The sequence below is a fragment of the Indicator indicator genome, chromosome 1 (assembly GCF_027791375.1).
Source record: "Indicator indicator isolate 239-I01 chromosome 1, UM_Iind_1.1, whole genome shotgun sequence".
Taxonomy (NCBI): domain Eukaryota; kingdom Metazoa; phylum Chordata; class Aves; order Piciformes; family Indicatoridae; genus Indicator; species Indicator indicator.
In genome coordinates this window covers 1,264,860-1,331,805 of record NC_072010.1, presented here as the reverse complement: position 1 = coordinate 1,331,805, position 66,946 = coordinate 1,264,860, and the positions used below count along the sequence as shown (strand labels likewise).

The 66,946-nt window shown below is 51.1% G+C and overlaps 1 protein-coding gene across 1 annotated transcript; it reads right to left on the bottom strand.

The window, feature by feature from the left end:
• Nucleotides 1-7,917: 7,917 nt before the first annotated feature.
• On the bottom strand, nucleotides 7,918-52,924 carry MOGAT2 (monoacylglycerol O-acyltransferase 2). The gene is made up of 6 exons (XM_054382874.1): nucleotides 52,831-52,924; nucleotides 39,884-40,062; nucleotides 21,310-21,514; nucleotides 14,336-14,510; nucleotides 13,252-13,451; nucleotides 7,918-8,072 (listed from the first exon to the last, which is right to left on the bottom strand). Exons 1-6 carry the CDS (start codon nucleotides 52,922-52,924, stop codon nucleotides 7,918-7,920), a joined length of 1,008 nt encoding a protein of 335 aa, XP_054238849.1.
• Nucleotides 52,925-66,946: the final 14,022 nt, after the last annotated feature.

Sequence of the window (66,946 nt, the reverse complement as noted above, 5' to 3'; positions counted from 1 at the left end):
AAGAAAGTAAAAAAAAAGAAGGGCAGGAAAAGCAGGCTCATTAAAAAAAAAAAAAAAAAAAAAAAAAAAAAAAAAAAAAAAAAAAAAATAAAAAAAAAAAAAAAAAAAAAAAAAAAAAAAAAAAAAAAAAAAAGAAAAAAAAAAAAAAAAAAAAAAAAAAGACAAAAAAAAAAAAAAAAAAAAAAAAAAAAAAAAAAAATAAAAAAAAAAAAAAAAAAAAAAAAAAAAAAAAAAAACAAAAAAAAAAAAAAAAAAAAAAAAAAAAAAAAAAAAAAAAAAAAAAAAAAAAAAAAAAAAAAAAAAAAAAAAAAAAAAAAAAAAAAAAAAAAAAAAAACAAGAGAAAAAAAAAAAAAAAAAAAAAAACAAAAAATAAAAAAAAAAAAAAAAAAAAAAAAAAAAAATAAAAAAAAAAAATAGAAAAAAAAAAAAAAAAAAGCAACACAAAAAAAAAAAAAAGTAGAAAAAAACAAAAAAAAAAATTAAATATATAACAAAAAAAAAAGAAAAAAAAACTAAAAATAAAATACTAAGATAAGAAAAAAAGAAAAGAACTCATAAAAAAAAATAAAAAAAAAAAAAAGCAAAAAAAAAAATATATAATGAAGAGAAGTGAGAGGCAGGAAAATAAGATAAAAAAAGCCAGGACTCTTTGGTTCCAAGGGTTTTTTTCCTTGTAGAGGGAGTGCTGAAAAAAAAGAAAAAAAAAGGAAAAAAGGAAAAAAGAAAAAAAAAGCAGAGGGCTGAGCTAGTAATATAATAATAAATAGGGAGTATAATTAAAGGGGCGGTCTGGGGGAATAAGAGAGGCAGAAAAAAAAAAAAGCAGCTAAATGATAAAAAAGCAGCTCATTGCGGGGTTCTCCAAGGTTGAAAAAAGAGCTCAAGAAAAGAAAAGAAAAAAGAAAAAAAAAAAGAAAAAAAAAAGCAAGAAAAAAAAAGAAAAAAAAAAAAAAAAGAAAAAAAAAGAAGAAACAAAAAAAAAAAAAAAAAAGGAAAAGAAAAAAAAAAGAAAAAAGAAAAAAAAAAAAAAAAAAAAAAAAAAAAAAATCAAAAAAAAAAGAAAAAAAAAAAAGAAAAAAAAAGAAAAAAGAAAAAAAAAAGAAAAAAAAAAAAAAAAAGAAAAAAAAAAAAAGAGAAAAAAAAAAAAAAAGAAAAAAAGAAAAAAAAAGAAAAAAGAAAAAAAAAAACAAAAAAAAAAAAAAAAAGCAGAGGCTACCAGAGCAGAGCAAAAAATAAAAAAAAGGCAGTGCAGCTCAAGAGCTCATAGCCGAGCTCCAGAAGAAAAAAAAAAAGCAAAGAAAAGAAAAAAAAAGAGAAGAAAAGAAAAAAAGAATTAAGGAGGTTTGAGGGTAGAGTAGTTGGCCTATGGAGTCGGAGGAGTCGGGCAGGGAATTATCGAGTTAAGAGACGGGGCAGAAAATAATGTAAGAAAAAAAAAAAGCAAGGAAAAAAAAAAAAAGAAAAAAAAGCAAAAGAAGCAAGAAAAAAAGCAGCTCATTGTTGGGTTTTTCTTCCAATCAGACCAGAACCCTTAAAAAAGGGTCCCCTCCCTGGCCCCTCCCTGTGGAGGTATTCAAGGCCATGTTGGTATTGGACAGGGTTGGATATAACACAGGTTGGATTAAGTGGATATTATAAATATAATAAATATAAGGCCTTGATCAGCCTGCTGTAGTGGAAGGTGCCCCTGACTATGGCAAAGGGGATGGAACTAGATGATCTTTAAGGTCCATTCTAACCCAAACCAGTCTATGATTTGAGGATTTCATGATTCTAGGGTTCTAGGATTCCATAATTCTCTGATTCTCTGATTTCATGATTCTATGATTCTATGATTTCATTACTCTTTGTTTCTAGAATTTCATGATTCTATGATTCTATGATTTCATGATTCTATGATTTCCTGATTCTAGGAGTCTATGATTTCATGATTCTATGACTTAATGATATTATTATATATGATTTCATGATTCTATGATTCTATAATTTCATGATTCTATGATTTCATTGTTCTATTATTCTATGACTTCATGATTCTATGATTCCATGATTTCATGATTCTATGATTTCATGATTCTAAGATTCTATGACTTCATGATTTCATGATTCTAAGATTCTATGATTCCATGACTCTATGATTCTATGACTTCATGATTATATGATTCTAATATCATTATTCTATGATTTCCTCACTCTATAATTCTATGATTCTATGACTTTTGCCCCTCAGAAGAGTGTCCACATTCCTCTGGAGACCTGTGGGTTTGGGTTGATTCTTCAGTGCTTTAAATGGTTTTGAAGGCAAAGCAATGATTTTCAGCTGCATGTGCAATTTTGTCTCCTTCCTTGGAAAGGAGGTAGGAGGAATGTTTAACATACCACATTTGGGGGACTTTATTGAATTCAAAGCAGGAAATCTTTCCCTGAGCAGAAACCCACACATTTTTTTTTTTTGGTTGTTTCATAGAATCATAGAATCTTAGAATCAGTCAGGCTTGGAAGGGACCACAAGGATCATCCAGTTCCAACCCCCTGCCATGGCCAGGGACACCTCACACTACAGCAGGCTGCCCAGAGCCTCATCCAGCCTGGCTGCAAACACCTCCAGGGATGGAGCCTCAACCACCTCCCTGCACAACCCATTCCAGGCTCTCACCACTCTCATGGGGAAGAACTTCTTCCTCACCTCCAGTCTGAATCTCCCCACTTCCAGCTTTATTCCATTCCCCCCAGTCCTGTCACTACCTGACACCCTCAAAAGTCCCTCCCCAGCTTTCTTGGAGCCCCCTTCAGATCCTGGAAGGCCACAAGAAGGTCACCTCAGAGCCTTCTCTTCTCCAGACTGAACAGCCCCAACTCTCTCAGTCTGTCCTCAGAGCAGAGCAGCTCCAGCCCTCTGCTCATCCTGGTGGCCCTTCTCTGGACACCTTCCAGCATGTCCATAGCCCTCTTGGAACAGAGGCTCCAGAACTGGATGCAGTACTCCAGGTGGGGTCTCAGCAGAGCTGAGCAGAGGGGGAGAATCACCTCCCTTGCCCTGCTGGCCACACTTCTCCTGCTGCAGCCCAGGCTCTGCTTGGCTCTCTGGGCTGCAAGTGCACATTGACAGCTCCTGCTGAGCTTCTCCTCCCCCAGCACCCCCAAGTCCCTCTCCTCAGGGCTGCTCTCCAGCCACTCCCTGCCCAGCCTGCATTTGTGCTTGGCATTGCCTCCACCCAGCTGCAGGACCCTGCCCTTGGTCTTGTTGACCCTCCTGAGGTTGGCTTGTGCCCAGCTCTGCAGCCTGTCCAGGTCCCTCTGGATGGATCCCTTCCCTCCAGCCTGTGCAGGTCCCTCTGGATGGATCCCTTCCCTCCAGCCTGTCCAGGTCCCTCTGGATGGATCCCTTCCCTCCAGCCTGTCCAGGTCCCTCTGGATGGATCCCTTCCCTCCAGCCTGTGCAGGTCCCTCTGGATGGATCCCTTCCCTCCAGCCTGTCCAGGTCCCTCTGGATGGATCCCTTCCCTCCAGCCTGTCTATCAATGTTGTCACCTGTTTGCTGCAGCCTTGTAACCCCATCCCTTGGGCAGCAAAATAGTTTCATGAGACTAGAGCTAGAGAATGGCAAAAAAAGAAACCCCCAAACCAACCCCAACATTTTGTTTGTCTTTCCTCCTGCTGCAGAATCAGTCCAAGTTTTGTAGCCAGCAGTCACTGGAGTTTTGCTGCTGAGCCTCAGGATCTGAACCCACTAAGTAAGGCAAATCCAGATTAGAGCCTCTCAACACTGGGGAGATCAAAGAGAGAGTGACCAGAGGAAGACCCAGGCAGGAGGAGGAGGAGGAGGACACTGCATCACTACACTTTTAGTTTTTACTGTGCTTGCCAGTTTGGAATTTCCATCCACCCCCCACCCTCCCCTATAAAAAGCTGAAATTGGACATTTCTGCACGAGAAGCAATGAATTTCTCTCTCCTCTTTAGGCTTGGTTCTTAATGGCACCTGTAGAAGCAGGGAGTGGGCAGGAACTATGCTGTTTTAGCTTTAAATGGTCCTTATTTTGAGGTGACAGCTTGGATGTCCCCCAGTCCTAGCAGCTGTACCTCCAGCTGAGCCAGCTGCAAGCTGCAGCTGTCCAAAGGTGGCTTGGTTTTAGTGGCTGACCTCTTTACTTAGGGTTTCTTCTGCCTTGTATTGCACCAGAGGAGTTTGAATCCTCCAGAGGAGGCTGAAATAGCACAAAAGCTTCTCACCCTACAGTGTTTCCCTTGGAGACAGCTCTGGCCTCTGGAGAAGATGAGAGCTGTCAGCACTCTGATGCCTCTGAGTTATTCTTCTTCATTTGATACATAACCCAAGCCCAGGGGGCTGACCTCTCCTGGGTTATGTAGCTCCCTGAGGGATCAAGGACACATTCCTGTCTGTGGGATAAAACTGACCTTGGAGGAAGCCAATTGTATAGAGCCAGCAACTACCTTTGAGCTCTTCTCTTGTCTTTGGGTTCTACCTGCCCCAGAGCACTCCTCAGACAGCTCTGGCATTCCTCCCTGGGATTTTTTCCTGAGCATCCATTTTCTGCCTTGCATCACAGTATCACAGCACATCAGAGGTTGGAAGGGACCTCAAGAGATCATCAGGTCCAACCCCCTTTTGTCTCTTTCAGTCAGGAAGCTGATGGACCATCAACTCACCTCCCAAGCAGCTCTGGCTCTGGTATTGGACCCATCCCTGCTCCAGATATCCAAGGGGAAGACTGAGGCTTCCATGGACACTTGGGGAGCACACAGCCTCTAACACAGCTTTTCCATCAGGTTGAGGTAGAGTCATGCCAAACCCTCTTGCATGTACCAGCCCTTGCCAGACTTGCCTGAACCTTGCATCCTGCTCCCTCCCCATTTCCTACAGCCCCACACTCATCCAATATCTCCCCAACCACTCATCCAATATCTCCCCAAATGCTCTCCTTTGTGTGCTGCTGATTTCCAACAGCAACTTTGCTCCTTTTGCACCAAGATCCCAGCTCCTTGTCTGCAGCTCTGGAGACCTTCCCCATCCCCTGTGCTGTGTCCCTGGGGACATCCACAATGCTCCTCTCCAGTTCTTATCCCTGTTGGGGTAAAGCTTGGATGGTGATGGTGATTGTGTCCTGGTTTGGGATCCTCAATTCAAGATGGACAGGGAACTGCCTGAGAGGGAACAGTAAAGGGCTGTGAAGATGATTAGGGGACCAGGACATCTCAGTTATGAAGAAAATGCACCCTCAGCAAGTTTGCTGATGACACCAAGCTGTGTGGTGCAGCAGACAGGCTGGAGGGAAGGGATCCATCCAGAGGGACCTGGAGAGGCTGGAGGGAAGGGATCCATCCAGAGGGACCTGCACAGGCTGGAGGGAAGGGATCCATCCACAGGGACCTGCACAGGCTGGAGGGAAGGGATCCATCCAGAGGGACCTGGACAGGCTGCAGAGCTGGGCACAAGCCAACCTCAGGAGGGTCAACAAGACCAAGGGCAGGGTCCTGCAGCTGGGTGGAGGCAATGCCAAGCACAAATGCAGGCTGGGCAGGGAGTGGCTGGAGAGCAGCCCTGAGGAGAGGGACTTGGGGGTGCTGGGGGATGAGAAGCTCAGCAGGAGCTGTCAATGTGCACTTGCAGCCCAGAGAGCCAAGCAGAGCCTGGGCTGCAGCAGGAGAAGTGTGGCCAGCAGGGCAAGGGAGGTGATTCTCCCCCTCTGCTCAGCTCTGCTGAGACCCCACCTGGAGTACTGCATCCAGTTCTGGAGCCTCTGTTCCAAGAGGGCTATGGACATGCTGGAAGGTGTCCAGAGAAGGACCACCAGGATGAGCAGAGGGCTGGAGCTGCTCTGCTATGAGGACAGACTGAGAGAGTTGGGGCTGTTCAGTCTGGAGAAGAGAAGGCTCTGAGGTGACCTTCTTGTGGCCTTCCAGGATCTGAAGGGGGCTCCAAGAAAGCTGGGGAGGGACTTTTGAGGCTCTCAGAGAGTGACAGGACTGGGGGGAATGGAATAAAGCTGGAAGTGGGGAGATTCAGGCTGGAGGTGAGGAAGAAGTTCTTCCCCATGAGAGTGGTGAGAGCCTGGAATGGGTTGTGCAGGGAGGTGGTTGAGGCTCCATCCCTGGAGGTGTTTGCAGCCAGGCTGGATGAGGCTCTGGGCAGCCTGCTGTAGTGTGAGGTGTCCCTGGCCATGGCAGGGGGGTTGGAACTGGCTGAGCCTTGTGGTCCCTTCCAACCCTGACTGATTCTAGGATTCTAAAGGCTGAGGGACTTGGGGATTTGTAGCCTAGAGGAAACTGAGGAGGGATCTCATCAATGCTTATAGAATACTTCAGTGGTGAGTATCAGGAGGATGGGACCAGGACTTTTTCAGTGGTGACAGGATAAAAGATCTCCTTCTCTGGAGACTTTCCAGCCCCATCTGGATGTGTTCCTGTGTGACTTGTGTTAGATTCTATGGTCCTGCTGTGGCAGGGGGTTTCGACTCAACGATCTTTGGAGGTTTTTTCCAACCCCTAACATCCTGTGAGCCCGTAACAGGCACAAACTTGAACACAGGAGCTTCCATCTAAACATGAGGAGAGGAGGATCTCTTTTCTTTTCTTTTCTTTTCTTTTCTTTTCTTTTCTTTTCTTTTCTTTTCTTTTCTTTTCTTTTCTTTTCTTTTCTTTTCTTTTCTTTTCTTTTCTTTTCTTTTCTTTTCTTTTCTTTTCTTTTCTTTTCTTCTCTTTCTCTTTCTCTTTCTCTCTTCCCTTCCCTTCCCTTCCCTTCCCTTCCCTTCCCTTCCCTTCCCTTCCCTTCCCTTCCCTTCCCTTCCCTTCCCTTCCCTTCCCTTCCCTTCCCTTCCCTTCCCTTCCCTTCCCTTCCCTCAAGATGCTGCTGAAGGTGCCCACCCCCATTCTGGGACCATGAGCTTTCTGATAAACTCTGCAGCAGCTGGAGAAGAGAAGGCTCCAGGGAGACCTCAGAGCAGCCTGCCAGGACCTGAAGGAGGCTCCAAGAAGGCTGCAGAGAGACTGTTTGCAAAGGCCTGCAGGGACAGGAGGAGAGGCAATGGCTTCAAAGGAGAGCAGAGCAGATTTAGATTGGATGTGAGGAAGAAGTTCTGCCCCAGGAGGGTGGTGGAACACTGGCACAGGTTGCCCAGGGAGGTGGTTGAGGTCCCATCCCTGGAGCTATTGAAGGTGAGGCTGGAGAGGGCTGTGGGCAACCTGATCTAGTTGGGGATGTCCCTGCTGAGTGCAGAGGGGGTTGGACTGGATGAGCTTTGGAGGTCCCTTCCAACCCAGACCTTTCTGTGATTCTCTGACTCTGTGATTCTATGATAAGAGCCCAGAACAGCAGCAAGCAAAGGATGATCGTCTCTGGATCTAGATAAATTGTATTTCAAAACCCATCTGCAGTCAGCAGAAATTCTGCTTCACATCCCATTTCTGAGTGCAAATAGTGCAAAGGGACCTTCCTGCTTGCAAATGGCCTCCAAGCTGGACTGGAAGTGTGAGTTTCCTGCTAGGGAGTTTCAACAGTGCTGGCCACAGATGGGATTTATTTTCTTCTTCTTTATATCTTTTGTGTGTCCTACAAGGAGGAAGAAATAATGAAGATTCTGGCCTTACAGCCATGGAAATGGAAATTAATCCCTGTTGGCTGTCCAGAGAGGTTGTGGAGTGTTCTTCCATGGAGAAATTCCAAACTCACCTCCCTGGACACAACTCTGGGCAACCAGCTGTGGGTGAGCTTGCTTTAACACAGGGGTTGGACTGGATGATCTCAGGAGGTCCCTTCCAACCTCCACCATCCTTTGATGCTCCCTGCACTGTATGGACCATGTCTTAACTGTGACTAAGGGGAGGTTGTGAAAGAGTTCCGGAGGTAGGGGAAAACTTGGACTTTGGTCTCCTTGGCTTCACCTTGCTTGAGGAGCTCTATATAAATTCCAGGTGGCTGTCTTCTGGGATGTTGTATTTAGCTTTGTGCTCCTCAAAGAGCTTGCTCAACTCATCCAGGTATCTCTGGTGCACTCGATCCACCTCCTCATTGGAGGGTGTCTGATTCATCTGGACGGGGATTGGCTTCCCAACTGGAAAAGAAGCAGAGGTGTTAGGAGGAGCCAGCATCATAGAATCCTAGAATCAGTCAGGGTTGGAAGGGACCACAAGGCTCAGACAGTTCCAACCCCCCTGCCATGGCCAGGGACACCTCACACTACAGCAGGCTGGCCAGAGCCTCATCCAGCCTGGCTGCAAACACCTCCAGGGATGGAGCCTCAACCACCTCCCTGCACAACCCATTCCAGGCTCTCACCACTCTCATGGGGAAGAACTTCTTCCTCACCTCCACTCTGAATCTCCCCACTTCCAGCTTTATTCCATTCCCCCCAGTCCTGTCACTCCCTGAGAGCCTAAAAAGTCCCTCCCCAGCTTTCTTGGAGCCCCCTTCAGATCCTGGAAGGCCACAAGAAGGTCACCTCAGAGCCTTCTCTTCTCCAGACTGAACAGCCCCAACTCTCTCAGTCTGTCCTCATAGGAGAGGTGCTCCAGCCCTCTGCTCATCCTGGTGGCCCTTCTCTGGACACCTTCCAGCATGTCCATAGCCCTCTTGGAACAGAGGCTCCAGAACTGGATGCAGTACTCCAGGTGGGGTCTCAGCAGAGCTGAGCAGAGGGGGAGAATCCCCTCCCTTGCCCTGCTGGCCACACTTCTCCTGCTGCAGCCCAGGCTCTGCTTGGCTCTCTGGGCTGCAAGTGCACATTGACAGCTCCTGCTGAGCTTCTCATCCCCCAGCACCCCCAAGTCCCTCTCTTCAGGGATGCTTTCCAGCCACTCCCTGCCCAGCCTGCATTTGTGCTTGGGATTGCCTCAACCCAGCTGCAGGACCCTGCCCTTGGTCTTGTTGACCCTCCTGAGGTTGGCTTGTGCCCAGCTCTGCAGCTTCTCCAGGTCCCTCTGGATGGATCCCTTCCCTCCAGCCTGTCCAGCTCCCTCTGGATGGATCCCTTCCCTCCAGCCTGTCCAGGTCCCTCTGGATGGATCCCTTCCCTCCAGCCTGTCTGCTGCACCACACAGCTTGGTGTCATCAGCAAACTTGCTGAGGCTGCACTCAATGCCACTCTCCATGGCACCAACACAGATGTTGACCAAGCCTGGTCCCAGGACTGAGCCCTGAGGGACTCCACTTGTCCCTGGCCTCCACTGGGACATGGAGCCATTGACAGCCACTCTTTGGGTATGGCCATCTAAGTCCCTCTGAACACTTTGCACATCTTAACACAGAGCTGCAGTGAGGAGATCAATATGACTACTCATGTCCTAATGTTTGGAAGGTAGCACAACCAAGGAGGCAGGGAGATGGAGGTTCAAAGCCTGGCTCTGCTCTTGGTCTCCAAGGTCACATCTGTCCTTGCCTCAGCTTTCCTACCTGCAAAATTGGTCAAACCAAAGACTTTATGTGCAGCTCTCAGAAGTACAAAGTTCTACATCCCAAAGCAGTTCCTACAGCTGCTCCTAACACCTCCAGATGTGCTGCAGGTCACAACAACATCATCCAGTCCAAACCCCACTGCCAGAGCAGCATCACCTAGAGCAGATCACCCAGGAACACATCCAGGCAGGTTTTGAATATCTCCAGAGAAGGAGACTCCACAACCCCCCTGGGCAGCCTGTTCCTGTTCTCTGTTACCCTCACATGGAAAAAATATTTCCTCCTGTTTCCATGGAACTTCCTATGCCTCACCTTCCACCATTGCTCCTTGTGCTGGCATTGGGCATCACTGGGCAGAGCCTGGCTCCAGCCTCTTGGCACTCCCCCTGCACATCTTTAGCACCAGCAATGAGCTCACCTCTCAGGCTCCTCCTCTCCCAGCTCCAGAGCCCTCAGCTCCCTCAGGCTCTCCCCATGAGGAAGATCTTCCACTGCCTTCAGCATCTTTGTGGCTTTGTGCTGGACTCTCTCAAGCAGTTCCCTGAGGTCCTTCCTGAACTGAGGGGCCCAGAACTGGACACAATATTCCAGATGTGGCCTCAGCAGGGCAGAGTAGAGAGGGAGGAGAACCTCTCTCAACCTACTAACCTCTCCCCTTCTAATCCACCCCAGGATGCCCTTGGCCTTCTTGGCCACCAGAGCACATTGCTGGCTCATGGTCAACCTTCCAGCCACCAGGACCCCCAAGTCCCTTTCCCCTTCACTGCTCCCCAGCAGCTCAGTCCCCAACCTGTCCTGCTCCCTGGGGTTGTTTTTTCCCAGGTGCAAGACTCTCCCCTTGCCCTTGTTGAACTTCATTCCATTTCTCCCTGCCCAACTCTCAGCCTGTCTAACTCCCATGGATTGGGATTAAATTCCTAGCATTAGAAGAAGCTCCTTCTAATCTCCCAGAGCCACCACCAGCAGGACTGGGACAGAGAAGTCTACGAGGTGTCTCTCTGGCTCTGCTCTCTTACTCAAATTGTGTTTGTCAAGTGACAGAGGATTTCATCACCCTGTGTGGCTGCTCTCCTCATCAGCTTAATGAAGAGCCCTTGTGATACCCCACAGCTCATAAAACCATTGAGACAGATCCAAACAGGTTGTAAAACAATTAGAAGTTAATTGCTGGCTGTCAAACCTCATCAGTGGGGCAAGCTCTGACCTTTCCCAACACCCTCTTTAATTAGATTAATTCAGAGCCTCAGCCACCCTGCTGGGCCAACCAGAGGCTTGCTGAAACCAGGCATAACTTATCCACAACCAAAAGCTTTCTTGAGATTTGGTCTCCATGGACATGGTCTTTGGTTGTGTGACCTGTTCATGTGCAAATAGGCTGGGGAGGGGTGGTTGGGTCTGCACAGGACACTGAGCAAACCTGCAAACTTCTGATGTGTTCATAGAATGCACTGAGTTGGAAGGGACCTTTAAAGGTCATCTAGTGCAAGCCCCCCACTGCAGTCAGCAGGGGCATCCCCAGTTAGATCAGGTTGCTCACAACCCCATCAAGCTTGACCTTGAATGTCTCCAGGAATGGGATCTCCACCACCTCCTTGGGCAACCTGTTCCAGTGTTTCACCACTTTCATAGTTAAGAACTTCCTAAAGTCCAATCTACATCTGGCTTGCTCCACCTTAAAACCATTCCCCTTTGTCCTATCACTACAAGCCATTGTAAAAAGTCCTTCCCCAGGGTTCTTGGAGGGCCTGGAAGGACAGTAGAAGGTCTTCCTAAAGCCTCCTCTTCTCCAGGTTGAACAGACCCAACACTCTCAGGCTGTGTTGTCCTCCTTCTGTTTGTAAGATTGGCTTGGAAACATCACACAGAAATCACAGAAACATTCAGGTTGGAAAAAGAGCCTCAGGGTCACCAAGTCCAACCCACAACCCTACTCTACAAGGCTCACCCCTAAACCAGAGCCCCAAGCACCACATCCAAACCACCCTGAAACACAGCCAGGCTTGGGGACTCCACCACCTCCCTGCCCACCACATTCCTGTGCCTCACCACTCTTGCCAGGAAAAAATGTTTCCTACTGTCCAGTCTAAACCTCCCCAGTCACAGCTTGAGGCCATTCCCTCTTGTTCCATCACTAATCACCTGGGAGAAGAGACCAGCACCAACCTCTCCACAACCTCCTTTCAGGTAGCTGCAGACAGCACTGAGGTCTCCTCTCAGCCTCCTCTTCTCCAAACTAACCATCCCCAGCTCCTTCAGGTGCTCTTCATAACACTTTGTGGAGTCCCTCAGGGCTCAGTCCTGGGACCAGGCTTGGTCAACATCTGTGTTGGTGCCATGGAGGGTGGCATTGAGTGCAGCCTCAGCAAGTTTGCTGATGACACCAAGCTGTGTGGTGCAGCAGCCAGGCTGGAGGGAAGGGATCCATCCAGAGGGACCTGGACAGGCTGGAGGGAAGGGATCCATCCAGAGGGAGCTGGACAGGCTGGAAGGAAGGGATCCATCCAGAGGGACCTGGACAGGCTGCAGAGCTGGGCACAAGCCAAGCTCAGGAGGTTCAACAAGACCAAGGGCAGGGTCCTGCAGCTGGGTGGAGGCAATGCCAAGCACAAATGCAGGCTGGACAGGGAGTGGCTGGAGAGCAGCCCTGAGGAGAGGGACTTGGGGGTGCTGGGGGATGAGAAGCTCAGCAGGAGCTGTCAATGTGCACTTGCAGCCCAGAGAGCCAAGCAGAGCCTGGGCTGCAGCAGGAGAAGTGTGGCCAGCAGGGCAAGGGAGGTGATTCTCCCCCTCTGCTCAGCTCTGCTGAGACCCCACCTGGAGCACTGCATCCAGTTCTGGAGCCTCTGTTCCAAGAGGGCTATGGACATGCTGGAAGGTGTCCAGAGAAGGGCCACCAGGATGAGCAGAGGGCTGGAGCTGCTCTGCTATGAGGACAGACTGAGAGAGTTGGGGCTGTTCAGTCTGGAGAAGAGAAGGCTCTGAGGTGACCTTCTTGTGGCCTTCCAGGATCTGAAGGGGGCTCCAAGAAAGCTGGGGAGGGACTTTTTAGGGTTTCAGGAAATAGGGCTGGGTGGATAGGACTGGGGGGAATGGAGCAAAACTAGAAGTGAGGAGACTCAGTTTGGATGTTAGGAAGAAATTCTTCCCCTTGAGGGTGGTGAGAGCCTGGCACAGGTTGCCCAGGGAGGTGGTGGAAGCCTCATCCCTGGAGATTTTTGCAGCCAGGCTGGATGTGGCTGTGAGCAACCTGCTGTAGTGTGAGGTGTCCCTGGCCATGGCAGGGGGGTTGAAATTGGTTGATCCTTGAGGTCCCTTCCAACCCTGACAATTCTGTAATTCTATTATTCTATAAGATTTTTTTCTCCAAAGAAGTTTAATCTCCAAAGAAGTTTAATTCTCCAAAAATTTTAATCCCATGCAACTGCAGTGGTTCCTACCATCAGGTTGTGCTGAGGGTGACTTTGGCTGCATCCTGCAGGGCTGGTGGGGTGCTCCTGTTTGTGGTGGGGCTTCCCTAGCACAGCCCAAATGATCTTTGTGTCACAAGACAAAGCCCAAAACATCTGTGACATGTGAATTACAAAATACCAGGCTGGAAAGACCTCAAGGATCATCTGGTCCAAGCTTTGTTGTCGTGAGCAGGCAGGCAGCACTTGTGGGCAGCTGGGGATGCTCCTTTGCCAGGGTGGTTCTAGACCACCACATTTCTAGACCACCACAGCTTGTACTCTCTGGCATGATGCTTCCAGAGCAGCAGGAGGATGACACAACCCAAGGACTGTCCCCAGTGGCCACTTTGGGCAGGCTGAGTGTGGCTGGTGAGCCAAGGAAGGACTTACCCACGGTGCAGATGGGTCGGCGGTAGGGTATCAGCCCAAAGCTGTACTGGAAGATGCCTCTGGCATGGAAGAGGGGGAGGGAGATTCCCATGATCTGCTGGAGCCAGTGCTGGATCTGACGGAGCCAGGAGCCCCTGGGGTTTCTCACCTGGTCATAGAGGTCATTCTCCCCAAAAGAAAAGACAGGGACCAGTGGGGTGCTGCAAGGCATCCAACAGAGGTGCATGCATGTTAGAATCAGAGAATGGTTAGGGTTGGAAGGGACCTCAAGCATCATCCAGTTCCAACCCCCTGGGACACCTCAGACTACATCAGGTTGCTCACAGCCACCTCCAGCCTGGCTGCAAAAACCTCCAGGGATGAGGCTTCCACCACCTCCCTGGGCAACCTGTGCCAGGCTCTCACCACCCTCATGGGGAAGAATTTCTTCCTAACATCCAATCTGAATCTCCCCACTTCTAGTTTTGCTCCATTCCCCCCAATTCTATCACTCCCTGGCACCCTAAAAAGTCCCTCCCCAGCTTTCTTGGAGCCCCCTTCAGATCCTGGAAGGCCACAAGAAGGTCACCTCAGAGCCTTCTCCTCTCCAGACTGAACAGCCCCAACTCTTTCAGTCTGTCCTCATAGGAGAGCAGCTCCAGCCCTCTGCTCATCCTGGTGGCCCTTCTCTGGACACCTTCCAGCATGTCCATAGCCCTCTTGGAACAGAGGCTCCAGAACTGGATGCAGTACTCCAGGTGGGGTCTCAGCAGAGCTGAGCAGAGGGGGAGAATCCCCTCCCTTGCCCTGCTGGCCACACTTCTCCTGCTGCAGCCCAGGCTCTGCTTGGCTCTCTGGGCTGCAAGTGCACATTGACAGCTCCTGCTGAGCTTCTCATCCCCCAGCACCCCCAAGTCCCTCTCCTCAGGGCTGCTCTCCAGCCACTCCCTGCCCAGCCTGCATTTGTGCTTGGCATTGCCTGCACCCAGCTGCAGGACCCTGCCCTTGGTCTTGTTGAACCTCATGAGCCTGCCTTGTGCCCACTCCATTAACAAGCCACAGAGCAGAGACTCCCTCCCCAAGGCACTGCTGACCCCTGCCTCACCCATGCTGGATGGCCAGACGGACAAATCCCTTCCTCTTCCTCAGCAGTAGGGTGCAGGATCCTGGGCGGGCATCCAGTGCCTCCTGTGCTCCACCCACCACGATGGCCAGAACATTCCCACCCTCTGGCTTCCTTAGCACATAGGATGCACTCTCCTTTTCAGAGGAGACAAGGCCTAGGGGGTAGAGAGGGAGAATCACAGAATCACAGAAACATTCAGGTTGGAAAAGGGCCTCAGGATCACTAAATCCAACCAAGAACCCTACTCTACAAGGCTCACCCCTGAACCACAGCCCCAAGCACCACATCCAAACCACCTTCAAACACAGCCAGGCTTGGGGACTCCACCACCTCCCTGCCCACCACATTCCAGTGCCTGACCACTCTTGCCAGGAAAAATGTTTCCTACTGTCCAGTCTAAACCTCCCCAGTCACTTGAGGCCATTCCCTCTTGTTCCATCACTAATTACCTGGGAGAAGAGACCAGCACCAACCTCTCCACAACCTCCTTTCAGGTAGCTGCAGACAGCAATGAGGTCTCCTCTCAGCCTCCTCTTCTCCAAACTAACCATCCCCAGCTCCTTCAGGTGCTCTCCATCACATTTCTTCTCCAGGCCCTTCCCAGCTTCCTTGCCCTCCTCTGCCCTGGCTCCAGCACCTCCACATCTCTCTTGCATTCAGGTGCCCCAAACTGGACACAACACTCCAGGTGTGGCCTCCCCAGAGCTGAGTGCCAGGGGACAATCCCCTCCCTGCTCCTGCTGGACACAGCATTTCCAATCCCAGCCAGGATGCCTTTGGCTTTCTTGGCCACCTGGGCACACTGCTGGCTCCTCTTCAGCTGCTTGGCTATTGTCACCCCCAGGTCCCTTTCCTCCAGCAGCTTTCCAGCCACACTGCCCCAAGCCTGCAGCATTGCTTGGGGCTGTTGTGACCCACCACACAATGGTATCACACAATGGTAGGGGTTGAAAGGAGAGATCCTCTAATCCAACACCCAGAGCAGGTTGCACAGGATTGCATCTCCTCCTTCAGAGCAGACTCCACAGCCTCTCTGAGCAGCCTGATCCAGGGCTGCAGCACCCTCACAGGAAACATTTTCCTCCTGTTCAGGTGTAAGCTCCTTGGGTTCTATTTCATGCCTGTTGCCCCTGGTCCTGTTACTGGGTACCACTGAAAGGAGTCTGGCCCCATCCTCTTGCCCCATGCCCTTTAGATGTTGATCAGGATGGAAAAGATCCCTCTCAGGCTGCTCTCCTCCAGGCTAAACAGCCCCAGGGCTCTCAGTCTTTCCTCCTCACAGAGCTGCTCCAGTGCCCTCAGCACCACTGTAGCCTCCACTGGACTCTCTCCAGTAGTTCCCTCCCTCTCTTGAACTGGGGAGCCCAGAACTGGACACAATACTTCAGGTGTGACCTCACTAGGACAGAGAGGAGGGAGAGGAGAACCTCCCTCACCCTGCTCTCCACACTCTTTGTCATGCACCCCAGGACACCATTGGGACCTTCCTGGCCAGCAGGGCACATTGCTGGCTCCTGGTGAATTTGCTGTCCACCAGCACTCCCAGATCCTTCTCCACTGAGATGTTTTCCAGCAGGTGAATCCCTCCCCTTTGTTACAGACTTGTCAGGGTTGGAAGGGACCTCAAGGCTCAGCCAGTTCCAACCCCCCTGCCATGGGCAGGGACACCTCACACTAGAGCAGGTTGCTCACAGCCACCTCCAGCCTGGCTGCAAAAACCTCCAGGGATGAGGCTTCCAACACCTCCTGGGCAACCTGTGTCAATGTCTCACAACCCTCATGGGGAAGAATTTCTTCCTAACATCCAATCTGAATCTCCCCACTTCTAGTTTTGCTGCATTCCCCCCAGTCCTATCACTCCCTGACACCTTCAAAAGTCCCTCCCCAGCTTTCTTGTATCCCTCTTCAGATACTGGAAGGCCACAAGAAGGTCTCCTCAGTGGGTTGTTCCTCCCCATGTTCAGGACCTGCTGTTGTTGACCTTCATGAGGTTCCTCCCCACCAAGCCTCCAGCCTGCCCAGGTCCCACTGGTGGCAGCACAGCCTGATGCTGTCTCACCCACTCCTCCCAGTTCTGTATCCTCCGCCATCTGGCTGAGGGTCCATCCACTCCATCAGGTCACTGATGAAGATGTTGCACAAGACTGGACCCAGTACTGTCCCCTGAGGAACACCACTAGATACAGGTCTCCAACTATGCCCTGTACCATGGAGCACAACCCCCTCAGCTCTGTCCTTCAGCCACTTTCAACCCACCACAATGAGCATCTGTGACAGCCACACCACTGTGGTTTCCTCTGTACCTTCCTACCCATTACCTATTTCCAGAGGGGGGCTAGACAGACACTTGAGAGTTTGAGGTGTCCCTGCCTATGGTGAGGGGGTTGGAACTAGATGATCCTTGAGTTCCCTTCCAAGCCAACAATTCCATGATTCTATGAGTTTGGCAATCCCAGCCCAGCTCCTTTGAAAGGTGCTGGGTCCATGCAGAGTTCTGCTGTGGGAATGTCACAGTCTCACAGCCTCACAGTCTCACAGTACATTAGAGGTTGGAAGGATCCTCCAGAGGTCATCAGGTCCAACCCCCCTGCCAGAGCAGCATCACCCAGGGGAGTCCACACAGGAATGCATCCAGAGAAGGAGACTCCACAACCCCCCTGGGCAGCCTGCTCCAGGGCTCTGTCACCCTCACACCAAAGAAGTTTCTCCTCCTGTTGAGCTGAAATCTTCTCTGTTCCAGTTTGTCTCCATTGCTCCTTGGCTTATCACTGTGCACCCCCCAAAGGAGCCTGGCCCCCTCCCCTTGACACCCACCCCTCACACATTGAGAGACATTGATCAGATCCCTCTCAGCCTTCTCTTCTCCACACTAAACAGCCCCAGGCCTCTCAGCCTCTCTTCCCAGGGGAGATGCTCAAGTCCCCTAAGCATCCTCCTGCCTCTCCCTTGGACTCTCTCCAGCAGCTCTCTGTCTCTCTTCAACTGGGGAGCCCCAACCTGGACACAGGATTGCAGCTGTGCTCTCAGCAGGGCAGAGCAGAGGGGGAGCAGAACCTCTCTAGCTCTGCTGGCCACATTTTTTTCTCCTGCCCCCCAGGACCCCATTGGATCTCTTGGCCACAAGGTCAAGAAGGACTCTGCCCTTGTCCGTTCTGAACTTCATGAGGTTTGCCTGCACCCAGCTCTCCAGCCTGTCCAGATATTCTCCCTTTTCTGGTTGGCCTAGAAGTGAGAAACAGAGGGAAAAAAGAAAGAAAGAAAGAAAGAAAGAAAGAAAGAAAGAAAGAAAGAAAGAAAGAAAGAAAGAAAGAAAGAAAGAAAGAAAGAAAGAAAGAAAGAAAGAAAAGAAAGAAAGAAAGAAAGAAAGAAAGAAAGAAAGAAAGAAAGAAAGAAAGAAAGAAAGAAAGAAAGAAAGAAAGAAAATGAAAAGAAAGAAAGAAAGAAAGAAAGAAAGAAAGAAAGAAAGAAAGAAAGAAAGAAAGAAAGAAAGAAAGAAAGAAAGAAAGAAAATGAAAAGAAAGAAAGAAAGAAAGAAAGAAAGAAAGAAAGAAAGAAAGAAAGAAAGAAAGAAAGAAAGAAAGAAAGAAAGAAAGAAAGAAAGAAAGAAAGAAAGAAAGAAAGAAAGAAAGAAAGAAAGGAAGAAAGGAAGAAAGGAAGAAAGGAAGAAAGGAAGAAAGGAAGAAAGAAAGAAAGAAAGAAAGAAAGAAAGAAAGAAAGAAAGAAAGAAAGAAAGAAAGAAAGAAAGAAAGAAAGAAAGAAAGAAAGAAAGAAAGAAAGAAAGAAAGAAAGAAAGAAAGAAAGAAAAGAAAGAAAGAAAGAAGGAAAGAAAGAAAATCAGGCAAAAATAAAAAGTCTGAAAACTAGCTGCACTTAAGCCCCAAGGGAAAAATCTGTTTTGGTTTGTTGTCAGCTGAAACCATATCAAATCCTGAATCGTTCTACAGTCCCTGAAATGTTTGCTTCAGGTCAAAACACACAGAGAGATTTCTGTAGCTGCTGATTTAAAGAGGAATTTCATGCACAATTTGGTCCTTTTGGTGCCTTTGATCTTTCCACTTGGGGCCATGGGTTAGTGGTCACGGTGGTGTTGGGTTGATGGTTGGATTTGATGATGTCTGAGGCCTGCCCCAGCCTCAGTGTTCTTTTCCTGCAGAGTTAGAAATCTTCTCTTCAGGGGTGACAAAGTAGCCTTGTTTTGATTTAAAAAATAAAAGAAATAAATAAATAGAAGAAATGCTTGTTTCTTGAAACAGTTTGCCCATTAAAAACTCCTTGGCAAATGGCTTCAGTCAACCTGAAAATGAGCTGTGTGCCAAACTCCCACTTTAGGGTGATTAAACCTTCCTCCTCCTGGCTCATGACTCTCCCATATCTCCCTGTTATGATTCCTTGCTCTCCATGTAAATATTTTTCCAGCAGCAGAAGGCAGAGTTTATGTGAAAAGCAGGCTCTGGGGCTACCTCAGATGGAGCTGGAGGCCTGGGTTTAGGCTGCTGAATCCTGCCTGTGACCTCACACAGAGTCACAGAAGTGGTTTGGTTGAGGAGACCTCGACCTTCATCGAGTCCAGCCTTCAACCTAAGACCATTAAACCACGTCCCCAGGTGCCATGGGCCACCCCTGAGCACCTCCAGGGATGGTGACTCCATCACCTCCCTGAGTCACCTGTTCCAGTGCCTTACTCCTTGAGAAATGGCCATTCCCCAAGCCCACCACTGAGAGCTGAAGGTCATCTCCTGCTGGTCTCCCCAACTCTCTCCCTTTCCCCTCTCTCCTTTTAATTTGTACCTTTTCCTTTTCATTGCTTCCTCTTGCCTCATGCTTTTGCAGCAGTGTGAGTTGCTGTTTGCATCAGAGAGTGGTTTGGGTTGGAAGGGACCTTTAAAGGTCACTCAGTCCAATCCCCTACAGCCAGCACAGACCATCTTCAAATACATCAGGTTGCCCATCCAAACTGACCTGGCATGATTCCAGGGATGGGGCATCTACCACCTTTCTGGGCAACCTGGACCAGGGTCTCATCACCATCACTGTAAAAATTTCTTCCTTGTACCTAGCCTGAATCTTTCTTTTTTTAGTTTCAAGCCACCCCCCCCCCCTTGCCCTGTCACAACAGGTCCTGATAGAAACTCTGTCCCCACTGAAAGGCCACCAGAAGGTCTCTCTGGAGCTTTCTGTTCTCCATGCTGAACACCCCCAAATCTCTCAGCCTGGCCTCCCAGCAGAGGGCTTCCAGCCCTCCCAGCCCTGCTCCAGCAGCTCCCTGGCTGTGCTGTGCTGAGGACTCCAGAGCTGCCCCAGCACTGCAGGTGGGGTCTGAGCAGAGCACAGCAGAGGGGCAGAATCCCCTCCCTGCCCCTGCTGCCCACACTGCTGGGGATCAGCCCAGGACAGGGCTGGCAGCACTCAGTGCTGGCTCATCTCCAGCTTTTCACTTCCCAGCACTCCCAAGTCCTTCTCCACAGGGCTGCTCTCCAGCCCTTCATCCCCCAGCCTGTGTTGACACTGGGAATTGTCCCAGTCCAGCTGCAGGGCATTGCACTTGGCCTTGTTGCATCCCATGAAATTCACATGGGCTCATTTCTCAAGTTTGTCCAGGTCCCTCTGGATGGCATCTCATCCTCTTTCCATAGAATCATAGAATGGTCTAGGTCAGAAGGAACCTCCAGAGGTCATCCAGTCTAATCCCCTCTGCAGTGAGCAGGAACCATCTTCAACTAGATCAGGCTGCCCAGAGCCCTGATGAGTGAATCATAGAATCATAGAATGGTCTGGGTTGGAAGGGACCTCCAAAGGTCATCTAGTCCCAACCCCCTCTGCAGTAAGAAGAATTAGATCCAGGATGCTGCTTCCCTACAAGAAGCAGAAGCGTCAGAAAAATATTTTTTTTCTCTTTCCTTTAGTGGCAACCACAATTTCAAGCCTTCATGTTCTTTCCATGGAAAAAAAAAATATTACAGGACCACCCTGTCCTGCTGGTCTCAGCATTTCTGCTCCTGCTTTGCTCTGCATTTTGCTGTTCCAAAGCATCTGGCACAACCATTCCCTGAGTTCAGGGCAGATCTGTGAAGCTGAACCACAGAGAGAACACCTAGAAGGACAATTTTTAACTTCAGAGAGTTTTAGGTTTCACCTCCAGCAGCTGTGTCCATGAATGGACCATCAGTCACAGCTAGGGACAAACAGACCTGTGACTCCTCTTCCCTTGGTGTCTTCACAGGATCATAGAAACATGGAATTGTCAGGGTTGGAAGGGACCTCAAGGATTATCTGGTTCCACCCCACCTGCCATGAGGGATCACGAGGGATCACAGGATCAAAGGATGTTAGGGGTTGGAAGGGACCTCTGGAGGTCATCAAGTCCAATCCCCCTGCCAGAGCAGGACCATAGAATCCAGCACAGGTCACACAGGAACACATCCAGATGGGGCTGGAAAGGCTCCAGAGAAGGAGACTCCACAACCTCTCTGGGCAGCCTGTTCCAGTGCTCTGTCAGCCTCCCAGTGAAGAAGTTCCTCCTCATGGTGAGGTGGAACCTCCTGTGCTGGAGTTTCCATCCATTGCCTCTTGTCCTATCCCAGGGTGCAAGTGAGCAGAGCCTGTCCCCTCCCTCCTGACCCCCAGCCCTCAGATATTTATCAACATTGATTAAATCCCCTCTCAGTCTTCTCCTCTCCACACTAACCACCCCCAGGGCTCTCAGCCTCTCCTCACCAGGCAGGGCTCCAGTCCCTTCAGCATCCTGGTAGCTCTCCCTTGGACTCTCTCCAGCAGATCCCTGTCCCTCCTGAACTGGGGAGCCCAGAACTGGATGCAATATTCCATCTGAGATGTCACTAGGACAGAGTAGAAGGGGAGGAGAACCTCCTTCCATCTGCTGCTTGATGCTTTGCTGCTCTAAAATCCTCTCTCCCACCATTCCCACCCCTTGTCCATGCTGCCCCCTGACTTACCTCCACTCATCAGGTAGTCCCTGAAGAAGGGGATGCGAAACCACAGCGAGAGCATCATCAGGTGTGGGGTGATGCCAGGGAAGAGTGTGGGGAAGCCTGATGCCTCTGTGCAGAAGCTGAGAAAGGCTCCTACTGCCAGGACCCCATGGGGATGAAACCCCATCAGGTAGTTCTTCCTAGGGTCCAGATCTGCAGTCTTCACCAGCTGGACACAGGGATGGAACAAAAAGGGTCATGAGTTTTCCCCCAGGGATTGGTACTGGGTCCAGTTTGGTTCAATATCTTTATTAATGACCTGGATGAGGGCATTGAGAGGACCCTCAGCAAGTTCCTTAGGATACAAAACTGGGTAGGGGCTGGCTGACACCTGTCAGGTTGTGCAGCATCCAACGTGACCTGGACAGGCTGAGAGCTGGCTGCAGGCAAACCTCATGGAGTTTAATAAGGACAAGTGCAGGGTCCTGCATCTGGGGAGAAATAACAACAGGCACCAGGACAGGTTAGAGGCTGCCCTGCTGGAGAGCAGCTCCACAGAGAAAGACCTTGGAGTGGTGGTGGGCAGCAAGTTCTGCATGGGACAGCAATGTGCCCTTGTGGCCAAGAGAGCCAATGGCATCCTGGGGGGCAGCAAGAAAAGTGTGGCCAGCAGGGCTGGGGAGGTTCTGCTCCCCTCTGCTCTGCTCTGCCCTGCTGAGAGCACAGCTGCAATCCTGTGTCCAGTTTGGGGCTCCCCAGTTCCAGAGAGACAGAGAGCTGCTGGAGAGAGTCCAAGGGAGAGGCAGGAGGATGCTTAGGGGACTTGAGCATCTCCCCTGGGAAGAGAGGCTGAGAGGCCTGGGGCTGTTTAGTGTGGAGAAGAGAAGGCTGAGAGGGGATCTGATCAATGTCTCTCAATGTGTGAGGGGTGGGTGTCAAGGGGAGGGGGCCAGGCTTTTTTGGGGGGTGCACAATAATAAGCTGAGGACCCATGGGTTCAAACTTGAACAGAGAAGGTTTCAGCTCAACATGAGGAGAAACTTCTTTGGTGTGAGGATGACAGAGCCCTGGAGCAGGCTGCCCAGGGGGGTTGTGGAGTCTCCTTCTCTGGAGACCTTCAAAACTCACCTGGATGCATTCCTGTGTGACCTGCTCCAGGTGATCCTGCCCTGTCAGGGGGGTTGGACTCGATGATCTTTCAAGGTCCCCTCCAACCTCTAATGTTCTGTAATTCTGTGACTCCATTTGCACTGAGATGAAATTGCCTCTATTTCCATCTCCCACACACTGCCCCAAAAGCACATTTCCATATTTATTAGATCCCCTCTCATTCTTTTCTACTCCAGATTAAGCAGCCCCAGGGCTCTCATCCTCTCCTCACCAGGCAGGGCTCCAGTCTCTTCATCATCCTGGTAGCCCTCCCTTGGAATCTCTCCAGCAGATCCCTGTCCCTCCTGAACTGGGAGCCCAAAACTGGATGCAATATTCCAGGTGATGTCTCACAAGGACAGAGTAGAGGGGGAGGAGAACCTCCCTGGATCTGCTGGCCACACTCCTCTGAATGCACCCCAGGACCCCCTTGGCCTTCTTGGCCACAAGGACACATTGCTGTCCCATACACAACTTGTTGTCCAAGAGCACTCCTAAGTCCTTCTCCACAGGGCTGCTCTCCAGCAGATCACCTCCCATGCTCAGGTAATCTATGAGTCCATCAAAGATCAAGGGATGTCTGCAGAGAAGAGGGAATAGGGAATGCCCATGTCCATCCTTCAGAGTTGGACAGCATGGACTCTAGATACCATGCAGGGCATGGGCAGCCCTTCAGGGCTGTCTAAGGAGCTAGTTGAAATAGTCAGCCTGCCTGAAAGTGGATCTGGAGCTTAGGAGATATCACATGGGAGAATGAGGGTCACAGCAGAAGAAGGGATAGTTAAAGGGACAACCAGGATTTGACCTCTGGCTTAAACTTAGAATCACAGAATCACTGAATCAGTTTGGTTGGAAGAGATCATTACTATCATCAGGTCCAACCACTAACCACTGCTACCAAATCACCACTAAACAATGTCCCTCAGATCCACATCTACATGGCTTTTACAAGCCTCCAGAGATGGTGGCTCCACCACATCCCTGGGCAACCTGTTCCAGTGTTCCACTACCCTCACTGTGCAGAACTTCTTCCTAACATCCAATCTAAATCTGCTCTTCTCTAGTTTGAAGTCACTGACCCTTGTCCTGTCCCTGCAGGCCTTTGCAAACAGTCTCTCTCCATCCTTCTCGTAGCCTCCTTCAGGTCCTGGCAGGCTGCTCTTAGGTCTCCCTGGAGCCTTCTCTTCTCCAGGCTGAACACCCCCAGCTCCCTCAGCCTGGCCTCACAGCAGAGCTGCTCCAAGCCCTGAGCATTTTCCTGGCCCTCCTCTGGAGCCTCTCCATCAGCTCCATGTCCTTCCTGTGCTGAGGGCTCCAGAGCTGCACACAGCACTGCAGCTGAGGTCTCCCCAGAGCAGAGCCAAGTGGCAGAATCACCTCTCTGGCTCTGCTGCCAACACTGCTTTGGCTGCAGCCCAGGCTGCCCTTGGCCTTCTGTGCTGCAAGCTCACCCTGCCTGCTCCTGGCCAGCTTCTCATCCATCATAGAATCATGGAATCATAGAATCATGGAATCAGAGATTCATGGAATCAGAGAATCAGAGAATCATGGAATCTGAGAATCCATAAATCATAAAATCATAAAATCATTTTGGCTGGAAAAGGCCTCTATGACCAAGTGCATCCCTCAACCCAACCCCACCATGGCCATTAAACCCTGTCCCCAGGTGCCATGGCCACACATTGCTTGAACACCCCCAGGGATGGTGACTCCACTGCCTCCCTGGGCAGCCTGCTCCAGTGACTGACCACCCTCTCAATAAGGACATTTTTCCTGACATCCAAGTCTCCCTAAACCTTCATTGCTCTACCAAACCAACCCCCTTTGGACTTTAACACCTCACCCCTTTGGTACCCATCAGCAGTGAGGGAGCAGCTAATGGTCCATGTGTTTTCCCAGAAGCAGCCAGAACTTCAGGTGGATCACGAGGATGCATTTGACCTTCTCATACCCTGGCTAATTTTCCATCTGTCCCAGGGCTCTGTTGACTGTACACATGTGCCCATTCAACCACCTGCTCCTAATGAGGGGAACAGACAAACAAGAGCCCCACCAAAGCCTGGAGGCAGTGTGAGCAGGCAGGAAGAGGGGCAGATGGCTGAATGACTAAGTGCCCAGGGCAACTGCCAGCATTTGCTCATTGTTGACTAATCTCAGCTTGCATCAATGTTTCCTGCATCCATCTTCAGCTTCCAAACAGCCTTTCAGCTCTGTGTGGTTTCTGAGTAGAGAAATGAGATGCTAGAGAGTGTTGGAAACCACAAAGTTTCCATCTGTGTCTGTGCAAGGTGGCAAGAAGGGGGGTGGTGGGGTGGTGACCACAGGCTGGGTGCACCCCAAGATCACATCACCCTCCTGCTAATGGAGAACTGAAATGAGGGAATAGGCAGCTCTAAGGTGCCTCCAGAGTCTTCTCCAGGCTGATGAACCCCAGCTCCCTCAGCCTATCCTCATAACAGAGGTGCTCCATCCCTTGCATCATCTTTGTGGCCCTCCTCTGTCACTCCAGCTTCATAGAATGGTTCAGGTGGAAGGGACCTCAGTGATCATCTACTCCAACCTCCCTGCCATGGGCAGGGACTCCTCTCAACTAGACTCAGCTGCTCAAGGCCTCATCCAACCTGGTCTTGAACACCCCCAGGGAGGAGGCATCCACAACCTCCCTGGGAAACCCATTTCCAGAGTCTCACCACCCTCCTGTTGAAGAACTTCTTCCTCACCTCCAGTCTAACCCTGCTCTTCCTCAGCTTCAAACCATTCCCCATTGGCCTGGCTCTAGACACCCTTAGGAGGTCCCCCTGCAGCCTTCCTGTAGTTTCCCTTCAGCTATTGGAAGGCAGCTCTAAGGTGCCCCCAGAGTCTTCTCCAGGCTGATCAACCCCAGCTCCCTCAGCCAATCCTCATAACAGAGGTGCTCCATCCCTTGCATCATCTTTGTGGCCCTCCTCTGGGCTCACCCTAACAGCTCTTGTGTCCTCCTTCTGCTGGGGACACCAGAACTGGATGCAGTATTTGAGGTGGGCGCTCACAAGAGCAGGGGAAAGGGGAAATATCACCTCTCTTGGCCTGCTGGTGCACACTGCTTCAAGAGGGGAGTTCATCTGTGCTAAGACACCACAAATCCTTAAAAAACCCTCCCTAGGAGACAGCCAACTAATGGCTTGGGGCTCACCCCAATGAAATGAGAAAGAGGAGAGGAGGGGAAAGAATGAAGAATAAGGTTTGTAGTGCTAGGACAAGGGACATTGTGGATCTGGTGCCATGGGCAGATGGAGAGCAGGATTCCAGCTGCTGAAGAGCTGGTGGATCTTGAGCCATGAGCAGATGGAGAGCAGGATTCCAGCTGCTGAAGAGCTGGTGGATCTGGTGCCATGAGCAGCTGGAGAGCAGGATTCCAGCTGCTGAAGAGCTGGTGGATCTGGTGCCATGAGCAGCTGGAGAGCAGGATTCCAGCTGCTGAAGAGCTGGTGGATCTGGTGCCATGAGCAGCTGGAGAGCAGGATTCCAGCTGCTCAAGAGCTGGTGGATCTGGTGTCATGAGCAGCTGGAGAGCAGGATTCCAGCTGCTGAAGAGCTGGTGGATCTGGTGCCATGAGCAGCTGGAGAGCAGGATTCCAGCTGCTGAAGAGCTGGTGGATCTGGTGCCATGAGCAGATGGAGAGCAGGATTCCAGCTGCTCAAGAGCTGGTGGATCTGGTGCCATGAGCAGCTGGAGAGCAGGATTCCAGCTGCTCAAGAGCTGGTGGATCTGGTGCCATGAGCAGCTGGAGAGCAGGATTCCAGCTGCTGAAGAGCTGGTGGATCTGGTGTCATGAGCAGACAGAGAGCAGGATTCCAGCTGCTGAAGAGCTGGTGGATCTGGTGCCATGAGCAGCTGGAGAGCAGGATTCCAGCTGCTCAAGAGCTGGTGGATCTGGTGCCATGAGCAGCTGGAGAGCAGGATTCCAGCTGCTGAAGAGCTGGTGGATCTGGTGTCATGAGCAGCTGGAGAGCAGGATTCCAGCTGCTGAAGAGCTGGTGGATCTGGTGCCATGAGTAGCTGGAGAGCAGGATTCCAGCTGCTGAAGAGCTGGTGGATCTGGTGCCATGAGCAGCTGGAGAGCAGGATTCCAGCTGCTCAAGAGCTGGTGGATCTGGTGCCATGAGCAGACAGAGAGCAGGATTCCAGCTGCTGAAGAGCTGGTGGATCTGGTGCCATGAGCAGCTGGAGAGCAGGATTCCAGCTGCTGAAGAGCTGGTGGATCTGGTGTCCATGAGCAGCTGGAGAGCAGGATTCCAGCTGCTGAAGAGCTGGTGGATCTGGTGCCATGAGCAGCTGGAGAGCAGGATTCCAGCTGCTGAAGAGCTGGTGGATCTGGTGCCATGAGCAGCTGGAGAGCAGGATTCCAGCTGCTGAAGAGCTGGTGGATCTGGTGCCATGAGCAGCTGGAGAGCAGGATTCCAGCTGCTGAAGAGCTGGTGGATCTGGTGCCATGAGCAGCTGGAGAGCAGGATTCCAGCTGCTGAAGAGCTGGTGGATCTGGTGCCATGAGCAGCTGGAGAGCAGGATTCCAGCTGCTGAAGAGCTGGTGGATCTGGTGCCATGAGCAGCTGGAGAGCAGGATTCCAGCTGCTGAAGAGCTGGTGGATCTGGTGCCATGAGCAGCTGGAGAGCAGGATTCCAGCTGCTGAAGAGCTGGTGGATCTGGTGCCATGAGCAGCTGGAGAGCAGGATTCCAGCTGCTGAAGAGCTGGTGGATCTTGAGCCATGAGCAGCTGGAGAGCAGGATTCCAGCTGCTGAAGAGCTGGTGGATCTGGTGCCATGAGCAGCTGGAGAGCAGGATTCCAGCTGCTCAAGAGCTGGTGGATCTGGTGCCATGAGCAGCTGGAGAGCAGGATTCCAGCTGCTGAAGAGCTGGTGGATCTGGTGTCATGAGCAGCTGGAGAGCAGGATTCCAGCTGCTCAAGAGCTGGTGGATCTGGTGTCATGAGCAGCTGGAGAGCAGGATTCCAGCTGCTGAAGAGCTGGTGGATCTGGTGTCATGAGCAGCTGGAGAGCAGGATTCCAGCTGCTGAAGAGCTGGTGGATCTGGTGTCATGAGCAGCTGGAGAGCAGGATTCCAGCTGCTGAAGAGCTGGTGGATCTGGTGCCATGAGCAGCTGGAGAGCAGGATTCCAGCTGCTGAAGAGCTGGTGGATCTGGTGTCATGAGCAGCTGGAGAGCAGGATTCCAGCTGCTGAAGAGCTGGTGGATCTGGTGCCATGAGCAGCTGGAGAGCAGGATTCCAGCTGCTCAAGAGCTGGTGGATCAAGGATCTCAAGCAAATTAATCCAAGTTAATTTGAAACTGGATTGATGGCATGACATTAACATCCAAAGTAGATGCACTTAGAATGTTTCAGGGTTTAGTGTCTTGGGTCTGGGTTTGGTTTTTTGATTCATTTTGGAGTGGAATTAAGCTAATTGGGATTAGGGCTTCTGAGTGACTGAAGCAGCCCAGCAGCTCAGCACTGCCTTAGTACAGCCTTTAAGATGTGGCTGGGGTTTCAGAGGTAGAGTCATAGAACAGATCATAGAGTTGTTTAGGTTGGAAGAAACCTTTGAGGTGGTCAAGTTCAACCTTTAACTCAGCACTGCCAAGTCTGTCACTGAGCCATGTCCCTCAGCACCCCATCTGTGTGCCCTTTATATCCCTCCAGGGATGGTGTCTCCAGCCTTTTCCAGAGTTTGACAACCCTTCCAGGGAAGAAATTGTTCCTCATGTCAAATTTAAACTCCCATGTCACAACTTGAGGTCTTTTTGCTACTAGGGAGAAGAGACTGACCCTCACCTCCCTACAACCTCCTTTCAGGGAGCTGTAGAGAGACTGAAGGTCTCCTGTGAGCCTCCTTTTTTTTTCCAGGCTGAACAACCCCATGTCTCTCAGCTGCTCCTCACAAGTAGTTCTGTTCTAGATCCTTCACCACCTTCATTGCCCTTCTTTGAACATGCTGCAGCACCTCAATGCCCTTCTTGGAGTGAGTGGCCATGTGGCAGGTACAAACTGCCCTGCATGAAGCACAAAACAAAGGGCTGAGGCTTGCTAGAGCCTGATGAAGGTCAGCTGGGCACCACTCAGACATTGAGCAGCACCTCTGGGTCCAGGCTCTCACCCTGCTTCTGTGTGGTGCTGTGGGCTTGGCCCTTCAGCTGATTAGAACTGACCACAGTGCACCTTCAGCTTGGGGTATGAAGGGAATCTCACTACAGACCCATGTTGAGTTGGTTCTCTTGCAGGAAGTGGCCTGGCAGTTGGATCCTCTCCCCTTAGAAGGTGAAACCATCTCAGGATGCTTAGAATCATAGAATTATTTTGGTTGGAAAGGATCTTTAGATCATAGAATCCTAGAATCAGTCAGGGTTGGAAGGGACCACAAGGCTCAGCCAGTTCCAACCCCCCTGCCATGGCCAGGGACACCTCACACTGCATCAGGCTGGCCAGAGCCTCATCCAGCCTGGCTGCAAACACCTCCAGGGATGGAGCCTCAACCACCTCCCTGCACAACCCATTCCAGGCTCTCACCACTCTCATGGGGAAGAACTTCTTCCTCACCTCCACTCTGAATCTCCCCACTTCCAGCTTTATTCCATTCCCCCCAGTCCTGTCACTACCTGAGATCCTAAAAAGTCCCTCCCCAGCTTTCTTGGAGCCCCCTTCAGATCCTGGAAGGCCACAAGAAGGTCACCTCAGAGCCTTCTCTTCTCCAGACTGAACAGTCCCAACTCTCTCAGTCTGTCCTCATAGGAGAGCAGCTCCAGCCCTCTGCTCATCCTGGTGGCCCTTCTCTGGACACCTTCCAGCATGTCCATAGCCCTCTTGGAACAGAGGCTTCAGAACTGGATGCAGTACTCCAGGTGGGGTCTCAGCAGAGCTGAGCAGAGGGGGAGACCATCAAGTCCAACCATTCTCTGTAACTCTACCAAGCCTGGTGCTGAGCCATGTCCTTTAGCACCACATCTCTGCACCTTTTAAACACTTCCAGGGATGGGAATTCAACCACCTCCCTGTGGAGCCTTTTCTAGCCTTTGAGAACCCTCTCAGTGAAGAAGTTTCTTCTAATGTCCAACTCAAACCTCCCCTGGTGCAACCTGAGGCCTTTCCCTCTCATTCTATCACTTGTTACTTGGGAGAAGAGACCAACTCCAACCTTGATACAACCTCCTTTCATGGAGCTGTAGAGAGCCAAAAGGCTTCCTCTCAACCTCCTCTTCTCCAGACTAAACAACCCCAGGTCCCTTAGGTGCTCCTCACCAGACCTGTTCTCCAGACCCTTCACCAGCTTTTTGGTGTTGGATAAGTTTGGTTACAATAAATCCACTTTTTTGGGGGGAAGAAGGGACAGTTTGCAATTGCCTGTGCACTAATGCTTGAGGAAAACAAATTTCTCCTTGATTCCAAAAGGTTTGGAGGGCCTGGGTGTCCCAGCATGCCCTGGAGACAAAGAGATGCCCCAGGCAGAGGAAGATGTGGTCAGAAAAGCTTCAACCTGTCATCCTCTGTCTTGCTCACTCAGTCTCCCAAACTGAATTGCTGTTGGATCTCTGTCCTGCTCTGGCTGCAAACTCTGTTTCCAAGGATGTTATGTTCATTAATCTGCTCTTAAGTAGGATAAACCTCCTTTCAACTTTGTCCTAAGCAAATCCTCAGGTCTCTTGCTGTCCACTGGCATCTCCAGAGAGCATCTCTTGCAGGATGAAACATGCTGCTAATTGCTCTGTAGGATGAAAACCCAGGCAGAGAAACCCAGAAACTCAGCCAGATGCAAAGGAGATGTTGTGACAAGGTGAGGAGCAGCAGGTAGCCCACCCAAGGCTCTCTTGATGGGAAACCAAAAGAAGGACAAACATCTGAGCAGTGCCAGCAGCTGCTGAGGAAGATGGGTTTGAGGTTCCAGCAATGCCAGGTGGATTTTGGAGGACTTTGGGCACTGGAGTTTTCTCCAGGTGCCAAACTGGGAGGTCAGAGCTCTGTTTGCAGCAGATATTGGGGCACCTGTCCAGCCAGGTAGGCTTAAATTGAATTTAGATGGAACTTCACCACCCTCACTCTCAAAGATGGTTAAGGATGGCAGCTCTAAAACACCCAGGTCCTCCCTTACTCTTTTCATAGAATCATAGAACAGTCTGGGCTGGAAGTGATCTCCAAAAGTCATCCAGTCCAACCCCCTCAACTAGATCAAGTCAAGCCTCACCTTGAATATCTCCAGGGATGGGGCCTCAACTACCTCCCTGGGCATCTTGTTCCAGTGTTCCACCACCCTCATGGAACAAAACTTGTTCCTAGCATCCAACACTTTGTGATGCTGCTGCTGGGAGGTCTTGTAGCACCTCCTTTATCCAGGGTTTTATCATGCTGCTTGGCAGTGCAGGTGGTGGGGAATGGTCCTGCAGTGGTCCTGACCTCATCTGTGGCTCCTCTCTTACTTAAGGTCACTTGAGAGCAGAGAAGAGAGAGCCAAGACATGATATAGAGAAGTTCCTCAGAAAACAAGAACACAACACAGGAAGGACATGGACCTGATGGAGAGGGTCCAGAAGAGGGCCACAAAAATGATCAGGGGGCTGGAGCACCTCTGCTACAGAGACAGGTTGGGAGAGCTGGGGGTGTTCAGCCTGGAGAAGGCTCTGAGGAGACCTGGCAGCAGGGTTTCAATACCTGAAGGGGACCTACAAGAAAGCTGGGGAGGGACTTTTTACAAGGGCTTGTAGGGATAGGAGGAGGGGGAATGGTTTGAACTAGAGAAGAGTAGCTTTTGACTGGGCATTAAGAAGTTCTTCATTATGGAACACTTGAACAGGTTTCCCAGGGAAGCAGTGGAGGCTCCATCCCTGGAGACAGCCAGAGTCAGGCTTGATGGGGCTGCAGGAGAAGTTGGGCTACATGACCTCTAGAGGTCCCCTCCAACCCAATGCTTTCTATGGTACCAATATTCTATGAGGATAGACTGGAGAGAGGGTGAAGAGGAACCTCATGAGGTTCAACAAGGCTGAGTTCAGCGTCCTGCATCTGGGAAGGAAGAATCAACTGCAGCAGGACAGGCTGGGAGGTGATCTGCTGGAGAGCAGCCCTGGGGAGAAGGACCTGGGAGTGCTGGGGGAGAACAAGTCCTGCATGGGACAGCAATGTGCCCTAGTGGCCAAGAAGGCCAAGGGGGTCCTGGGGTGCATTCAGAGGAGTGTGGCCAACAGATCCAGGGAGGTTCTCCTCCCCCTCTACTCTGCCCTGCTGAGACCTCTCCTGGAATACCACATCCAGTTCTGGGATCCCCAGTTCAGGAGGGACAGGGATCTGCTGGACAGAGTCCAAGGGAGGGCTGCAAGGATGCTGAAGGGACTGGAGACCTGCCTGGTGAGGAGAGGCTGAGAGCCCTGGGGGTGGTTAGTGTGGAGAGGAGAAGGCTGAGAGGGGATTTAATAAATGTTTATAAATATCTGAGGGCTGGGGGTCAGGAGGGAGGGGACAGGCTCTGCTCACTTGCACCCTGGGATAGGACAAGGGACAATGGATAGAAACTCCAGCACAGGAGGTTCCACCTCACCATGAGGAGGAACTTCTCCACTGGGAGGGTCACAGAGCACTGGAGCAGGCTGCCCAGAGAGGTTGTGGAGTCTCCTTCTCTGGAGACTTTCCAGCCCCATCTGGATGTGTTCCTGTGTGACCTGTGCTGGATTCTATGGTCCTGCTCTGGCAAGAGGTTTGGACTTGATGATCTGCAGAGGTCCCTTCCAACCCCAGAGTGAAAAGAAGGAAGCAAAGTGAGCAGCCAGGACTGCTGGGAATCAGACCACATCACCAAATCCCCAGTTCCACATAAGGCCACTCTTTTATGAAAAAGGAAGCAAACAGTCCTGGTAGGGCTTGGTTCACATGAACTGGAGCTGTGCCCTCTCTGCAACACCTCCTAGAACCACAGCACACTCAAACAAACCTGGTCATGGTTTATGCAACGGTGAGAATGAAAGAGCTGTGGGAGGGAGCCACCTCAAACCACAGCTTCTAGGGGTCAGATAATCTTCCAGTAGCTCCTTATAGTCACAGCAACATGAGCAAGTCCCCAAGCACAATGACAAAGGTTGGGACTCTGACAGCTGCTGTACATAATGAGGTCCAGTTGGCACTTAGATAATCTCAAGGCCAGTGAGAAATCAGAGAATGGTCTGGGAGGGAAGGGACCTCCAAATCTCATCCAGTCCAACCTCCTCTGCACTCAGCAGGGACATTCCCAACTAGATCAGGTTGCCCACAGCCCTCTCCAGCCTCACCTTCAATATCTCCAGGGATGGGACCTCAACCACCTCCCTGGACAACCTGTGCCAGTGTTCCACCACCCTCCTGGGGCAGAACTTCTTCCTCACATCCAATCTAAATCTGCTCTGCTCTACTTTGAAGCCATTGCCTCTCCTCCTGTCCCTGCAGGCCTTTGCAAACAGTCTCTCTGCAGCCTTCTTGGAGCCTCCTTCAGGTCCTGGCAGGCTGCTCTGAGGTCTCCCTGGAGCCTTCTCTTCTCCAGGCTGAACACCCCCAGCTCCCTCAGCCTGGCCTCACAGCAGAGCTGCTCCAAGCCCTGAGCATTTCCCTGGCCCTCCTCTGGAGCCTCTCCATCAGCTCCATGTCCTTCCTGTGCTGAGGGCTCCAGAGCTGCACACAGCACTGCAGCTGAGGTCTCCCCAGAGCAGAGCCAAGTGGCAGAATCACCTCTCTGGCTCTGCTGCCAACACTGCTTTGGCTGCAGCCCAGGCTGCCCTTGGCCTTCTGTGCTGCAAGCTCACCCTGCCTGCTCCTGGCCAGCTTCTCCCCCACCAGCACCCCCAAGGCCTCTTCTACAGGGCTGCTTTCTAACACCTCCTCCCCAGTCTGTGTTCATAGCTGCTGTAGCTCTGTGTGGGGAGAAAACCATTGCAGACCACAGGGACCTCCTCCACAAAGCAGTCAGTTTTCAGGCTGCCCTCAGTAAAGGAGGTGAGAAGGTGCCTGCTGGGGTTGATCTGAGTGATGACAACACCTGAAGGCAAAATTTGTCCCCCTAAGACCTTAATTCTAGCTCCTTGCTGCTAGATTTAACTCATTACCCAGGGTGTGTGATCCAGAGATGAAATGTCTTGTCTAAGCCAAGAATCCAGCCCCAATTTATAGGGTGTATACAAAAAAAGAAGGTCTAGAATGGGGGTAAAATACAGGAGGATGAAGCAGAACTAACTGGACTAACAATGCACTGGACCTCACTCTGAATCCCCATTGCTTTTTCCCCATTCTCCTATTAAAATCACCCAAACTCATTTGGCTCCTGCCTGATCCTCTAACTTCTAAACTCTTAATTCAAGCACAGAATGATAGAACTGCACTGCTTGGAAAAAGACCTCTAAGATTATCAAGTCCAGCTGTTGACCTAACCCCACCATGGCCACTAAACCCTGTCCCCAAGTGCCATGGCCACAGGTTTCATCAACACCTCCAGGGATGGGGACTCCACCACCTCCCTGGGCAGCCTCTTCCAATCCCTGACCACTCTTGCAGCAAAGAAATTTTGCCTCATATTCAACCTGGTGCAACCTGAGGCCATTTCCTCTTGTCCTATCACCTGATTCTAGGAAGAAGAGAGCAAGAGACCAACCCCCACCTCACTCCAACCTTTCAGGCAGCTGTAGAGAGCAAGAAGGTCTTAGACTCATCTTCTCCAGACTAAACAACCTCACCAGCCCTACTCTCCAGACCTTTCACCATCTTCATTGCCCATCTCTGGACACACTCCAGCACCTCAACATCCTTCTTGGAGTGAGGAGCCCAAATATAATCAGCTCCAAGGGAAACAAACCCAGCAGCAAAGTGATGCTTGTGCAGGGATGGTATCAGCAGAGGGTGCTCCTGGCATGCACTGTGGAGATGCAGCTGCCAGGCACTGCAGCAAAGCTCACATTCACCCTGCCCAGCTCACCAGGAAGCAGATGCTCATCTCAGCCTCTCTCTGCTTCCTCAGCTGAACAAATATGCTCAGGGATCCCTTAAATTTAAAACCACTTCCTAAACTAAAAAGCTGCCTCCCAACACTGGTGCTTGGCTGTGCTAAATCTGCTGCTGGGATCTGGGTGGATTAGGAACCACATTTAATCTTCCCAGGGTTGAACATTTAATCTTCTCCAGGGCTGAACAAACTCAATCTTCACACAAGTACAACCCAGGGGGCTGGATGCTCACCCTGTCTGTGTGCCCCTCCCCAGATCAAACTCTCCTCTTCTGGTCTGGGGCTTGTTGGGTGTGGAGAAGAGAAGGTTGAAGACCTCACTCTGGACTTTTAGCACCTAAGGGGGTCCTACAGGAAAGATGAGGAAGGGCTTTTTACTATGGCATACAGGGATAGGGCATGGGGGGATGGTTTTAAACTGCAGGTGAAGAGATTCAGAGCAGATATTTCATGTGAGGGTGGTGAGACACTTCAACAGGGTGAGACACTTTCCCGGAGGAGTGGTGGATGCTTCCTCCCTGGAAGTATTCAGAAGCAGGTTGGACAGAGCCTAAATCTGGTTTAGTGGAGTTCATAGAATCACAGAATGGGCTGGGTTGGAAGAGACCTCCAAAAGTCATCCAGTCCAACCCCCTCTGCAGTCAGCAGGGACATCCCCAACTAGATCAGGTTGCCCAGAGCCCTGTCCAGCCTCACCTTCAATATCTGGTCTGGAGCACAGCCCTGTGAGGAGAGGCTGAGGGAGCTGGGGGTGTTCAGCCTGGAGAAGAGGAGGCTCAGGGCAGACCTCATTGCTGTCTACAACTCCCTGAAGGGAGGTTGTAGCCAGGTGGGGGTTGGGCTCTTCTCCCAGGCAACCAGCAGCAGAAGGAGGGGACACAGTTTCAAGCTGTGCCAGGGGAGGTCTAGGCTGGATGTTAGGAGGAAGTTCTTCACAGAGAGGGTGATTGCCCATTGGAATGTGCTGCCCAGGGAGGTGGTGGAGTCACCAACCCTGGAGATGTTCAAGAGAAGCCTGGATGAGGCACTTGGTGCCATGGTCTGGTTGATTGGATAGGGCTGGGTGATAGGTTGGACTGGATGAGCTTGGAGGTCTCTTCCAACCTGGTTGATTCTATGATTCTATGATCTCCAGGGATGGGACCTCAACCACCTCCCTGGGCAACCTGTGCCAGTGTTCCACCACCCTCCTGGGGCAGAACTTCTTCCTCACATCCAATCTAAATCTGCTCTGCTCTCCTTTGAAGCCATTGCCTCTCCTCCTGTCCCTGCAGGCCTTTGCAAACAGTCTCTCTGCAGCCTGCTTGGAGCCTCCTTCAGATACTGGCAGCTGCTATGAGGTCTCCCTGGAGCCTTCTCTTCTCCAGGCTGAACACCCCCAGCTCCCTCAGCCTGGCCTCACAGCAGAGCTGCTCCAACCCCCTGAACATTTTTGTGGCCTTCTTCTGGACCCTCTCCATCAGGTCCACATCCTTCCCACCTTGAGGGCTCCAGAGCTGGATGCATTACTCTAGGTGAGGTCTCCCCAGAGCAGAGCCAAGTGGCAGAATCACCTCTCTGGATCTGCTGGGAATACTGCTTTGGATGCAGCCCAGGATGTGATTTGCCTTCTGGGCCAATTGTTGTCCCTATCCATGGCAAGGTGATTGGAACTAGATGACCTTTAAGGCCTTTTCCAACCCAATCTGTTCAATGATTCTATGACTCTAGGGGAGAGGTCCATGGGGCCATCTAGCTGTGCACATTCTCAGCTTGCTTCATCACCATAGCAGAGAGCTGAGAGGTCTTCACACTGCATGGTTCACCTGGTGAGCTCCTTGCTGCAGAGTGCAAGAGATCCTCCATGCTCTTGTAGTGATAAATGGCCACAGATGCATTCAATAAGGACTGCTAAATTCGATATGGTCTTAGAAAGTCCTCGAGGGAAAAAAAAAATAAAGTAGAAGGCTGATCAAATGTTTAAGGGAGATATTTTGGAGTTGGACCCTTCTAACCTGAGATATTCTATGATGGATGAAATAGTATTATGTGATTGATTGATTGATTGGTTGGTTGCTTGACTGATTGGTTGCAATATTTTCTTAATGTTTTGGCTTCTGCTGTCCCTTTGTGTAACTAAACCTCACTTCTACAAGATCCACCTGGGGAAACACTGCGCTGACCCCTCCCTGCCTTCATGCAAGGAGCTGCAGCCAAACCCAGTGGCCATGCTCCCTCTACTGGTCTTACTGGTCCATCTGTATGGTGGGAGTGGGGAGACACTGCAACAGGTTGCCCAAGGAGGTTCTGGATGTCCCCTCCAGCAATGTGCTCTTGTGGTCAAGAAGGCCAGTGCCATCCTGGGGTGGATCAGAAGGGCTGTGGTGAGTAGGTCAGAGAGGTTCTCCTCCCTCTCTACTCTGCCCTGCTGAGGCCACATCTGGAATATTGTGTCCAGTTCTGGGCCCCTCAGTTCAAGAAGGACCTCAGGGAACTGCTTGAGAGAGTCCAGCACAGAGCCATAAAGATGCTGAAGGCAGTGGAACATCTTCCTGATGAGGAGAGCCTGAGGGAGCTGAGGGCTCTGGAGCTTGGAGAGGAGGAGCCTGAGAGGTGAGCTCATTGCTGTGGATAAAGATGTGCAGGGGGAGTGCCAAGAGGATGGAGCCAGGCTCTGCACAAGGGGCAGTGGTGGAAGCTGAGGCATAGGAAGTTCCATGGAAACAGGAGGGAGAATTATTTCCCTGTGAGGGTGACAGAACACTGGAAGAGGCTGCCCAGGGGGGTTGTGGAGTCTCCCTCTCTGGAGATATTCAAGACCCACCTGGATGTGTTCCTGTGTGACCTGCTCTAGGTGATGCTGTTCTGGCAGGGGGCTTGGACTGGATGAGCTTCCAAGGTCCTTTCCAACCCCTAACATTCTGTGATTCTCCCTGGAAGTGTCCGAGAGCAGGTTGGATGAAGCCTTGAGTAACCTGCTGTGGTGGAAGGTGTCCCTGCCCTCGAGGGGGTGGCTGGAACTGGATTGTCTTTCAGATCCCTTCCAACCCAAACTAATCTATAATTCTGCCAGGTTCTCCCTGCCTGGCAGTGGCAGGCAGGTAGGGAAGGACAGGCAGGCAGTGTGGGGTTCAGGAGGTGGTTTCCAGGTCCTGACAAAGGGGTAGGAGATGTCACTGGGCTGGGCTGGTAGTGAAGATTTTAGCAGAAAGGTTTGTCTGACATTGCCCAAGGAGCTGTTTATGGCCACAACTCATTTATGGGATGTATTGCATAGAATCACTACAGGTACATAAATAGGTTGTGGCAGTTCAAGAATTTTCCAAGGCAACGTTGAAAAGAATTTATTAGGAACCCTCTGACTGCTTTCTATTAAGCATAATAAAATATTACCTGTCCTTCATCAGAAAACTCACCAGAAGCCTGCCTGAAATTTGCTCCCATTTCTCCCCAGAAAGTTATGATACACATTTTGGGGACCTTGCTTTGAAGCCTTGGACATCCCCAAGGAGGAAGCATCCACAACCTCCCTGGGCAAACTATTCCAGACTCTCACCTCCCTCCTGCTGCAGAACTTCTTCCTCAGCTCCAGTCTAACCCTGCTCTGCCTCAGCTTCAAACCCTTCCCCCTTGGCCTGGCTCTAGACTCCCTTAGCCAAAGTCTCTCTGCAGCCTTCCTGCAGGATCCCTTCAGCTCTTGCAAGACAGCTCTGAGGTCCCCCTGGAGCCTTCTCTTCTGCAGGCTGAACACCCCCAGCTCCCTCAGCCTGTGCTCAAAGCAGAGGCTTCCTCTGGACTCACTGCTGCTGGGGACCCCAGACCTGGAGGCAGGATTGGAGGTGGGGGGTCTCACCATGATGTTGTTCTTCTGGGGTGATGCAGTTTGCCCTGATATTAAGCAGTGTTTTCATTTCACTCAGACGGAAAGAAGCAACCTTTGATGGAACACATTGTGCATGTATCACAGCATCACAGTCTCAGAGTCTATCAGAGGTTGGAAGGGACCTCCAGAGATCATCAGGTCCAACCCCCCTGCCAGAGCAGCACCACTTAGGGTAGTCTGCACAGGAATGCATCCAGCTGGGGTTGGAAAGGCTCCAGAGAAGGAGACTCCACAACCTCCCTGGGCAGCCTGCTCCAGGGCTCTGTCACCCTCACACCAAAGAAGTTTCTCCTCCTGTTGAGCTGAAATCTTCTCTGGTCAAATTTGAACCCATTGGTCCTTGGCTTATCACTGTGAAGAGCCTGGCCCCCTCCCCTTGACACCCACCCCTCACACATTGAGAGACATTGATCAGATCTCCTCTCAGCCTTCTCTTCTCCAGACCAAACATTCCAAGGGCTCTCAGCCTCTCTTCCTGTAACCATGCTGTGGCTTGGCAAAGCTCCCTTTTACTTGCAGCACTAGGGGCAATACTGTCCTGAATTGTGCCCTTCAAGTGGGACTGAACAAACTCATTTCTCTCAGCCTTTTCTCACATGGCAGCTTCTCAGTCCTTGGATCACCTTGGTGGCCTTTCTCTGGATCTTCTGCTGCCTGCCCACATCTATGTCTTTGTAAGAGAAGAGACCATTCCAAGTGTGGCCTGCCAAGTGATGAGTAGAGAGAAGCAAAGGGCAGTCAGGCAAAGAGCAATCATCTGTACCAAAGTAAAGCAGGAGATGCCACCAAGGTTCCTCTCAAGGAGGATTCTATAAGAGAGGTGATTCTGCCACTTGGCTCTGCTCTGGGGAGACCTCAGCTGCAGTGCTGTGTGCAGCTCTGGAGCCCTCAGCACAGGAAGGACATGGAGCTGATGGAGAGGCTCCAGAGGAGGGCCAGGAAAATGCTCAGGGCTTGGAGCAGCTCTGCTGTGAGGCCAGGCTGAGGGAGCTGGGGGTGTTCAGCCTGGAGAAGAGAAGGCTCCAGGGAGACCTCAGAGCAGCCTGCCAGGACCTGAAGGAGGCTCCAAGAAGGCTGCAGAGAGACTGTTTGCAAAGGCCTGCAGGGACAGGAGGAGAGGCAATGGCTTCAAAGGAGAGCAGAGCAGATTTAGATTGGATGTGAGGAAGAAGTTCTGCCCCAGGAGGGTGGTGGAACACTGGCACAGGTTGCCCAGGGAGGTGGTTGAGGTCCCATCCCTGGAGCTATTGAAGGTGAGGCTGGAGAGGGCTGTGGGCAACCTGATCTAGTTGGGGATGTCCCTGCTGAGTGCAGAGGGGCTTGGACTGGATGAGCTTTGGAGGTCCCTTCCAACCCAGACCATTCTATGATTCTGTGATCCCAGCAAGGTTCAGTGGGGGTGCCAAAGGCAGATGCCTGGAGGGTGTGGGTATAAATATGATGATCTGCATTATTGTTCAGGCCTTGCAGTAAGCTGGGAAGAGAACCCTTCAACACTGACCTCTCAGCAACCCATGCCACAACTGCTTGTCCCAGATTGCTTCCAAACATCAAGGCAAAGTCGGTCCCTGAATCCTCTGCGACCTGAGGGGGTTGGTGGCACTTACCCTGGCAGGGAAATAGTCCCTCATGTACCTCCAGACCACGCAGTTCCTCATGAAGTGGATCCTCCTCCCACCAGTCTTGGGTTTTTCCCTGTCTAGCAGCCACCATGCAGAGTAGAGGACAGTGACCAGCCAGAAACGAGTGAAGAGGAGGCCGATGAAGGCAGCTACACAGCACTGTGCTGAGAGAAGAGCCAGCAGTCAGTTGGCAGCTGGGTTAGGTGGACTCTGGGAGATGAATGATTCACACAATCACAGAAACATTCAGCTTGGAAAAGACCCTCAGGGTCATCAAGTCCAACCCAAATCCCTGCTCTGCAAGGCTCACCCTGAAACCAGAGCCCCAAGCACCACATCCAAACCACCTTCAAACACAGCCAGGCTTGGGGACTCCACCACCTCCCTGCCCACCACATTCCAGTGCCTCACCACTCTTGCCAGGAAAAATGTTTCCTACTGTCCAGTCTAAACCTCCCCAGTCACAGCTTGAGGCCATTCCCTCTTGTTCCATCACTAATCACCTGGGAGAAGAGACCAGCACCAACCTCTCCACAACCTCCTTTCAGGTAGCTGCAGACAGCACTGAGGTCTCCTCTCAGCCTCCTCTTCTCCAAACTAACCATCCCCAGCTCCTTCAGGTGCTCTCCATCACATTTCTTCTCCAGGCCCTTCCCAGCTTCCTTGCCCTCCTCTGCCCTGGCTCCAGCACCTCCACATCTCTCTTGCATTCAGGTGCCCCAAACTGGACACAGCACTCCAGGTGTGGCCTCCCCAGAGCTGAGTGCCAGGGGACAATCCCCTCCCTGCTCCTGCTGGACACAGCATTTCCAATCCCAGCCAGGATGCCTTTGGCTTTCTTGGCCACCTGGGCACACTGCTGGCTCCTCTTCAGCTGCCTGAACATTAGCACCCCCAGGTCCCTTTCTGCCAGACAGCTTTCCAGCCACTTGAAAGGATTCTGTGTGGATCTGAGATGGAGGTCATACCTTCACTGGGCTTCCTGCTGAATTATTTTTCCAGTGTTAAGACACCATTGATACAGGGATGGTTTCTTTCTTATGTGCTCCAGGAACCTGGAGAAGATCTAAGGATCACCCTGAAGATGAAGGATCATCAAGTGACCTGGAAAATGCTAATCCAGGCTGGGCAAGGACTGGCTGGAGAGCAGCCCTGAGGAGAGGGACTTGGGGTGCTGGGGGATGAGAAGCTCAGCAGGAGCTGTCAATGTGCACTTGCAGCCCAGAGAGCCAAGCAGAGCCTGGGCTGCAGCAGGAGAAGTGTGGCCAGCAGGGCAAGGGAGGGGATTCTCCCCCTCTGCTCAGCTCTGCTGAGACCCCACCTGGAGTACTGCATCCAGTTCTGGAGCCTCTGTTCCAAGAGGGCTATGGACATGCTGGAAGGTGTCCAGAGAAGGGTCCACCAGGATGAGCAGAGGGCTGGAGCTGCTCTGCTATGAGGACAGACTGAGAGAGTTGGGGCTGTTCAGTCTGGAGAAGAGAAGGCTCTGAGGTGACCTTCTTGTGGCCTTCCAGGATCTGAAGGGGGCTCCAAGAAAGCTGGGGAGGGACTTTTTAGGATCTCAGGGAGTGACAGGACTGGGGGGAATGGAATAAAGCTGGAAGTGGGGAGATTCAGAGTGGAGGTGAGGAAGAAGTTCTTCCCCATGAGAGTGGTGAGAGCCTGGAATGGGTTGTGCAGGGAGGTGGTTGAGGCTCCATCCCTGGAGGTGTTTGCAGCCAGGCTGGATGAGGCTCTGGCCAGCCTGCTGTAGTGTGAGGTGTCCCTGGCCATGGCAGGGGGGTTGGAACTGGCTGAGCCTTGTGGTCCCTTCCAACCCTGACTGATTCTATGATCCTATGATCCTTGCAGCAACCACCTATTTCTCCCAAGGCCACCCTGTCCCCCTCTTCCCACAAGACTGATGGGCTTCTCAGACCATCCTCATGGATCTGTTCTCTATGTCTTTGCTGTCTGGCTCTTCTCTGGAGTCAGCCTGATCTCTGCAACAAGAATCATGGAAGCATAGAACTGTTTGGGTTGAAAGAGACCTCTAAGATCAAGTCCAGCTGTCAGCCTGGGGCCACTACATCATGTCCTGAAGTTCTGTGCCCACATATTTCTCAAACACCTCCAGGGATGGTGACTCTATCACTTCCCTGAAATGACAGCAAAGTGGGGATCCATCTTCTCCCTGTAGAGTTCTCAATAGCTTTGTCCTGAGCTATCCATTTCTCATTTCATTTGCATCCTGGATTTTTGACTTCTTATCTTCCCATGTAGAAGGTTTTACTCTTTATTGATTTTTTTTTTTCTTATTGATTTTGGAACTTTTCCTCCACTCCTTAGGTTCACTCTCAGCTCCAGTCCTGGCCTCTAGAGGATTTTTTGAGCTCTTTCAGCTCAGTGTCATCTCAGATTTTATCAGAATGCTCAATTCCATTCCCTGAGACAGTAATGATTTGGGACTTTCCCAAGTCATTAGAGACTTTTCTGAGCCACTTCCAGTTAGTGCTTGGCTTTGCCCTCTACCTCCCACATTCCTCCTGTGTCTTGTGTTTTGGCACAGGAACAGGTCAAGAAAACTCTCTGTGCAATCAAGCACCCCCTGGTACATCAAATCCCACCCCAGCCCACCACTGTCTGCCTGCAGAGGCAGGGAAGTGTTGATGGGCAACAAGCTGCCATCCTAAAAAGTCCCTAGGAAGAGATGAATCCCTTTGATCCATCCCTTTCAAAGCCTAACCTGCAATGAATCTGCATCTGGGGAGGAACAACAGCAGGCACCAGGACAGGTTAGAGGCTGCCCTGCTGGAGAGCAGCTCCACAGAGAAAGACCTTGGAGTGCTGGTGGGCAGCAAGTTCTGCATGGGACAGCAATGTGCCCTTGTGGCCAAGAGAGCCAATGGCATCCTGGGGGGCAGCAAGAAAAGTGTGGGCAGCAGGGCTGGGGAGGTTCTGCTCCCCCTCTGCTCTGCTCTGCCCTGCTGAGAGCACAGCTGCAATCCTGTGTCCAGGTTGGGGCTCCCCAGTTGAAGAGAGACAGAGAGCTGCTGGAGAGAGTCCAAGGGAGAGGCAGGAGGATGCTTAGGGGACTTGAGCATCTCCCCTGGGAAGAGAGGCTGAGAGGCCTGGGGCTGTTTAGTGTGGAGAAGAGAAGGCTGAGAGGGGATCTGATCAATGTCTCTCAATGTGTGAGGGGTGGGTGTCAAGGGGAGGGGGCCAGGCTCTTTTGGGTGCTGCACAGTGATAAGCCAAGGAGCAATGGAGACAAACTTGAACAGAGAAGGTTTCAGCTCAACCTGAGGAGAAACTTCCTTGGTGTGAGGGTGACAGAGCCCTGGAACAGGCTGCCCAGGGGGGTTGTGGAGTCTCCTTCTCTGGAGCCTTTCCAACCCCCCAGCTGGATGCATTCCTGTGCAGACTCCCCTGGGTGATGCTGCTCTGGCAGGGGGGTTGGACCTGATGATCTCTGGAGGTCATTTCCAACCTCTAATGTTCTGTGATCCTGTATGACTCCTGCAGTCAGAACAAGCCACTGCTCCTATCTGGTCCTTACAACTCTTGAGGAGAGCAGAATACAGCATGAAATGTAATTAGGCCAAGAAGAATGGATTTAAGCTTGAAGAGAGCAGATTTAAACTGACTCTTAGGAAGAAATTCTTTACAATGAGGGTGGGGAGATATTGGAACAAGTTGTTCAGGGATGTCATGGATGCCTTTTCCCTGGAGATGTTCAAGGCCAGGTTGAATGAGGCCTTGAGCAACCTGCTCTAGTGGAAAATGTCCCTGCCTGTGGCATGGGGTTTGGAACTAGATGATCCTTAATGTCCCTTCCAACCCAAACCACTCTATGGATCTGTGCAATGAAGCTCCAGGGTCCACATGACACATCAACAGTGTTGGAGGAACAATGCAGAGGTTGCAATTCTGCTGCACCCAGGAGCCAGGTGATGAGGTCTGCTGCAAGAGAGTGCAAGGCTTAACTCCCTTTTTATCTCACCATGCAAAGCTCAAAGTACATTCTGCAAGATGAAGGAGTTGTTCTGGTCCAAATCCAGGCACTTATCACCCAAGGGAGGCTTTATCTTGCCATTGGAATGATTATATTAAACCTGACATACAATAATTAATTCCTGCCTCCATTCATTTCCAATTCAGAATTTGCACACAGTGACCTTCACTCAATCTTAAGATTACCTGCTGTAGTGTGAGGTGTCCCTGGCCATGGCAGGGGGGTTGGAACTGGCTGATCCTTGTGGTCCCTTCCAACCCTGACTGATTCTAGGATTCTAGGATTCTAAGTCCCTCATCCAGGCTTAAGTGCCTCATGCAGTCTTGATGCTCACAGCACCCCAGAGCTCTGTCCTTCAGCCACTTCTCCATCCACTCATCTAACTCACACTTCCCAAGCTTCCCCAGGAGGATGTTATGGGAGAGAGCATCCAAAGCCCAGCTGAAGACAAGGTAGACAACATCCCCTGCTCTCCCCTCATCTGCACAGCCACTCACAGCATTGCAGGAGGCTGTCAGATTGGTCAAGCAGCATTTCCCCTTTCTGATTCCACACTGACTACCATTTATGGTTACTTTGGGGGGCTGTATTTTGTCAAGAAGGGGACCCTCTGCACCACTGCCTGATGTGTGAGGGGGACTCACCATAGCTGCTTGGATCAAGGGAGGTTGCTCTCCCCCTTTCCAACCTTCTTGCACACATCTGTGTGTGGTGTCCTCAAACCCTGCAATGAAAACATTGCAGAGGCAATGGGATCTTATCAGTTAGACCTTTTCTGGTCTAACTTAGCTTATCTGGACCACTATTGGCACAAAGCTGTGTTGCTGCTTCCTGACAGCCACATCAGGTCCTCTGGCTGGGTCCACCACCAGCCCTGCTGTCCAGGACTTCATGCTTTTAAGGTTCCCTGGCTGGGACCATCACCAGCCCCACTGCCCAGGACTTCATGCTCTTCAAACTGACTCCAGGGTCCCTCAGCTGGCACTGACCCAGTCTGGTTTAGGTTACACAGAGGACTCTTCACATCACAGAGTCTTCTTGTTGCTGAAGAAAGCCCACCCCACCCAAGACAGGGCCAAATTCTGTATCCATTAGAGCTAAGGAGGATCCTGTGCACCAGGAGCACAATTAGGGCTTGGTTTCTATTCTTGCAAATCCCAAGTCTTTCCTAAATGCCCACTGGAGGGCATTCCTGAGCCCACACATTCTCCTTCCCATATGCATCATCTCCCAGAGGCAGAGCAGCAAGGACAACCTAAAGCCATCTCCTTGCTTCTTCTGCTGCTTTTCTGCAGGACAGGGCTGGAGGGATAGGTGGCAAACATTAATATTTGCTTGTTGGGAGGCTGTTCCTCATGGACATTGCTTTCTTCCCTTGAAGAAATCAGGAGCAAGGAAGGTTTCTGAGCTGAGGACCACTCCAGAGCTGCTCAGCTGAGAGCCATATTACCCTCAGCATCTGCTCTCCTACAAACAACTCTCATTTTCTGGGCTACCTGCCAGACAAACACTTTAAAGGGCATTCCAAACATGGCAGCAGGCACTGGGCCAGGGAACCTAAGCAGATATCTCCATCCTAGGGCCAAACTTCAGCCTTGGTACAACCCACAGTGCCCACAAGGCAGCCTGCAAAGGGCTGTCAGATCTTGGAAGTGCTGCTGGAAGAGGTGACAATGTGTCAGGATGGGGATGGGGGCAATCCTGCAAGTCTTTGGCTTACTAGAAACCCAGCTTTGAACCTCATCATCTGCCAGGGCTCTGCAGAGCCAGACAAGCTCTCCACTTAGAATTGTAGAGTGATTTGAGTTGGAGGGGACCTTAAAGACCTTGAAGACCATCTAGTTCCAATCCCCAGCTTGGTCAAGCCCTTCATGGAAGCAAGATCTCACAGTGTCACAGTCTCAGAGCATATCAGAGGTTGGAAGGGACCTCCAGAGATTATCAGATCCAACCCCCCTGCCAGAGCAGCATCACCCAGGGGAGTCTGCACAGGAATGCATCCAGCTGGGGTTGGAAAGGCTCCAGAGAAGGAGACTCCACAACCTCTCAAGGCAGCCTGTTCCAGGGCTCTGTCACCCTCACACCAAAGAAGTTTCTCCTCCTGTTGAGCTGAAATCTTCTTTGTTCAAGTTTGTCTCCATTGTTCCTTGTCCTGTCACTGTGCAGCACCCACAAGAGCCTGGCCCCCTCCCCTTGACACCCACCCCTCACACATTGAGAGACATTGATCAGATCCCCTCTCAGCCTTCTCTTCTCCACACTAAACAGCCCCAGGCCTCTCAGGCTCTCTTCCCAGGGGAGATGCTCAAGTCCCCTAAGCATCCTCCTGCCTCTCCCTTGGACTCTCTCCAGCAGCTCTCTGTCTCTCTTCAACTGGGGAGCCCCAAACTGGACACAGGATTGCAGCTGTGCTCTCAGCAGGGCAGAGCAGAGAGGTAGAAGAACTTCCCTAGCCCTGCTGGACACACCTTTCCTGATGCATCCCAGGATCCCATTGGCTCTCTTGGCCACAAGGGCACATTGCTGTCCCATGCAGAACTTGGTGCCCACCAGCACTCCAAGGTCTTTCTCTGTGGAGCTGCTTTCCAGCAGGGCAGCCTCTAACCTGTCCTGGTGCCTGTTGTTATTTCTCCCCAGATGCAGGACCCTGCACTTGTCCTTATTAAACTCCATGAGGTTTGCCTGCAGCCAGCTCTCAGCCTGTCCAGGTCACATTGGATGGCTGCACAGCCTGACAGGAGCCTTCTCTTCTCCAGGCTGAACACCTCCAACTCTCTCAGCCTGGCCTCACAACAGAGGGCTTCCAACCTTGCCAGCATTGCTGTCACCTCCTGTAGCCCTGCTCCTACAGGTCCCTGGCTGTGCTGTGCTGAGGCCTCCAGAGCTGCCCCAGCACAGCAGAGGGGACCTCAGCAGGGTCCAGTAGCAGAGGATGAGCAGAGTAGAAGGGGAAGTTTGTTTGCATGGCTTTAGCCCTACACTGATGATTCTACATAGTGTGCCTGGAGCCCAAGCTCAAGTCCATGGAGACAATGAAAATGAGAGGCAGCAGGAAGCAGTGCAGTGGGTTTGGGCACTGGTTTTGGTGCCCTGCAGAAGCCTGGCTCTGTTGTATTTGGAGGGGGCACTGGTCAGCACTGGAATCCTGCAGTGGGAAGTGTGATGGGGTCCCCACTCCATGACCTGCATCCCATTCTTGCACCATGCACTCTCCTTCCAGCAGCTGTCAGCATCTGAAGGAAATGTGTCCTGGTGTGAGTCAGAACAGCACTGATTCTGCTCAGGGATTTGGCTGCTCAGCTCAGGCTCTGCTCAGGGAGGGCATTTTCTGATGTTCAGGAGAGTTTTGCACAGCCAGGAGCTGCTCCCAACAGTGAGAAGCTGACAGGGAGAGTCACTGCCAAGGCTTGGGCTGCAGAAAGGCTCTGGCTGAGACTTGCCCCTGTGCAGACCAAGAGCACTGCTAAATGTTGTGTGCCAAGCTGGGGTGCAGTAAGTCAGAAGTGGCACCTCTGGGGAGGAGCAGAGTGGAGAGGTGGCCCTAAACTGACCAACAAAGGATTCCATCCCATGGATGTCATCTTCAGGATCAAGCTGGAAGATCACCTGAGTCAAGCTGCTGCTTCAGTGGCCAGTGTCTGAGGAGGACTCTGTCCCTCCTGCCTTCAATCCCAATCCATGAGTTCCAGAATCCCTATAAATTTGGGGGACCACCAGGGTCAAGCCTCTTCTTCATTGCTTGATGGCCAGGCAGGACTCTGTTTTGCCTTTGATCCTGATCCTTTTTGTTCTTGAAACCAGTTCCTGAATCCAGCTCCTGAATCTGGTTCCCATCTTCAGCTGAGTCCAGCCTGGGACTTCCCCAGTGCCTACCACAGCATCAGTGCTGCTGAGGGAATTGCCATCAGGGCTTGGGTTTGATATGGGTTTATATCTGTTTGTATCTATGGTTTATACAGGCATGAAAACACATTTTCAATTATTAGTTATTTTTATTAATTATTATTTTTCAATGTGAATTGGTTTTCGTCGTGAATTATTTTTCATTGTGAATTATTTTTCATTGTGAATTATTTTTATTAACAATTATTTTTCATTGTGAATTATTTTTCATTATGAATTATTTTTCATTGTGAATTATTTTTATTAACAATTATTTTTCATTGTGAATTCTTTTTCACTGTGAATTATTTTTCATTGTGAATTATTTTTCATTGTGAATTATTTTTATTAACAGTTATTTTTCATTGTGAATTATTTTTCATTGTGAATTATTTTTCGTTGTGAATTACTTTTATTAACAATTACTTTTCATTGTGAATTCTTTTTCGCTGTGAATTATTTCTCATTGTGAATTATTTTTCATTATGAATTATTTTTCATTGTGAATTATTTTTCATTGTGAATTATTTTTACTAACCATTATTTTTCATTGTGAATTATTTATAATTATTTATATTATTTTTCATTGCTCATATTTTTCATCATTCATATTATTTTTCATCATGAATTCTATGCAATGAGTCTTTCATTTACTCTTTAGATTTATTGCTACTCTTTTCATCAAAGCTGCTTCAGTTTTCTTTTCCAACCCTTAATTCCCTTTCCCCTCCCTTTGGGAAGGGAGAGAGGTTAACAAACATCCTCTGTCACTAGTCCAGTGGCCAGCCCAGCCCTAACCAGTGACAAAATGTCACATTTTTTATTCTCAGTGCCCTTGCTAGGAGCATCCTCAAGGAAAACAGCAGCAGGGACAACTCTGGGCTGTTTGGGAGAGCACCAGGGTTGAGCTGCTGCACTCACCCAGCACCCTGTGGTGAATGAATGAATCTCTCACCCCCATGCCTGGCTTCTCACAGGATGCATTTGCACAACCATGGCAACAGCTGCCTGCAAGCAGCAGCTGCTGGGATCTCTGGCAGCAGCTTGAGGCTGTGTTTTTCAGCAGCACTTTTCTGGCAGCAGCAGGACAATCCTGTCTCAGAGAGAATGGAGCAGCTGGTGGCCAAATCCTGCCCGTGGAAGGGCTGATCTCTGTGCCTGAGGGTTTTAAGTGGCACAGGGTGTTTGGCTGAAATTCAGGATATCCTTTATAGGATCATAAAATTGTCAGGGTTGGAAGGGACCTCAAGGCTCAGCCAGTTCCAACCCCCCTGCCATGGCCAGGGACACTTCACACTAAATCAGCCACAGCCACCTCCAGCCTGGCTGCAAAAACCTCCAGGAATGAGGCTTCCACCACCTCCCTGGGCAACCTGTTCCAGTGTCTCACCACCCTCATGGGGAACAACTTCTTCCTAACATCCAACCTGAATCTACCCGTTTCTATTTTCCTTCCATTCCCCCCAGTCCTATCACTCCCTGACACCCTAAAAAGTCCCTCCCCAGCTGTCTTGTAGCCCCCTTCAGATACTAGAAGGCCACAATGAGGTCTCCTCCTTTAACACTGAGCTTTCACAGTGGTCAGACTGGGAGCTTCTGGGTGGAAAACTCCAGGCTTAATAAAAAAAAAAAAAAAAACCACAAACCCAAAACTTCATCAAATGAATGAAATCAACTACTGGAATCACTCCAGAGAGTTTAGTTAATACCTTCCCAATGCCTTTCTTCCACCATTTCTTAAGTGACTTTTGTTTCATAGCATATCCCACTATACAACTCCCAGATCAAAGTATTCCAGGGAAAGGCAACAACCTCTGGAAGAGCAGCCATGGAAGAATTGTGGGCTTGGATCTCATCCTTATTTGGACCAAGTATACAATTCCCTGCAGGAGGCAGAGCCTTGCCTTTCAAGCAGCTCCCTGCTACCCTCCAGCTGTGGCTTTTTGAGGCCAGGCTGGATGTGGCTGTGAGCAACCTGCTCTGGTGTGAGGTGTCCCTGGCCATGGCAAGGGGGTTGGAACTGTCTAATCTTTGAAGTCCCTTCCAGCCCTAACAATTCTATGATTCTGTGATTCCCCCCTCCTGACCATTTTCTGGCTTTCTGCTGGCTCCAGCAGTCATTTCCACCACTGAATAGTCAAGGGCCAGCTCAAACCTGATGCCAGGAAGGACAAACCTACTTTGCAAGTTGTTTTGCTGGAAAACATCATTAAACCCCTGTAAGCCCAGCTGCATCCTTGCTGGGAATGGGAACAGGTTGCCCAGGGAGATAGTTGAGGCCCAGTCCCTGAAAATACTCAAGGTGAGGCTGGACAGGGCTGTGGGCAACCTGATCTGGTTGAGGATGTCCCTGCTGAGTGCAGAGGGGGTTGGACTGGATGAGCTTTGGAGGTCCCTTCCAACCCAAACCATTCTATCACAAAGCTCTGCTGCCTCTTTCCTCCCAGGACCAGTCAACAATACTCCTGCCACAAGAGAGCAGAAGCTTTGCTGTGAGCTTCAACAAAGCCAAATGCCAGGTCCTGCCCCTGGGTCACAACAGCCCCAAGCAATGCTCCAGGCTTGGGGCAGTGTGGCTGGAAAGCTGCTGGAGGAAAGGGACCTGGGGGTGACAATGGCCAAGCAGCTGAAGAGGAGCCAGCAGTGTGCCCAGGTGGCCAAGAAAGCCAAAGGCATCCTGGCTGGGATTGGAAATGCTGTGTCCAGCAGGAGCAGGGAGGGGATTGTCCCCTGGCACTCAGCTCTGGGGAGGCCACACCTGGAGTGCTGTGTCCAGTTTGGGGCACCTCAATGCAAGAGAGATGTGGAGGTGCTGGAGCCAGGGCAGAGGAGGGCAAGGAAGCTGGGAAGGGCCTGGAGAAGAAATGTGATGGAGAGCACCTGAAGGAGCTGGGGATGGTTAGTTTGGAGAAGAGGAGGCTGAGAGGAGACCTCAGTGCTGTCTGCAGCTACCTGAAAGGAGGTTGTGGAGAGGTTGGTGCTGGTCTCTTCTCCCAGGTGATTAGTGATGGAACAAGAGGGAATGGCCTCAAGCTGTGACTGGGGAGGTTTAGACTGGACAGTAGGAAACATTTTTTCCTGGCAAGAGTGGTCAGGCACTGGAATGTGGTGGGCAGGGAGGTGGTGGAGTCCCCAAGCCTGGCTGTGTTTGAAGGTGGTTTGGATGTGGTGCTTGGGGCTCTGGTTTAGGGGTGAGCCTTGCAGAGCAGGGTTGTGGGTTGGACTTGGTGACCCTGAGGGTCTTTTTCCAACCTGAATGTTTCTGTGATCCTGTGATTCTCCACACAGATCCCATCTCAGACTAAGAATCAGCAGGCAATTGCAAACTTTGGGATGCCATCTTCCAGCTTGTCTCCTGCTGGGGTGTAACTCACCTCACTAAGTTTGCCCTCTCCAATAACCTCCCTTTGGGTTTCCCACATCCTTATTTTATTTCCTGGGGCATCCTATCCAACACTCCATGACCCTCATTGCCACCAGCACCTGATGCCCTCCAGACAGCAGTGAGTTGGTCAGGGTTTCAGTTTCCTGTGCCCCTTCCCCAACTTGCTTGGATTTTCCTGGGAAAATGCCTTTTGGGAGCATGCAAGGGGCGCACAAACAGGAACCCAGGAGGTTCCATCTGAATGGGAGGAGAAACTTCTTTGCTGGAAGGGGGCTGGAGTTCTGGAGGAGTTTGCCCAGAGAGGTTGTGGAGTCTCCTTCTCTGGAGAGAGTCCAAACCTACCAGGACACTGGGGCTGTTCAGCCTGAAGAAAAGGAACTTCTGAGGAGACCTTACAGCAGCCTTCCAGGACCTGAAGGGGGCTACAAGAAAGGCAGGAAGGGACTTTTTTCAAGGGCTTGTAGTGATAGGATGAGGGACAATGGATTGAAGCTGGAAGAGGGGAGATTGAGAGTGGAGATGAGGAAGAAATTCTTTCCAGTGAGGGTGGGGAGGCACTGGAACAGGTTGCCCAGGGAGGTTGTGGATGCCTTCTCCCTGGAGGTGTTCAAGACCAGGATGGATGAGAACTTGAGCAACCTGGGCTGGTGGGAGGTGTCCCTGTCCATGGCAGTGGGGGTTGGAACTGGATGATCTTTAGAGTCCCTTCCAACTCAAACCTTTCTATGCATCTATGACTCCTGTGCACCCTGCTGTGGGTGAGCTGGTTGGAGGGTCGGCCTCCATGATCTCTGGTGGTCCTTTCCAACCTCTACCATTCTGTGATCTGTATCAAGTGAAGTGTTTTCTCCCAGGGTGTGATCATGCTCAGCGTGGAGGGTGAGAAGAAATGAAAAGGAAAAAGAAAAAAGGGACAGAAAGTCAGCCTTGGTGAGACGGAGCCTCCCACACTGTTCTTCATGCACTGAGACAAACAGAGATGTGTGAGGGCAACAGCTCCTGCTGATCACTTGTCCTAACATGGCCTGGGATTCACTGCAGGTGCCCAGAGGATGCCTTTTAATGCTGCTTTCCTTTGATCCTAGACCACTGATCCCAGCTCTTCCTTAGGCTTGAGGAGAGAAGAGATTGGGATAAAAAGATGCAGGGACCTGGATAAGGTTGAGAAGTGGTTCTGTGTGAACCTCATGAGGTGCAGCAGAGCCAAGTGCAAGGTCCTGCACCTGGATCAGGGAGATTCCTGCAGGCTGGAGAACAAAGGGATGGAGAGCAGCCCTGCAGAGAAGGATTTGGAGGCACCAGTGGACAAAAAAGCAGGACCTTAAAAGGAGACTAGAAGATGGGGACAGTCTTCTTAAGAGTGCTTGCTGTGACAGGACAAAGGGTGATGGTTTTAAACTAAAAGAGGGAGATTCAGCTACAGAAGGAAGACATTCAGAGATAGAAGGAAGAAACGTTTTACACTGAGAGTGGTGGCACTCTGATCCAGAGAGGTGGGAGATGCCCCATCCCTGGAACCATTCCAGGCCAGCTTGGACAGGGTTCTGAGCAACCTGATCTGGTTGAAGATGTCCCTGCTCACTGCAGGGGTGCTGGACTAGATGACCAAAGGTCCCTTCCAACCCAAACCACTCTGTGATTCTCAGAGAAGGCAAAGGAGATGTCTCTTACCCAGGCACACAAAGCTGAAGACCCATTGAGCCACCGAGGCCGTCTGAAGCCTCCTCTGAAGGGGCAAGGAGAGGGGAGCAAACTCAATCTTCATCCTGGGCTTGGTGTGCAGGTCTCCAAAGGAGAAGGAAGCTCTGCAGATGGCAAATGCAAAGTGCAAGGCCACCTGTTGATATTTACCCAGTCGTGCAGCAGAGGGATCGTGCAAAGTGCAGTGCTGCTGGTGGCTGCCCCATGGCCACCTGCCTGTGTGGGGAGGAGAGAGGCACTGCCAGGAGGTGGGACCAGCTTTATGCCAACATGACTCACCTTGTGGTGAGGCAGTGAGGGTTTGCCCCAGGCAGGCTAGAAAAGCAGGCTCAGGAGAACTTGATGAGGTTCAGCAAGGCGAAGGGCAAGGTTCTGTACCTGGGTCAAGGTAATCCTCCTTATCAATCCAGGCTGGAGGAGGATGAGATTGAGAGCAGCCCTGCAGAAAAGGACTTGGGAATGCTGGGGGATGAGAAGTTGGACACAGGCCAGCAATGGGAACTTGAAACTTCAAAGGCCAGTGGCAGCTTGGGCTGCATCCAAAGCAGTGTGGCCAGAGGTGGAGAGAGGAGATCCTACCTCTCTGCTCTGCTCTGGAGAGACCTCACTTGGAGTGCTGTGTCCAGCTCTGGAGCCCTCAACACCAGAAGGACATGGACCTGATGGAGCAGGTCCAGAGGAGGTCACAGGGCTGGAGAACCTGGGAGAGTTGGGGTTGTTCATCCTGGAGAAGGAAAGACTCCAGGGAGACCTTTAGAGCTGCATTTCAGTATCTGAAGGGCACCTACAGAAAGGCTGGGGAGGGGCTGTTTAGAAGGGTCTGGGGTGACAGGACAAGGGGCAACAGTTTAAAACTGGAGCAGGGCAGATTTAGGTTGGACATCAGGAGGAAGTTCTTCACGATGAGAGTGGTGAAACACAGGAATGAGTTGTCCAGAAATGTGGAGGAGTTTCCATCCCTGGAAACATTCAAAGTCAGGCTTGATGGAGCTCTGAGTGAAGTGATCTAGTTGGGGATGTCCCTGTTCACTCTGAGGGCTTGGACTAGATGACCTTGAAGGGTCCCTTCCAAGCTGATGCACTCTATGATCCTATGATTTCATGTTTTTACCACTCAAATCTGAGAAGCAGACTCCCTTCAAGCCTTAGTCCTGCCTTCAAGTGCCTGTCTCTTGCAGATTTTGCAGTGTTTGGGTTTCTGCAGAGAGGGTGAGGCATCTGTGTGCATGAGCCAGAAAGCCAAGCAGAGCCTGGGCTGCAGCAGAAGTGTGGCCAGCAGGGCAAGGGAGGGGATTCTCCCCCTCTGCTCAGCTCTGCTGAGACCCCACCTGGAGTACTGCATCCAGTTCTGGAGCCTCTGTTCCAAGAGGGATCTGGACATGCTGGAAGGTGTCCAGAGAAGGGCCACCAGGATGAGCAGAGGGCTGGAGCTGCTCTGCTATGAGGACAGACTGAGAGAGTTGGGGCTGTTCAGTGTGGAGAAGAGAAGGCTCTGAGGTGACCTTCTTGTGGCCTTCCAGGATCTGAAGGGGGCTACAAGAAAGCTGGGGAGGGACTTTTTAGGCTCTCAGGGAGTGACAGGACTGGGGGGAATGGAATAAAGCTGGAAGTGGGGAGATTGAGGCTGGAGGTGAGGAAGAAGTTCTTCCCCATGAGAGTGGTGAGAGCCTGGAATGGGTTGTGCAGGGAGGTGGTTGAGGCTCCATCCCTGGAGGTGTTTGCAGCCAGGCTGGATGAGGCTCTGGCCAGCCTGCTGTAGTGTGAGGTGTCCCTGGCCATGGCAGGGGGGTTGGAACTGGCTGAGCCTTGTGGTCCCTTCCAACCCTGACTCATTCTAGGATTCTATGATTGTAGGATTCTACAGAAGAGAAACCCCACACCCCACACCTCTGTCTGGACACGGATAGATGGATGGATGGAAGGAAGGAAGCAAGGATGGATGGATGGATGGATGGATGGATGGATGGATGAATGGGTGGGTGGATGGATGGATGGATGGATGGATGGATGGATGGATGGATGAGTGGATGGGTGGATGGGTGGGTGGATGGATGGATGAATGGATGGGTGGATGGATGGATGGATGAATGGATGGGTGGATGGATGGATGGATGAATGGATGGGTGGATGGATGGATGGGTGGGTGGATGGATGGGTGGGTGGATGGGTGGATGGATGGATGGAGGGATGGATGGATGGATGGATGGATGGGTGGGTGGATGGATGGTTGGGTGGATGGATGGATGGATAGATAGATAGATGGATAGACATAGATGGACAGATAGACAGATAGGTGGATGGATGGATGGATGGATAGATAGATAGATGGATAGACAGATAGATGGACAGATAGACAGATAGGTGGATGGATGGATAGATAGATAGATGGATAGACAGATAGATGGACAGATAGTCAGATAGGTGGATGGATGGATGGAGGGATGGATGGATGGATGGATGAATGGATGGATAGATAGATAGATAGATAGATAGATAGATAGATAGATAGATAGATAGATAGATAGATAGATGGATAGCTAGATGGATAGATAGAGAGATAGATAGATAGATGGATGGATGGATAGATAGATAGATGGATAGATAGAGAGATAGATGGACAGATGGACAGATAGACAGATAGATGGATGGATGGGTGGATGGATAGAGAGAGAGAGAGAGACAGACAGACAGATAGATGGGTGGATGGGTGGGTGGATGGATAGATAGATAGATGGATGGATGGGTGGGTGGATGGGTGGGTGGATGGATGGATGCATATGCCAGAAACATGTCCTTGTGCATCCTGACACATGTTGATGTGTGTCTGAGGAAGCCAATCCTAGCTCTGTTTTCCATTTCTACCTCCCAGCAGGTGCCCAATCCGAGCCTCTGCCTCGTCACACGCCAAGAGCAGCCACTCACTGGATGGGAAAGAAACCAGAAATTCAAATCAGATCTTTGTGGAAAAAAAAAATCCTCAGGGAACTGCCAAGGCCTCTCAGGTAAACAAAGAAACCATCTTGTGAGAGGCCTGAGAAAGCCAAGGGTCTGGCTGTAACCAGGATACAGACTAAAGCCCCTAACAGCCTGCCTTAAACAATCAGCTGCCTACAAAAGCGTCGCTCACTTGTCCGAGGGTCATTTCAAACCCCCAAGCTTACCACTGCCAGGAATTACACAGCAAACCTAAAAACAGTCCTTGGCAAAAGCACATCAGGGGGGGGGTCAGCTGGAAAAAAATTCCTTCCTTTTTGTCAGGTCCTAAGAAGATGTGGGGGTTCGACTGTTCGGCTCCGGGTTTGAGTCGCTAGAAATAACAGAGCTCTGGTGAACCCTCAAGGGCTCTGGTGAAACCTAAAGGGCTCTGGTGAAACCTCAAGGGCTCTGGTGAAACCTCAAGGGCTCTGGTGAAACCTAAAGGGCTCTGGTGAAACCCCAAGGGCTCTGGTGAAAATCCCAAGGGCTCTGGTGAATCCCCAAGGGCTCTGGTGAAAACTCCAAGGGCTCTGGTGAACCCCCAAGGGCTCTGGTGAACCCTCAGGGGCTCTGGTGAAACTTCAAGGGCTCTGGTGAAACCTCAAGGGGTCTGGTGAACCCCCAAGGGCTCTGGTGAACCCTCAGGGGCTCTGGTGAAACTTCAAGGGCTCTGGTGAAACCTCAAGGGGTCTGGTGAACCCCCAAGGGCTCTGGTGAAACCTAAAGGGCTCTGGTGAAACCTCAAGGGCTCTGGTGAAACCTCAAGGGGTCTGGTGAACCCCCAAGGGCTCTGGTGAAACCTCAAGGGCTCTGGTGAAACCTAAAGGGCTCTGGTGAAACCTCAAGGGCTCTGGTGAACCCCCAAGGGCTCTGGTGAAACCTAAAGGGCTCTGGTGAAACCTCAAGGGCTCTGGTGAAACCTAAAGGGCTCTGGTGAACCCCCAAGGGCTCTGGTGAAACTTCAAGGGCTCTGGTGAAACCTAAAGGGCTCTGGTGAAACCTCAAGGGCTCTGGTGAACCCTCAAGGGCTCTGGTGAAACCTAAAGGGCTCTGGTGAAACCTCAAGGGCTCTGGTGAAACCTCAAGGGGTCTGGTGAACCCCCAAGGGCTCTGGTGAAACCTCAAGGGCTCTGGTGAAACCTAAAGGGCTCTGGTGAAACCTCAAGGGCTCTGGTGAACCCCCAAGGGCTCTGGTGAAACCTAAAGGGCTCTGGTGAAACCTCAAGGGCTCTGGTGAAACCTCAAGGGGTCTGGTGAACCCCCAAGGGCTCTGGTGAAACCTCAAGGGCTCTGGTGAAACCTAAAGGGCTCTGGTGAAACCTCAAGGGCTCTGGTGAACCCCCAAGGGCTCTGGTGAAACCTAAAGGGCTCTGGTGAAACCTCAAGGGCTCTGGTGAAACCTCAAGGGGTCTGGTGAACCCCCAAGGGCTCTGGTGAAACCTCAAGGGCTCTGGTGAAACCCCAAGGGCTCTGCTGAAACCTCAAGGGCTCTGGTGAAACGCCAAGGGCTCTGGTGAAACCTCAAGGGCTCTGGTGAAACCTAAAGGACTCATTCCCAAAGACAGGAGTTGCTTTAACCGAGCTGAAACTGGCTTAGGGTTTCATGTGAATCTCTCCCCATCCTTTGTCTTGCCCTGCAAACGTGGAGCCCCTGCCTGCTTGCAGAAAAGCAAAGGAGGAGTTTAACTCTTGCAGCTCTGTTGCCTGGAAACAAGAGGTTTCCTGGTGAGAAACCATCAGCCTGTTTTCCAAAGGCTGTGGAGAGATCTGCAGGTGCAGGGCTCCCACTCTTCCTGGGCTGTGCAACACCCAGGACAGTCAAGGAGGTGCATGGGGAGGGGAAAGTCACAGAATCACAGAATGTTAGGGGTTGGAAGGGACCTCAAAAGCTCAACCAGTCCAACCCCCCTGCTAGAGCAGGATCACCCAGAGCAGGTCACACAGCAACACAGCCAGGTGGGTTTTGAATGTCTCTAAAGAAGGAGACCCCACAACCTGTCTGGGCAGCCTCCTCCAGTGTTTTATCACCCTCACAGTGAAACAGGGAACCTCCTCTGTTCCAGCTTGCATCCATTGCCCTTTGTCCTATCTGAGCATCTGGATGCATTCCTGTGTGACCTGTGCTAGATTCTATGGTCCTGCTCTGGCAGGGGGGTTGGACTTGATGATCTCCAGAGGTCACTTCCAACATCCTCTGATCCTGTGCTCTGTGATCCTGTGAGCAGAGCCTGGCTCCATCCTCCCCACACTGCCCTTCACACCTTTGTCAACGTGAATGAGCTCACCCCTCAGGCTCCTCTGCTCCCAGCTCCAGAGCCCCAGCTCCCTCAGGCTCTCCTCAGCAGGAAGATCTTCCACTGCCTTCAGCAGCTTTGTGGCTCTGTGCTGGACTCTCTCAAGCAGTTCCCTGCTGTCCTTCTTGAACTGAGGGGCCCAGAACTGGACACAATATTCCAGATGTGGCCTCAGCAGGGCAGAGTAGAGAGGGAGGAGAACCTCTCTGGACCTACTGACCACAGCTCTTCTAATCCACCTCAGGATGCTGTCAGCTTTCTTGACCACAAGGGCACATTGCTGGCTCACGGTCATCCTTCTTCCACCAAGACCCACAGGTCCTTTTCCCTTTCACTGTTCTCCTGCAGGGAATTTCCCTGATTCAGAGATGATACCTCAAGATGTTTTTCATCCTGCAGTCTTGTCCTCGTTGGAGCCCAGCCATGTCAGAGAGCTTTTTGCTCATGCAAAGGGTCACACCTGAGCCATTGGAACACACAGGAAGGATTTTCTGCTCTCAGAAATCTCAGGCTAAGGCCAGGAGCAGTTGCATTGCTTGATCCCCAAGCAGTTATACTGCAAAGAGTCTCAGCTCTTTGCTTGTGGCTTATTATGAGAAGGCAAGTCCCACCTTCTGGATTTATTAGGAACAAATTGGCTCCTTGGAAGAGCTGACCAAGGACTAAATCAAGGCTCAGCTGGGGAGTGAATATTCATGTCCTGCTCTGCTGTGTAAATGTGATTTGCTTTTTGGTCTTTCTGCTTTCTTCAATCAGGAGGGAGAGAAAAAAAAATACTTATGGAGGGCTTTGAAATCTTCAGCTTAAATAAGTGAGGGATCAAAGATTTCTAGACAGTCAGGAGAAGCCACGAGAGATGCTTCTCCTTGCTGGGTGGAGATAACACAGAATCTGTGGCTTGTTTTAGGCAAGAGCAGAGCTGTGTGCCTGAAACACTAAACTAGCTCAGCAGTAGGTGACAAGCCCCAAAACTGAGCCCTGATCACTACAATCCATGACTTGATCCTCAGGTCAACCTCCCCACACTGCCCACTGGAGTGGTCTTGACTGCCACAGGTGGTTGAATCCTCATCCCTGGAAGTGTTTGCAGCTAGGCTGGATGAGGCTCTGGGCAGCCTGATGTAGTGTGAGGTGTCCCTGGCCAAGGCAGGGGGGTTGGAATTGGATGATCCTTGTGGTCCCTTCCAACCTAGACTGATTCTATAATTCTATGAATCAAGAGCTACAGCTGAGGGATACCAAATGTCCTGAAGCCGTTCAGGCTCTGCAAACATCATCCAGTCCCCAGCTCACAGCATCACAGAAATATTCAAGTTGGAAAAGAGCCTCAGGGTCACCAAGTCCAACCCACAACCCTACTCTGCCAGGCTCACCCCAAAACCAGAGCCCCAAGTACCACATCCAAACCACCTTCAAACACAGCCAGGCTTGGGGACTCCACCACCTCCCTGCCCACCACATTCCAGTGCCTCACCACTCTTGACAGGAAAACATGTTTTCTACTGTCCTTCCCAGTCATAGCTTGAGGCCATTCCCTCTTGTTCCATCACTAATTACCTGGGAGAAGAGACCAGCACCAACCTCTCCACAACCTCCTTTCAGGTAGCTGCAGACAGCACTGAGGTCTCCTCTCAGCCTCCTCTTTTCCAAACTAACCATCCCCAGCTCCTTCAGTCACTCCTCACAAGATTTATTCTCAACTCCATCCCTACTAAAAGGTCTTGCTATGAACATCCTTCATAACTCTTAATAGAAGCACAGAATTGTCAGGCTTGGAAGCAACCTCAAGGCTCAGCCAGTTCCAATCCTCCTGCCATGGCCAGGGACTCCTCACACTACATCAGGTTGCTCAGAGCCACATCCAGCCTGGCCTTAAAAATCTCCAGGGATGAGGCTTCCACCACCTCCCTGGGCAACCTGTCATGGTATTAGCTGTGAGGACTAGAAGAAAACAGAATCCAAACCCCAACCCCAACCTTGTGGTGGAGGTAGGCTGATATAAACCCCACCAGGACAAAGTAGGAAGAGACACTTTAGCTTTACAGTGACATGAGATGAAGAAGGGAAGGTTCATCCTACATCTCTGGGGGACCACCACATCTTGCTGTGTCCTCCTAGAAAGGAGGTCTAGAAAAAGTATAACCTCACATCATGTCTGCCCTTGCAGTATCACAATCTCCATCCTCCCTGCTCTGAGGGAAGGGAAGGGAAGGGAAGGGAAGGGAAGGGAAGGGAAGGGAAGGGAAGGGAAGGGAAGGGAAGGGAAGGGAAGGGAAGGGAAGGGAAGGGAAGGGAAGGGAAGGGAAGGGAAGGGAAGGGAAGGGAAGGGAAGGGAAGGGAAGGGAAGGGAAGGGAAGGGAAGGGAAGGGAAGGGAAGGGAAGGGAAGGGAAGGGAAGGGAGGATTTCTACTGGGAAATGAGAAGATCTAGATTTATTCCCAAGCTGTCTGTGTAACCTGCAGTAACTCATCCAGCCTCTCCCTGTGTGGATGATGATTTGCTGTTTGAAAGCAATGATAAGAGTGAAGAAAACTTCACTGACCCTTAGATGAACCTCTCCATGACAGGACCTGCCCACCAAAAGGCACATTTGGTTCTCTGGCCTCTTATATTTTCATTCTCTTGCTCTCTTTGCTGACTTGGGCTTCAGTTGTGGATAAACTGGGGTGGATGCTCTCCTTGGGAGCATCAGAGAGAGATCATCACTGAGCTACAACTATAAAGGGACCTCTGAGACCACCCAGCAATGGTCACTACAAGTCCCAAGTCAGCTCCTCCTGGGAAACTTTGCTGCTGCCTGACTTACTTTTATTGATTAATTCTCACCTCTATGGCTTATAAATCTCCTTTTTTCCTCCATTTTTCCCTAAGTCTCTCAGCCATTTCTCCTTATTTCCTAACAGACTCAGCCACAGCCTTGTGGCCCATGACATAGCTCCAACTACACTCTCTTTGGCTTTTCCCTTCTCAGCTATTTATAATCTTTTATCCAATCTCCTCTGGCTTGCATTTAGCCTGGGAACATTAAGTTCCTTTAATCCCTCCACAGGTCATCCTCTGCAATCCGTTTAGCAGAGGCCCAGAGGGACCTGCACAGGCTGCAGAGCTGGGCACAAGCCAACCTCAGGAGGGTCAACAAGACCAAGGGCAGGGTCCTGCAGCTGGGTGCAGGCAATGCCAAGCACAAATCCAGGCTGGGCAGGGAGTGGCTGGAGAGCAGCCCTGAGGAGAGGGACTTGGGGGTGCTGGGGGATGAGAAGCTCAGCAGGAGCTGTCAATGTGCACTTGCAGCCCAGAAAGCCAAGCAGAGCCTGGGCTGCAGCAGGAGAAGTGTGGCCAGCAGGGCAAGGGAGGTGATTCTCCCCCTCTGCTCAGCTCTGCTGAGACCCCACCTGGAGTACTGCATCCAGTTCTGGAGCCTCTGTTCCAAGAGGGATCTGGACATGCTGGAAGGTGTCCAGAGAAGGGCCACCAGGATGAGCAGAGGGCTGGAGCTCCTCTGCTATGAGGACAGACTGAGAGAGTTGGGGCTGTTCAGTCTGGAGAAGAGAAGGCTCTGAGGTGACCTTCTTGTGGCCTTCCAGGATCTGAAGGGGGCTCCAAGAAAGCTGGGGAGGGACTTTTGAGGGTGTCAGGGAGTGACAGGACTGGGGGAATGGAATAAAGCTGGAAGTGGGGAGATTCAGGCTGGAGGTGAGGAAGAAGTTGTTCCCCATGAGAGTGGTGAGAGCCTGGAATGGGTTGTGCAGGGAGGTGGTTGAGGCTCCATCCCTGGAGGTGTTTGCAGCCAGGCTGGATGAGGCTCTGGGCAGCCTGCTGTAGTGTGAGGTGTCCCTGGCCATGGCAGGGGGGTTGGAACTGGTTGAGCCTTGTGGTCCCTTCCAACCCTGACTGATTCTAGGATTCTATGACTCAGTTGGGCAATGTCCATCTCAGAGTGCCAGGAGGAAGCAATAAAACCTTGAGTCACCAAGCTGCAGGCTTTTGAAGTCACTGAGGTCTGCAAGTCAGCACAGTGGGGCAGGCTGCACATGGAGGACACCTGACCAGGATCAGGACTGAGAATCATAGAATGGTTTGGGTTGGAAGGGACCTCTGAAAGCCATCTAGTCCAAGCTCCTCTGCAGTCATCAGGGACATCCTCAAGTAGAATGTCTGAAGGGATTGCATGCAAGGGGCAATGCAGTGGCATGTAGAAGAACCGGTGTCTCACCACCCTCATGGGGAAGAACTTCTGCCTAACATCCAATCTGAATCTCCCCACTTCTAGTTTTGCTCCATTCCCCCCAATCCTATCACTCACTGACACCCTCAAAAGTCCCTCCCCAGCTTTCCTGGAGCCCCCTTCAGATCCTGGAAGGCCACAAGAAGGTCACCTCAGAGCCTTCTCTTCTCCACACTGAACAGCCCCAACTCTCTCAGTCTGTCCTCATAGCAGAGCAGCTCCAGCCCTCTGCTCATCCTGGTGGCCCTTCTCTGGACACCTTCCAGCATGTCCAGATCCCTCTTGGAACAGAGGCTCCAGAACTGGATGCAGTACTCCAGGTGTTGCTGCTACTTTTTTCTTGATGCAAATGCTATCAAAACAGAGTCTTTCACCTTCTACTCCTCTTTCTACCTGTTCCAAAATCACTTTGATTCTCTAGTCTGGTAGCAGAAGGTGGTGGAAGCCTCATCCCTGGAGGTGTTTGCAGCCAGGCTGGATGTGGCTCTGAGCAACCTGATCTGGTGTGAGGTGTCCCTGCCCATGGCAGGGGGGTTGGAACTGGATAAGCCTTGAGGTCCCTCCCAACCCTGACAATTCTGTGACTCTCCTGGAATCTGGCTGTGCTAGGGCAATGATTTTTGTCACAGAATTTTATGTCCTTGAATTATCAATCGAATTATTTTCCTGCACTCAGGGAATTAATTATTTTTTTCTTTATGCAACACCCAGATACAGATTTTATTTTTTTTTTTTCCTGGCCCCCATCCCACCTGGCCTTGAAGCACCCTCCCAGGATGTCTGAACCATAAAAGTTGACAAGGAAAAGAAGAACAGCCCAGGCAAGTCTTGTCTGTGATTACAAAACGATTGAAGATGTGAGAAGCCACCATAAAACCTCCTGGAAGCTGCAGTGTCATCAAGTTCTCTTCTCTCTGGTGTTGGGGACAGGAAAAATTCAGATAAGGGTTGCTGGTGCAGGTTATCACCTAGGTGCAAAGCTGGGTGAGTTCCTGGGACAACCCTGCTGTGGGTAAGGACACAGAGATAGCAATGCTGTTGGAGAAAAACACAGGGCAAGGGAGTTTTCCTTCATCTCACTGGGGGAGTCTGGAGTTGAACACAGTTCACTGCAGGCTCCCAAGGTGTGGTTCAGGTCTAGCTTTGGAGCTGGAGTCTCACCTACCTTTAGATCATGGAGCTGAAGTCCAGTCGTTGTGGGTTTGGAGATTCAGCCCAAGGAGTAAATTTACCACACTCCGAATTGGGAAGTAAAATCATAGGCTGACAGGATGCTAGGGGTTGGAAGGGATCATCAGAGATCATCAGGTCCACCCCCCCTGCCAGAGCAGGACCACAGAATCCAGCACAGGTCACACAGGAACACATCCAGATGGGGCTGGAAAGTCTCCAGAGAAGGAGACTCCACAACCTCTCTGGGCAGCCTGCTCCAGTGCTCTGGGACCTTCCCAGTGACACCCACCCCTCACACATTGAGAGACATTGATCAGATCCCCTCTCAGCCTTCTCTTCTCCACACTAAACAGCCCCAGGCCTCTCAGCCTCTCTTCCCAGGGGAGATGCTCAAGTCCCCTAAGCATCCTCCTGCCTCTCCCTTGGACTCTCTCCAGCAGCTCTCTGTCTCTTGACCTGGGGAGCCCCAATCTGGACACAGGATTGCAGCTGTGCTCTCAGCAGGGCAGAGCAGAGCAGAGGGGGAGCAGAACCTCCCCAGCCCTGCTGCCCACACTTTTCTTGCTGCCCCCCAGGATGCCATTGGCTCTCTTGGCCACAAGGGCACATTGCTGACCCATGCAGAACTTGCTGCCCACCAGCACTCCAAGGTCCTTATCTGTGGAGCTGGTGGATACATGATGAGATGTTAGCTGGTGCTCCAAGACCACCAGCCCAATCCTCTTTGTCATCACATCCAGCTGAGAAAAAGCACAAATCTGGGCAAGCTGGTATGGTGGCAGCACCTTCTTGCCATCATGAAATGCAGGAGACACTGTGAAAACTGCCCCAGGATGGCCTGCAGTAGCTTCAGTTTGACTGAAAAGCATCTTGGCTTCAGCTGAGGATGCCAGGAGAAGAAAATTCACTTGCCCCCCTATTAATGAGCTCCTAAAATATCCAAGTTATTAATGCACAAGAGATCCTCAGAGCTATTCCCTGTCTCCACACCAGCAGATCTCAGTAGGGGTGGGACAGGGAACCACTGCTTGGAGGTCTATCCAAAGTCAGTGCTTGGGCTTGCTCTGGTTTGCAGCCCATCGTGGTGCCATCTGGCATTGTGCAAGCTTCTGGGCAGGGCTGTGCACCAGGGGGGTACAATCCCCTGCACTCAGCACTGGGGGGGGGGGGCATACTTTGAATCCTGGGTTCAGTTTTGGGCCCCTCACTCCAAGAAGGCCATTGAGAGGCTGGAGCTTGTCCAGGGAAGAGCAACAAAGCTGGGGAAGGGTCTGGAGAACAGGGGTGGTGAGGGGCAGCTGAGGAACTGGGGGTGTTTAGTCTGGAGAAGAGGAGGTTGAGGGGAGACCTCTTTGCTCTCTACAACTCCCTGAAAGGAGGTTGGAGTGAGGTGGGGGTTGGCCTCTTCTCTCTAGTCTCAGGTGATAGAATGAGAGGAAATGGCTTCAGGTTGTGCCAGGGGAGGTTGAGTTTGGAGATTAGAGAAAATTTCTTTGCTGGCCAGGTCAGGAATTGGAACAGGCTGCCCAGGGAGGTGGTGGAGTCACCATCCCCAGAGGTGTTGAAGCAACCTGTGGCCATGGCACTTTGGGGCATGGTTTGAGGGCCATGGTGGTGTTAGGTAGATGGTTGGACTTGATGTTCTGAGATGTCTTTTCCAACTGGCACACTTCTATGATTCTATAATCCACTGCAGAGTGGCACCTGTGTCCTTGGCCAACCCCAAGACCAACATCCCAGCATGTGGCAGCTTGGCTCTGTTCTTTTCCCAGAAGAGGCTGGAGAAGGAGAAAGCTCTTCCTGCTTTCTGCTCTGGTGGTTGTAATTTAAACACAGAGACATTTTTATTTCTTTAACTCCCATCCTCTTGGAGAGAGGTTTGCAGCCAGAACATCACTTCTGCTGATTAGAGCTAATGGATTTGACTTGATGTAAGAGATTAAATTCCCCCCATAGCTGATTCCTGAAAGTGGATGAGTGACCATGCTTCAAGATTTATATAGAACTGGAAGGCTCACTGCAGGAGATGCTAAGCAATTTTGGTTTATTTTTTATTCTGCAGCTTCTATCTCCATCCAGGTCTGCCTGGCATCTGCAGAGCAGAGAAGAGCCTCCTGACACTGCAAAACCTCACTGAGCAGCTTTGCCCCTGCCTTTTCTTACCAAGTGAAGCATGACCAAGCATTTTGGGGTGAGTTGAGGTCAGCTGCAGATGAAGGAAGCTGAGAGAAAGGTTTATAGATTTATAGATTGATAAAATGATTTGGGTTGGAAGGGATCTTAAAGATCATCTGGTTCCAGCCCCTTGCCATGGGCAGGGACACCTCCCTCTAAACCAGGTAGCTCAAAGTCTCATCCAGCCTGGCCTTGAACACCTCCAGGGTGGGGGAATCCACAATCTTCCTGGGCACCCTGGTCCAGTAAACACTCCCTCTAAAGAATTTCTTCCTAATCTCCATTCTAAATCTCCCCTCTTCCAGCTTCAATCCGTTCCTCCTCATCCTCATCCTATCACCACAAGCCCTTGTGAGAAGTCCCTTCTCAACTCTCCTGTAGGTGCTTCAGGCTGAAATGGACTTTATTTGGTTCAGAGAATGAAGAGAAAGATGCAGGTAGAGAGGGAGGTGGAGGGGACATGGAGGATGGAGTGAAGGAGGTCAGAAGGGAGAAGGTGGAGAGAAGGATGCATAGGAGGGTGAGGAGGGAAGTACCAGGTGGCATTTGGAGTTGTGAATCCAACTTGGGAGTCATAGAAATGTTTAAGTTGGAAGGGACCTTAAAGGTCATCCAATTCCAACCCTCATGTCATGGGCAAGGGACACCTTCCACTAGCCCAGGTTGCTCAAGGTCTCATCTGACCTGGCCCTGAATGTTTCCAGGGAGGGAGCATTTACAACTTGTCTGAGAAATCTGCTCCAGTGTCTCACCACCCTCATGGTGAAGAAAATCTTCTTTATATGTAATCTAAATCTACCCTCTTCCAGTTTGGTATCAACATCTCTCAGCTGGAGCCAGGGCAGAGGAGGGCAAGTAAGCTGGGAAGGGCCTGGAGAAGAAATGTGATGGAGAGCACCTGAAGGAGCTGGGGATGGTTAGTTTGGAGAAGAGGAGGCTGAGAGGAGACCTCAGTGCTGTCTGCAGCTACCTGAAAGGAGGTTGTGGAGAGGTTGGTGCTGGTCTCTTCTCCCAGGTAATTAGTGATGGAACAAGAGGGAATGGCCTCAAGCTGTGACTGGGGAGGTTTAGACTGGACAGTAGGAAACATTTTTTCCTGACAAGAGTGGTGAGGCACTGGAATGTGGTGGTCAGGGAGGTGGTGGAGTCCCCAGGCCTGGCTGTGTTTGAAGGTGGTTTGGATGTGGTGCTTGGGGCTCTGGTTTAGGGGTGAGCCTTGTAGAGTAGGGTTGTGGGTTGGACT

What these genes read in the sequence shown, in the direction of transcription:
- MOGAT2 (XM_054382874.1), bottom strand. Translation starts at nt 52,924, where the DNA reads ATGAAGATTGAGTTTGCTCCCCTCTCCTTGCCCCTTCAGAGGAGGCTT. An exon ending in CTTCAGCTTTGTGTGCCTGG is followed by an intron (nt 40,063 to 52,830) that starts GTAAGAGACATC and finishes CTCTTCTCTCAG; the next exon opens with CACAGTGCTGTGTAGCTGCC. An exon ending in CCGACCCATCTGCACCGTGG is followed by an intron (nt 8,073 to 13,251) that starts GTAAGTCCTTCC and finishes CTTCTTTTCCAG; the next exon opens with TTGGGAAGCCAATCCCCGTC.